This window comes from Papaver somniferum, unplaced genomic scaffold (assembly GCF_003573695.1).
Source record: "Papaver somniferum cultivar HN1 unplaced genomic scaffold, ASM357369v1 unplaced-scaffold_19, whole genome shotgun sequence".
Lineage (NCBI taxonomy): Eukaryota > Viridiplantae > Streptophyta > Magnoliopsida > Ranunculales > Papaveraceae > Papaver > Papaver somniferum.
In genome coordinates, this window is record NW_020628818.1 from 6,756,169 (window position 1) to 6,828,257 (window position 72,089).

Here is a 72,089-nt window from a genome sequence, read left to right on the forward strand (position 1 = left end):
CATTAGACCAACCGGAATAAATTCAATAAAGTCGACCACTGGTGCCCTTGTATATGCCAGTTGTGTTGACCGAGAGTTAGGTTTATCGACCACTGGTCCCCTTGTATATTCCAGTTGTGTTGATATTAGTCAGACCGGTATCTCAGTCCATTAGGATAGCTTCACCTTGGCAAAGGCGTTCAGACAGATATGGGAAACACCGTTCACTTTTAACCATCTCTTTATCCATTTTCTTAATCTTTCCATGTGATTGGTTGACTCCGGTTATGATGTACAGAAACTATCTGAGTAGAGCTCTGTCACTTATATATGAATTTTAGTATACTGAGTGCAAACTCGTGTACAACAATTGGAATTTCGCATCAGGGTACTTCCTCCTGTAGTCAATGAGAGTATGCCAACCAAGGAGATTCTTTAGTGATTTCCAAGGTTCTGCGTAGATAGCTAGGGTCTGGAGTAAAGGTTTTGTCGGTACACCTCTGGTAAGACCTCCGAAGACAACACTCCGCCACTAGGGCCACCCAGTGGTTTAACGGCTTGTTGCACGTGCTAAGTGTAGTCTTTTTTATTTTCTAGATTAGATTTTCTCGAGGACTAGCAAATAATAAGTTTGGGGGTATTTGATAGATGCATTTTTGTGTGTAATTTTTCCTCAATGTTCCGTATTGTTAGTACTCGATTTCGTACTTATTATGGTGTTTTGGGTGTTTGTAGATATTTTTTGGAAATAAATATTGTTGGAAAATTCGGATCGAAAAGTTGCTCGGAGTACCCCTGGAGGACATTTGCTATACGGACCCCCACTTTTACTAAGGAGCACCCATGGCTATGTGTAGCCCATATGTCTATAGCACCCACTGGTTATTTGGCACCCAAGACGTTGGATAAGGGCTACCCATCATCATCGTTTCAAAACTCTGGTTTTGGCGGGAAACAATGGCAACAAGAACACATTTGTGATTCGAGTTTTTGGTGATGATTTATCCAGACTCAATAGCTGGAATTGCATGGGAAGACTTGACTGAGCCTAACAGGATTGGTATATATGGGTCATCGGTTCGATTAAATTTGGCTAGAACCCGTGTTGAAGTGAAGCAGCAAAGATACATGCGAACACGACTTGGATGGTGATATTCACGAGATTTGGAGAGTTTCGTAAGACTAAACCATGTTCTGAGTCAAGCAGAGACGTGTTGGAACGTGTTTGCAGAGATTTAACGCGTGCAGGAGAAGAAAAAAGGAAAGAAATATTCCCGAGAATATTTTCTTTTACTGCCGAGTATTGGAAGGATTTTTCAGAGTAATGAGCGAATATTCTTGTCCCTGTTGAGTATAAATATCCTATTAGGGTATCACTGAAACTAGATGGAGCGTTTGGGAGAGGCGGAGAGCAACAACAAAAGAGAAAAAATCGAGCCAGAGAACCACCATTTCTGCTGCTACTGAAGAACACGAAGAACAAAATACCACCAGAGGCATTCGTTCATGTTACAGTGACAACGACAGTCACACGAGGGTCGCAGAGATACAACAACATCAACATTTCAATTTTATCGTTCTTTGTAACAGTGTTTTACAACAATTATAAACGATGCAAACACCCGATTTTCATTATTTTTTCTCCATTTCATCTTTGTAAACAAATTTTGAGCATGAATCAATATTTTGAGCAATTTTACACAATGATGAGCTAAACCCATCCTCTGGGGCGACGGAGGAAGCTATTTCGCCAATGAAATGTGGTAATCTCTATTTTATTTACTTAATGAAATTACTATATGATTATTTTCCTTGATAAATAAATAGATAAAATGGTTTTTTTTAAACAATTGTTATTTCGATTGATGGAGCATGCTAGCCTAGGGTTTTGATGTCCCATACTTTAGATTTACAATTGTTATTTCTAAAAAATCATTTTATCTATTTATTTATCAAGGAAAATAATCATATAATAATAACATAAATCAAATAAAATAGAGATTACCACATTTCATTGGAGAAATAGCTTCCTCTGTCGCCCCAGAGGATGGGTTTCGCTCATCATTGTGTAAACTTGCTCAAAATATTGATTCATGCTCAAAATTTGTTTACAAAGATGAAATGGAGAGAAAATAATGAAAATCGGGTTTTTGCAACGTTTATAATTGTTGCAAAACACTGTTACAAAGAACGATAAAATTGAACTGTTGCTGTTGTTGTATCTCTGCGACCCTCGTGTGACTGTCGTTGTCAGTGTAGCATGAACGACTGCCTCTGGTGGTCTTTTGTTCTTCGTGTTCTTCAGCAGCAGCAGAAATGGTGGTTCTCTGGTGCGATTTTTTCTCTTCTGTTGTTGCTCTCCGCCTCTCCCAAACTCTCCGTTTGGTTTCAGTGATACCCTAATAGGCTATTTATACTCAAAAGGGACAAGAATATTCGCTCATTACTCCGGAAAATCCTTCCAATACTCGGCAGTAAAAGAAAATATTCTCGGGAATATTTTCTTCCCTTTTTCTTCTCCTGCACGCGTTAAATCTCTGCAAACACGTTCCAACACGTCTCTGCTTGACTCAGAACATGGTGTAGTCTTACGAAACTCTCCAAATCCCGTGAATATCTCCATCCAGGTCGTGTTCACATATATCTTCGCTGCTTCACTTCAACACGGGTTCTAGCCAAATTTAATCGAACCGATGACCCATACCAATCCTGTTAGGCTCAGTCAAGTCTTCCCATGCAATTCCAGCTATTGAGTCTGGCTAAATCATCACCAAAAACTCGAACCACAAATGTGTTCTTGCTGCCATTGTTTCCCGCCAAAACCAGAGTTTTGAAACGATGAAGATGGGTAGCCCTTATCCAACGTCTTGGGTGCCAAATAACCAGTGGGTGCTATAAACAAATGGGCTACACATAGCCTTGGGTGCTCCTTAGCAAAAGTGGGGGTCCGTATAGCAAATTTCCTCCAGGGGTACTCCGAGCAACTTTTCGAGCCGAATTTTCCAACAATATTTATTTCCAACAAATACCTACAAACACCCAAAACACCATAATAAGTACGAAATCAAGTACTAACAATACGGAACATTGAGGGCAAATTAGACACAAAAATACGTCTATCAGTAGGCACGTACGGGTAGGTGACTGTTTTTTTTTTTTGAAAGGCAAACAAAGCGCTTGGTTTATGGTTTTGATTTTCTGGATTTTTGGGTTGATAGACAAGTATTACCCCGAGGGTTTTGGATTATTATTTGGAATGAACTTTTTTAGAATATTGGTGTTTTTGGTTATGAATATAAATGGCATGAGTGCCCCAGGGAAGTCATGGAATTGTGAATGTTGTGCGATAGTAGAAAGCATGAAACACGGGAAAAATATGGCTATCGGTTTTTTATCTCCCCTGTGAAGATTTGAAGTAGTAGACCATGTATTTTGTCTAGCAAGACTTACTCGGTTTTTCGGATCTCCTGATGAAAAGGAATCTCCTGGGTGTAAGACCGAGTTTTGTGGGAAGCACCGCTGTGACTGTGGAAAGTCCCAAGTCATCCTTTGTCGTGTCATGATTGGTAACCGGGTCGTCTGGTAACTGAGCCATCGATCCCTGGGCGGGTCGTTTGGATTCTACCGTCATGACGTACGGGTCGAAATATGAGATCGAGGATTGAAAGTTGACATTGTAACCAAAAGATCAATCTCCCACTGTGGTCGCCAATTGTTTGTGGGTGAAAACGGTTTCTGCTGATTTCGGTAATTTCGGGTGTGTGGGTGAGAAACGAGTCTAAACCCTAAACAATGTACTGCAAGGGAGTACTTTAGATTCAAGAGATCAATTTGTACAAATCCGGCCTAAACCCAGAAATGGCCGTTTCAGACTTGCTTTGGTCACAAAGAGGAGGAGAAGGGTTGATTTTGGGGAGGGAAGCGAAGAGAGTGTTGAGACCAGAATAGTTGATCCTGGAAGAGTAATTGTTTTGTGACTTGCATCAGAAAGTGGGAAGCTAACAGATGGGAAAGATAGCAAACGTTTTCTGAGTGTTGTATGCTCCTGACCAGAACTTGTTGTTCGGTGGAAATAGGTAAGACCTATTTATACAAGTCGAAGTGAAACGTACTCTGGTCTCGTAAGAAATGGAAAAAGGATGAGTAAATGGGAGGAGGTGGTAACTGGTAACTCCTGGAATTGATGTTCCATAAAAGAAAGTGTTTCACCATTACTCCCTGTATTTACTAACCGCCTCATCCTTGTGACACTATCTTATAATGGGCGTAGTGTACGCCGCACGATGTAAACCGCCAAACCAATACCCAATGAACATCCCCCAGTTTGTGACATGTGTTGATGTCTCGAGTGTTTCCGTGGAAAACATGTAGCATATTGTTGTTCGGCAAGTTGAGCTTGGGAGACTTACCGGCTCGGTGGTGACCTTTGACGGTCGAGATTTTGCATCTTGAGAGGAAGGGTAGCCGTTGATTATTGCAACCCTTCCTTTGGTAGCCAGTGGCATGAAAGCATGGCCGGTACGGCTTTAATATGGCCTAGTTTAGGCGCGGCCAAAAGTTAGGGTTTTGGCTTTGTTTGGGCGCGACCAAACTAGGCCTTGGCGTCGGGCCAAAGGTTGCCATGCGTTAGATGGTAACCTTGGACGGATAATATCTACATCTTAGATGGAAAAGTGGTCGTTGATCCTCGCAAGCCTTTGTTTTGGTAGCCGCATAGGGAAGGCCGACATGGTATGGCGCGACAAGGTGGTTGGCATGCCATTGGCACATGTGGCATGGCTGGCATGCCTTGGCGTGATTTGGGCGTGGCCAAAAAAAAGTTTTTGGCGTTGGGCCAAAGGTTACCATGCGTTGGTTGGCGACCTTGGACGGCTAAGATTTGCATCTTAGATGGAAGGATGGTCGTTGATCGTCGCCAGCCTTTGTTTTGATAACCTTATAGGGAAGGCCGGCATGGTATGGCGCGGGAGGGTGGCTGGCATGTCATTGGCACATGTGGCATGGCCGGCATGCCTTGGCGCGATTTGGGCGTGACCAAAACTAGGGTTTTGGGCCAAAGGTTACCAAGCGTTGGTTAGCGACCTTGAACGGCTAAGAGTTGCATCTTAGATGGAAGGATGGTCGTTGATCGTCGCAAACCTTTGTTTCGGTAACCGCAAACAGAAGGCCAGCACGGTATAGCGCGGCAAGGTGGCTGTCATGCCATTGGCACATGTGGCATGGCCGGCATGCCTTGGCGCGGTTTGGGCGTGACCAAAACTAGGGTTTTGGCGTTGGGCAAAAGGTTACCATGTGTTGGTTGGTGACCTTGGACGGCTGAGATTTGTATATAAGATGGAAGGGTGGTCGTTGATTGTCGCACGCCTTCGTTTTGACAACCCTGAAGGGAAGGCCGGCATGGCATGGCTTAAGCGCGGCAAGGTGGATGGTGCGCCATGCCATTGGCACATGTGGCATGGTCGGCATGCCTTGGCGTGGTTTAGGCGCGGCCAATTTAGGGTTTTGGCGTTGGGACAAAGGTTACCATCCGTTGGTTGGTGACCTTGGACGGCTGAGATTTACATCTAAGATGGAAGGGTGGTCGTTGATTGTCGCACGCCTTCGTTTTGGCAGTCGTGAAGGGAAAGCCGGCATGGCATGGCTTAGGCGCGGCAAGGTGGATGGCGCGACATGCCATTGGCACATGTGGAATGGTCGCATGCCTTGGCGTGGTTTAGGCGCGGCCAAACCAGGGTTTTGGCATTGGTCCAAAGGTTACCATGTGTTGGTTGGTGACCTTGGACGGCTAAGATTTTCATCTAAGATGGAAGGGTGGTCGTTGATTGTCGCACGCCTTCGTTTTGGAAGCCGTGAAAGGAAGGCCGGCATGGCATGGCTTAAGCGCGACAAGGTGGATGGCGCGGCATGCCATTGGCACATGTGGCATGGTCGGCATGCCTTGGCGTGGTTTAGGCGCTGCCAAACTAGGGTTTTGTCGTTGGGCCAAAGGTTACCATGCGTTGTTTGGCGACCTTGGGCGGCTAAGATTTGCATCTAAGATGGAAAGGTGGTCGTTGATCATCGCACGCCTTCAGTTTTGTAGCCGCATAGGGAAGGCAGGCATGGTATGGTTTAGGCGCGGCAAAACTAGGGTTTTGTCGTTGGGCCAAAGGTTACCATGCGTTGGTTGGTGACCTTGGATGGCTGAGATTTTCATCTAAGATGGAAGGGTGGCCGTTGATTGTCGCACGCCTTTGTTTTGGCAGCCGTGAAGGGAAGGCCGGCATGGCATGGCTTAGGCGCGGCAAGGTGGATGGCGCGACATTCCATTGGCACATGTGGCACGGTCGGCATGCCTTGGCGCCAAACTAGGGTTTTGGCGTTGGGCCAAAGGTTACCATGCGTTATTTTCCGACCTTGGACGGCTAAGATTTGCATCTAAGATGGAAGGGCGGCCGTTGATAATCGCACGCCTTCGTTTTGGTAGCCGCATAGGGAAGGATGACATGGTATGGTTTAGGCGCGACAAGGTGGATGGCACGGCATGCCATTGGCACATGTGGCATGGTCGGCATGCCTTGGAGCGGTTTAGGCGTGGCCAAAACTAGGGTTTTGACGTTGGGCCAAAGGTTACCATGCGTTGGATGTCGACCTTGGACGACTAAGATCTACATCTCAGATGGAAGGGTGGCCGTTGATTGTTGCAACCCTTCGTTTTGGCATCCAGCGGCATGTAGCGGGGCCGTCATGGCTTTGGCATGGAATTGTGGCTGGCATGGTTTACCATTGGCACTGTGGCGCGGCTTGCATGGTTGGCATGCCTTGGCGCGGTGGTGTGGCTGGCACGTCATGTCATGGGCACATGTGGTGCGGATGGCATGGTTGGCATGCCTTGGCGCGGAGACGTGGCTGACACGGTTTTCCATTGGCACGGTGGCGCAACTGGCATGCTTTGGCGCGGAGACGTGGCTGGCATGGTTTGCGATTGGCACGGTGGTGCGGCTGGCATGGTTGGCATGCCTTGGCGCGGAGACGTGGCTGGCATGGTGGTGTAAGAATTTAGGTTTTGGTGTACAAAGGTGATGTCGGCCAATACTAAGGGTTCTACCGTGGAACATGACACATATATATGTAAAAAAAAGGTACCCTGGTAATTCTTACGTAGGCGTGTTGAATGATTCATTAAATGCGCTAGTGGTCCTAGTGACATCATGTCAGATGTAAGGCTTTACGATTTTAACCCTAATCTAAAAACCACCATCAACAAGAGGAGAAGAAAAAGAAAAACTTTTGTGATATTTGTGAAACCTTAGATTTTGATTCAGTCAACCAAAATGAGTAATTCCAGTGACCCGATATACTTCTAAATTAGTTCCCATTAGCTTTTTCTCGCTCAAAATTATCTAAAGTACGTAACAAAATCAAAACTTTTAAATTTTCAGAAGAACTTACCGTTGCAATTTTGCTCGTGACCAACCGTAACTCTTAGTTACGGTTCGTAAGTTATGAATACCAACAGTAACTGGTTAAATTTGGGGAAGATCCAATCGTAAAACCAGTTACGGTTGGTAATTAAATTTGGACAAAAATCGTAACTAAATTACGGTTGGTAACTAATGAATCCGGACCAACCGTAACTACCCTACGGTTGGTGTGTCAACTTAAATTTTGAACCGTAAATCATTATTTGATAAATTTTTAAGACGCAAGATTATTTACGGTTGGTATGTTTGTTTGAGTAAAAAACCATAACTCAATCACGGTTGATAAATATGATGCAAATACAAACCGTAAGTGAACATATTTCTTATAACTAAGAACTTAAGGTTGGTATTTGAGTTAAAACCAACTGTAACATCAATCCAAAAAACCAAAACCCATCCCTTACCCGTTCCCCATAAGAATGGGGTGGGGAAGGGTATGGGGAATCCCCGTAGGGGATGGGTTTCCCATGGGTTACCATAACACTATAATAAATATTTAGAATTTTATAAATAATAATAGTTTAAAAATAATTATAATGTTTCAAACAATAATAATAACCCGTGCAGTGTATCTTAAAATTTTAAGTTTATCATAACTAAGCTAAAACTGAAAAATAAAGGAAACAATTGATCCACAATGAAGAATCATGGTTCTTTTTACTTCTTAGTTCCTCATTGTTAACCATCTTCCTCCATGTTAATAATCTCATCATGGTCTTCTTCATTATCTTCCCAAAAAGTTCCCCGTTCTGATTTTAATTCACCTATTGAAATATAAATAAAATTTATCATATATAACCGTAAATAAGTATTTAAATGTAAAAATTGCTTTAATAACAAATATTCTTTTACCTTCCATCTTATACCACAGCCAATCTTGAGTGCACATCAGAGATTCCAATGTTTTTGGATGAAGTCGATTACGTTGGATACTCACAAATCTACCTCCAGTGCTAAAAGCTGATTCTGAAGCAACTGTAGACACTGGAATCGCTAAGATGTCTCTAGCCATACACTGCAAGACCGGATATTTGATTCCATTTTTCTTCCACCATGCTAGTATGTCAAAATCATTCGCCCTAGGTAAAAGAATTTCCTCCAAATAACATGTTAACTCTGACTTAACAGTACTAGTCTGAGTGCTATTAGAGACAAACATATCAAATTTATCCAAAGGATCTACGTCATCATCTAAACCATACATCTATGATCGAGAAGTGGATGAAAAATCACTTTGGCCAATAGATTTATCAGCAAATACTTTCAGTTCATACTCTTTAGCCAAATCAAAACATAAATTGCTTACTCGAGTCATTTCGAAGTCTCCAAAAGATGGACCATAAATTTGCGGGAAGTAAAACTGAATCAATTTCATCTTAAACCTTGGATCCAACATAATTGCTACTGCCATTATCCCATTGATCACCATCCAATACTCTTGAAACTTTTCTATCATACCTGATGCCATTTCTCTTATCACATCAAATTTAGATTTACTCCACTCGTTCAATGACAATCTAATCTCACAAATACTTGGAAAAAAAAGATTGGTTGTAGGATATTTTACTCCAGAAAACTTCTCCGTGAAGTTATAAAATATCTTCAATTTATCACACATCTCCCTTGCCAACGACCAATCTTCTTCACCGGGCAAATACTTATATTGTGGCTCTCGTTGCTTTAGGCGAGTGAAGACCCTTTGATACTTAATAGCAATATTAAGCATCATATATGTAGAATTCCATCTAGTCTCACAATCAAGGACTAGCTTATTTGTACATGCAATATTTAACTGACGGGCAGCCTCTTCGAATTTTTCAACTCGTTTTGGTGTTGCTTTCCAGTAAGAAACACTATTACGAATCAACTCGATTTCCCCTTTAATCCCTTCTAATCCTTGCTTGACTATGAGAGCTAGTATGTGCGCACAACAACGCATATGAAACAAATCTCCACCCAATAGTAATGAGTTACTTGACAATTTTTCCAAGGTATTTTTGATCATAAGATCATTAGTGGTGCAATTATCAACAGTAATAGTAGATATCTTACCATCAATATTCCAATCCAACAGACATTCCATGAATGCTTCCGAGAGGACCTCAGCTGTATGTGGACATGGAACATACATAAACCTAGTACAGATAACACATGTATTAGCAATAGAAAAAACATCTACATAAAATATATAGGTATATGTATTCATACCTGATAATTTGGCTTTGTAGGATCCATGAATCATCGATAAAATGAGATGTAATGACCATGTATCCTTTCTTTTGTTTACTGGTCCACATATCAGTGGTTAATGCAATTTTTCCTTGATGTTTCTCTAAAAGCTGCATTATTTTAACTTTTTCTTTATCGTATATTTTGAAAATGTCATTTTTAATGGTGTTTCGGGATACCACCTTAAACAGTGGTTGGAGTGCATTTGAATATCTTCTGAATCCTTCATGCTCGACGATGGAAAGCGGGTATTCATGTAGAATTATCATGTAAGCGAGCTCCTTCCTGGCGAAAGATTGATCAAAATTATATGTTGTAAGCTGGTTTCGCACATCTTTTTTTCTACTCGGAGTAAGTACCGCTTGTCTTATGTCTGTCTGTTTAAGTCGAGGACATCTTTTCATATGATCATGTAGATGCTTTGTCCCATGGTTGCTTTTTCCTCCTAGTATCTTGTTGCAATGATCGCAAACCGCTTTGTCTTCCCCTCTTATTTTCTTTTTTTTTAAAGTGACCCCAGACTATGGACCTCTTCCTCCCTGTTCTTGTTTTGGTAGCTTCATCCTCGGCATCGTCACCATCAGCTGCATTTGGCTGCGCAGTATCATTAGATTGAAGTTGGACGTCATTAGCTGGTGGAGGCGAAGTTGGAGTTGTCCGTACATGGTCTTCATATTGAGATTCTTCAGTTTCGTCTAGGATCGGTGTAATGATCATCTTGTTACGACTTTGGAATCACTGTAACTGTATACACATAAAGAATTAAGATAAAATAAATAGTAAAAGATTCATAATCAGAAAAAGACATTTTATGTATCCATCTCTAAAGATTCACATCATGACCATATACCCACTATGAACTGTGGAGTTAATAAGAAGACGAAACAGCCAACTATTAAATCAAAAATCATTTATGTTCTTATACAGTAAGAAAGAAATTACAAAAAAGTATCACTTGTTTTTTACAAATGTCAATGAATTCAACGAAACATGTGGTCTTATTTGAACATATAGATTCGAATGAGAAAACGTCGAAGCTTCGGTATGGAAATGGATTACAACATGATTTAATTAACATTCCATGATCAATCATCAAAAATATAAGTTATATAGATTATGGATTTATGAGTTATACCTTACGAGCGCCTTTAACCCTAATAAGCATGAACACCGAAATAATAAACAAAAACGATATCTATATATTTTAATTAAACCCTAGATAACATATATATATAATAGGTGTACGGGGCGGGTATGGGGTGGGGACCTAGAATCCCATCCCCACCCCATCCCCGCATCAGTACTTCGGGGATTCCCCGTACCCCGCCCCGTTTCCCGTTTATACGGGTAAAACCCTAACCCATAGGGGTGGATCCCCACGGGGATGGGTTTGGGTGGGGCAAATTTCCATCCCTAAGTTATGGTTCGTATTTGAGTTATTACCAACCGTAACTCACATGCAACCGGAAATTTCAATTTCAATTTCAATTTTCATACAAAACCCTAACTTTTGATACAAAATTAACTTAAATCCAACACGATAAACTAAACCCTAACTGGGTTTTCCAAACATTTTTCAAATCGCTGATTAATCGAAGACGATGAAATTTTCAGTTTTAATGGAGGTTATGGTTGATGGAGGAGAAGAGAACATGAAAAAAAACTGATTTGATTTTTTCTGATTCATTATTAAAAAAAATTGATTTGATTTTGGTTGATTTAAGGTGAAAAGAGTAATCTAGGCAATTTACATCCTCTTTAGGACATCCCCTAACCAACTAAAGGGACATTACTATCACAATGCCGTCTCTCTAATAAACCATGCCGCCCCTATAATAAGCTTGAAAATCTAACGTTGTGAAGACTTGTTAAGGATACATTAATTGGAACGAACCCAAATCAACTAACTCTCCGACTGTTGAACATTCACTAGAACTCCATTACAAAAATCCTAAAATCTGTAGTTTCTTCTTCCTCGTGTTGTTTAATGACAAGATTTCTTCAAAGATTAGATTTCCTATTACGATCCTATAACACAAATTTGGAAACCAGTTGTCATTTTAGGTTTTGCAATACATGTACAAGAGAACTTGGGCTATCACATTTTAGGTTTTACGATCCTTGACTTCGTTTGAGAATCTAATGTAGTTTTAGCTCATCGCAATAAAATACTTATATATCCACTATATTTATCTAATAGCTATGTAGGTGAAACACCAAGATGTTTAAGATTGGTGGCAGTCCATTTCATCCCTTATGCACTAAGCCCGCAATTACGTTTGGGCAACTGGTGGATTTTTTTAAGACTCGAAATACATCGGATAATTCTGTCAAATAAACACTAGGCTTTGGATAAGAATCGAGGATTGATGGTACAAGTGTGAGCTGTAAGTTGTGATCAGTCAAGTAACATGGTTTTTACTTTTGGGTTTCAAAATTTTGAGATTGAAAGAGTGACTTTAGTTTGTCTCTTGAAGCTTTACCATTTTGAGCTTCCATCCAAAACTGAGACTCAACAAAGCTGATTTTTACAGAATTCACACGGAGAGCCAGAAAACAAAACCATATCTGGGTTTCTACATGGTGGCGAATTCCTGTCTTTGTTTGGTATTTTCATCGACAGGACAGCACCATTAATTAGAATCTCTGTTTTAAGCTGTACAAGAACAAAAACATCTCAAAAAATACATAAAAAATGACATTTTAATATGGAATGGAAGGATTTTATACTAATAATTATACTAAAGATAGATAGAATCATAGATACGGTTATAGATGTTTGGATGATTGATTGCATATTGAAATCCATATTATGAGCTCCTCCTGATAATCAGATTATCAACCTCTAAACAACTTCCAAAAACCCCTAACTAAAAACTGAAATTAGTTAAACCCTAAAACAAAATGGAAAACTAGCTAGAAAGAAACATCAAAAGACAACAGCAACAAACTTCAAAAACCACCTTCCATTTCCATTAACTTCTTCTTTCATTCTTCAGTTGAGTCGAGAAACCTCGATCTCTAAAGTATAGGGCCCCTTGTCTTCTTCTTCTTCAGCTTTGGGTTTAGGATCATTCTTCCTTTCAGCATAATTCTTGATTTCTTCAGGTGTGAGTTTGGTAATGAATATCCTTTGAATACTGTCTGATATTCTGATGCTAGGATCAAGGTTAATTTTTAAGTTAAGGAAGTGAGGATTCATCTGAATAATGAACTTCTTCATCCCATACTTATGCTCAAAACGAGCAGCGCCAGTTTCCTTATTTTCTTGGGTTACTTCGATCTTTATAAACTTGCCATCAAAACTGGTCATAACAAAATACCCTATGGCATGACAATCCATTGTGAAATCAATAACATTTGCATGTTCAACGGCACTCCACATGGATGTTATCTTCCATAAGTTATCCGATGGATTCAGGTAGTACAACTCAGGGGTTCCAGCTTCTATTGCTGAACCAACAACAAATAAAATAAAAATCAATGTTAAAAACTAAACAACGCAGATAAACAAATGAGAAAGAAAAAAATCAAATAGATTTTCAGAGTGTAAACTAGTATACCTGATTTCTTGAATAGGTGGATTATTGGAGAAGAAGAAGAATCCTAAACTTTGATTTTAGTCTGTACTCTGTAGTGTGTATTTATAGGGAGGCAGGAGATACTAGTTGAGATGATTCTAGTGGCAATAAATTACAGTTTCAGCGTTGTTTGAGTTGGGGGAGAACATCGTGCGTACATTTTCAGTGTATGTAACAGTAGGATTAGTTGAGTGCTCCGGTTCCCATCACTTGACACGTTTAAATCTACTGTATTTACTAGAGTGTTACCTATGTGTGCCAGTCACTGGCCAAAGCTACTTTTTTGAGACTTATGATTGTTACACTGAGTTTATGGGTGAAATGTTGGGATACAAATTTGGAAAAGATGAGAGGCATGCTGCGGAAAACTCAGAGGCATATTACACGAGCACCACCATTATCTAAATTTTTTTTTTTTTTTGTCTCTATAGTCGACTTTCACCGTTCAGAGGAGTACTATGCGAAGGTCTGCCCATTGCACCCCATGCACTAAGATTGTAATTACGATTTAAGCAACTGATGGACATCATATGTATGTAAATTGACGTTTAACCATGCAGAATCTAAGTGAGTAGTGAGGACATCATATGGTTGTTTCAATTGTTTAATAATTATCCTATCTTGACTTCTTTTGAAAAATGAGAATCTATCTTGACTGAGCCTTAACAAACTGGTGCATTTTTTTGAAAACTCAATTCGGTTGGATTTGGACGTAACATGCCATCCAGTATTGTGAGTACAAGACCTGGCACCTAGCAAGCTAATTGGCATGCATGCACTCTTAGTGGATTTTAAACTTCGGATAGGGTTGAAGGTACAGCATTGAGATGTAATTTTTAATGAGTCGTGATTTTCTTGAAATTTTTGTTTGAAGCTCAACATATTTTCTTGAACAAAAACATATCAACAAATTCACTGCAAGACATTTTAATATGGAAATGGAAGGATTTTGCTCAATATATTAAAGATAAATTGATATTCTTAATTGTTTGATGTAGATTGATGATTACATTTTGTGATCGATATAATAACCTCCTGATGATCGTTAAACAACTTTCAAAAGCCTCTAAGAAATTACAAAAAGACATTAAAACTGGACTAAAAAAAAAATCTAGAAAGAAATTTCAAAAGAGAGCAGCAAACTAACATAAAAGCCAAGGACTAGACCACTACTAAACGAAAATTCAGACAACATTTGTTCTTCATTTCTTCATCAGGTTTGAGTTAAGACTTAATATTAAACGTTGAAATATATAACTCCTTAGTTTCTTCTGCTTTGGGTTTAGAAACATGCATCCTTCCGGTCTTGTTCTTGATTTCTTCAGGTGTGAGTTTAGAAACATGCATCCTTTCAGCATTATTCTTGATTTCTTTATCATTTAGTGTTGAGATTATTAGTCCCACATTGTTGGGTTGTCTAAGATCTTGCAGTTTATAATCTCTTAGGGTCTCTCCACTCATTGGTTTTGAGTTGGATGCCCATATTCTAACATGGTGTTTCCTATATTATTTACTGATCCTCACGGTACTCAAGCTTATTCCATTCCATGTGTTCACATCTTCATTCAAGTTTTCCGTCTGTAATCCAGTTGACTATTACTTACCGTGATGGTAATGAAGCTCAAAGTGAGCAAGTTTGTGGTAGTGCTCTCACGGTCAATCGTGCCAAACACGTTTGTACAAAACTGTAGTGTATGAACCTACATGTAATACCAATGAAACACTAGTGCATTCACCTACAGCAAGGTATCGTTGCTATTAATCTCACTCCTATTTTTCTTTGATGGCATCTCCAAACTGCATCAAAATCAAAACAGTTCGGCATGAGCTAACCACAAATCTTTTGAAATTTTTTATCAAAAATTACGCCATATCGGCTAGCTCTCGTTCACTGCATCATATCATCGTGAACTAATGAACAAGATTTTTTTATTTTTCTTTCAATTTTCTGTTTGTTGCTCTAGTATCTTCGCTTGTCAACATATACAAGCTAGACTACGTCAACACAGTTGGACGTTCTTGTGGTGATTCAACCCACAAGCAAAGTATATATCAAAATATTTTATTTTCCAAAAGATCCTTTCTGATCTTATTTCGAAGATTATTTTTCATTCACGATTTTTTTTTATGACCATCTTTTTCTTATTGTGGTCGAATTCTAACATACTTACCGTAATGGTAACGAAAATCGAAGTTGTGATAGTGCAAGAACCTTCGCATGCATTATATATATCAAGTCAAATTTTAGATAAAACTTTAATGGTGAATAAACCCATATCCGGCACTCAGTGATATTTCTGACAACAAAGAATATGTGGTGAATCCAATTGGAGAATCTTTGTTCAAATAACGACTGAATGATCCAAGTGCTTCTATACAGTCAACCGCATTCTCATCGCCCTCGCATGATTCCCAGTTGTACAATTCCAGTGAAAAAAATGGATTTTCCGCCCAAGTTGAATTCGCCTACCAAGGAGTCGGAAAGAATACAACTCGATGCAACGTCGACATTTCAGCTAATCAAAGCAACTTCACCGGTTGGAAGCTCTAATTTATTTATCGGGTCAGCGTCCTCTCCATTTTGGTTCGTCTGCCAGTATAGACGGTACATTCAAGCTCAGTCAAAGCTCGTCCAAGTCAAGTTCATATGGTGCAAGACAAAGCTTACAGCCAATTCCATCACCAACTTCATCTCAGCATTTTGCGGTTAATATCCACCGGACACCAAGTTGTGTTTGACACTTGTCCAAGTCAAATCAAGCCCTAGTACCTGTTAAATGTTCAAGTTGCACACTACGATTCTCTACGTGTCCAACTTGAGGGAGAGTATTAGAGTATATATTATGTATATACAAGGTAGCCGAGGTCATCATGTGAAGAAGGACCGAGGCAATCACTTAGCCAAGACATGCCTACACAAGTAGGCCGAGGAGAAGAGAAGATCCGAGGCAACCGTGACTTGAAGGGAAGACCAAGTCAAGTTACCGTGCAACCAAGGCAAGTGAAGTGAAGCGCAAGTTAAAGAATAGGAGCCAAAGTTGTAAGGAAAAAAGTACTAGTATCAAAAAAGTCACTTGTAAGGAAATTGATGTCACATTTTGGAGAAGCCAATGTTACCTTGGAGTCAATCATGAGCCAAAGTTTGGAGAATTTCATTTGTATTTGTTACTAGCAATTCAAAATTTATGGCCCTTTTTTTTTGTTGCTAATTGGATGGACCATATTTTTGTTTTCGAAGCTCAATTTCGTTTTGAGTTCAGTACATTTGTCCAACACTTTAACTGGACTATTTTTGTGTCTCTGTAGTCGGCTTTCACAGTTCAATTGATTGGCTTAGATAGTAAATACTGTAGTGGGTGTTTGATCTTATACAGTCGGGTCCTAAAGCTAAACGTGTCGAATGATGAGAATAGGAGTACACGATCTATCATGGTGTTACATACACAGAATATCCTCCGCAGAATCAATATATTTTTCCTCTCTATAAAAACCACTGGTTTTTTGTTGTCTCATTCCCACACAAACACACACTCTGCAGAGCAGAAACAAGAAAAGTTTAGGGTTTCTTAATTCCTACATTGTAATTAATGGCTTCTTCTTCGTCATCTTCAAAAATCCACCTCTTCAAGAAATCAGGTATACTAATTTACACTCTGAAAATCTATCTTTCTTTTGTTTATTTTTGTGGTGTAATATAAATTTTGTGTGTTTGTTTGATTCAGCAATTAAAGCTGGAACCCCTGAAGATTACTATCTGGATCCATCTGATAACTTGATGAAGATAACATCTGCCTGGAGAGTCGTTGAACATGAAGATGTTCTTGAATTTAGTGTCGATTGTCTTAGCATTGGGGATCTAGTTCTCTTGGGGACACAGCCAGAAAAAAATGAAATTCAAATTGTTGTTGCTTTAGAAAACATGGAAAGGGCTGCTCGTTTTTATCACAAGGATGGAATGAAAAACTTTAGCATCAAGATGAATCTAAAATTCCTCAACGTATATGGTAAGGTCGACGATGGTACTAACAGCGTGCGTTCTGAGAGTACCACTAGGCTGTTCATTAAAAAACTCAAGTTGAAGAAGGAATCATCAGCAGAAAGAATGTCTGATCTGGATTAGTAGTGATAAGTGGAAATTGAAGGTGGTCTGGTCTTTTGGTTTTCAAGTTTGTTGCTGCTGCTGTCTTTTGATGTTTCTTTCTAGTATTTCATTTTGTTTTAGGGTATATTTAATTTCAGTTTTTAGTTACGGGGGTTTTGAAAGTTGTTTAGAGGTTGATAATCTGATGTTCAGGAGGAGCTCATAATATGGATTTCACAAATGTAATCAATCATCCAAACAACTAAACAGTATCTATCTATCTTTATATTATTAGTAAAATCCTTCCATTTCCAAATTAAAATCAATGTGTTGATTTATCTTTTATGTATTTTTTGAGACGCTCTTGCTCAAAAAATTTTGTACAGCTTCAAACAGAGATTCTAATGGTGCTGTCCTGTCTATCAAAATACCAAAATAATACAGACAGGAATTCTCCACCATGTAGAAACCCAGAGATGGTGCTGTCCTGTTGTCTATGCAAATATCAAAATACATACAGAGATTCTCCACAATGTAGAAAGAGACCAGACAAGGTTTTGTTTTTTGGTCTTTGTGTGTATATTATATTTCATATTATAACTTTGTTGGCCTGATCAGTTTTGGATGAAAGCTCAAAATGGTAAAGCTTAGAGACTAGCTAAGGTTGCATCGAAAGCAGATTAACACGTTTTGGGTAATTAATGCAAATTCAAAATTAATTTTGAATGACTGATCACAAATGACAACTCACTGTTGTACGCCTTCAGTTCCTATCCAATGTAGGTGTATGCTACTCATTTTGGATTGCATATGTTAGCTCCTACTAGAACTGATTGAGTCTCATAAAATCCTTTAACCATGTGCTCAAACGTAAGTCTAGACCTAGGCTTATTCATGGACGGAATGCACCCAATACATTTAAGGGAGAATTTATAAAGTACTTCCGTTTTATTGATTTCGTTTTTTTGTTACCCCTATTTTTTAGAAATTTTCTAAAGTGCCCCAACTGTTTATTTTTCCATCCTAGTTAGTCAACACTAGTTTATTTTTTTCAAAGTTTACTTCTTTATCCTTTACTTGTTAGTACGTTTACCTTCTACATCATTTTTTCAATTTGTCGAGCTCGGTTCAGGATCGTGTCATCATTTTCAGGTTCGTTTCATCATTCCCTGAAAGGATTCATCATTCCCAAGTGTCTTGGGGTTTTTGGTTGGTGGAGAATCAATCTTCTACAATATTTTTCCAGTTAGTCGAACCCGGTTCAGGGTCGTTACATCACTTTCAGGTTCGTCGAGCCTAGTTCAGGATCGTTACACCCTCTTTCAGGATCGTCGAATCATTATCTCTTCTCTACCAAGGAGATGTAGTTCAGGGGTTAATAGGACTTTTAATAGGAAAGATAACTGCCACCTAGCACTTAACTGGATGAAATTTTCCTTTTGAATAAAACGGGGTACTTTAGAAAATTTGTAAAAAACGGGGATACTTTTGAAGTGTACATTTCAAAACAGGGGTACTTTGTATACGAACGGGACTTTAGAAGATTAACAAATCTGGTAAAACTAAGTTGTAGATGTTTTCCTAAAGGTTACCGCCTCAAGTATTTCCGGAGAACTAGTTTCCGGTAACCAGACAGAGATTCTCCACAATTAATATAGACAACAGAGATGGTTTTGTTTTGTAGCTCATGAGTGTATTCTGTAAAATCAGCTTTGTTAGAGCAAGGCTATGGGTAGTGTCACCCTTTCAAATGAAAGAGTGCACTACCAATTTGAGCAAATTAGGCTCTCCTATGGGTAGGTTTCAACTCACTTTTCCCTCAAATTCTTCCACACACTCGTTCGGACGAATGAGTAGTTGGGAGTTTCACATTAGACGGGGGACAATCCCCCGTCAGAAAAAAGAAACTTTTAGTGCAAAACGGGAGACAGTCCCCCGTTAAAACCTTTTTTTTTTTCGTTTTTTTCTTTTTTTTTTGACGGGGGACTAACCCCCGTCTATGCAGAATTTTTTTTAGGTTTTTTTGTTGACGGGGGATTGTCCCCAGTCTAAGAAGTTTTTCTTTTTTCTGGACGGGGGACAGTCCCGCGTCTGGTCCAAAATCCATTTTTTTTAACTAAACGGGGGACTGTCTCCCGTGTAGTGTCTTTTTTTTGTATTTGCCCATAGTAGCTTCACTCGTTCATCTGGGCGAGTAGTCTTTCATATGAAAGAGTTAGTCTCCATTTGAACTACCCATAAGATATGCTCTTACCCTCAATTTTAATGAAAACTCAAAATGGTAATGCTTCATAGATAAGCTAAAGGTACACCAAAAGCATAATAACACATTTTAGGCAAATCAATCTGAAAATTCTGAAACCCTAAAGAGCAATGCTGTCGCGCACCATTTTGCGGGTAGTTATCCCGCTTAAGCGGCTTCTTTACGGTTAGATCATGCTAAAATCCCGATCTAACAGCCTTGAACCCTTTAGGAAAAATGGTGGGTCCTTTCCTGAAAGTGGTGGGTCCTTTCCTGGATGCGAATCTAACCGTTGATTTGATCATCTAACGGTAAAGAAACCCGCTTGAACAGGATAACTTCCCGCAAAACGATGCGGGATAGCATTTGTCAACCCTAAAATCATGCTGATCACAGTTGACAGCTCATGCATGCTGTGGGACCGTAGGGGGTGTTGTACCCAGCATGTTACGTCCAAATACAACTGCATTGATTTTTGTAGGAGAGACGAGAATTTTAGAGAGTTCTTCATTTTCATTTCTTTTTTTCCAGAACAACTGAACAAGAGTTATTCAGTTTTTTAAGTAAGTGTTTGCATTTTCTTGAATCTACAAATGTTTACTTTGTTGGGTGTAAATCCCCGTAGGAATGAGGTGCAGATGTTTTACTAAAATTACCGCACCAAGGCCACATGGTATGTACATGAGTCTATCACCAGACACAAGCCCAAATCCCTCGCCTATACTTGGACAACAACCACCGTGTCTTTGCCAGAACAGATCACCCACACAGCATATCTGTGGTTCGATTGCAATGGAATTTTTTTTCGTCGAATGTGCACATTTTGATCTAGCAACGTCACAACTAATCACTGAGGCATTTGAACTGTATTTTGTCAATTTAATTAATAGGAAAAATTTTCCTAACTCAAAATGAATTTGTTGCCATGCTCATCACAATCAATCATGTGGCTCAAGGTTGGGTTGTGAGAATACTATGGTCGAGTAGTGGAAACAAACTTTTCTCTGACTATAACATTGGCTCCGCTATAAATTTACATCCATGTGGGACATTAGAAATGCATCAAATTTCAACGCAAGTAAAACCATAATTGTTGGGGAGGAGTACTAATGTGGACCTTCACGTAGTACATTTTTGGACGCCGAAAGCCAACTTCAGGAACAAAAAAACCTTTATACAATGGTAGTACTAACATGTTCACAGGTCTTCTCGTTTTCCAGAACGAATACGTATTTTCTTGCATTTTGTTATTTTTGTCTCACATAAAAAAAAAAAGAAAATTATACACATGAATTCCCCAAATGAACATGCATCACCTTCTAAATCCAGTTTGAAATTTTCCCTCATTGAGGTAACTTTGTAGCTTCCACCCATATATGACCACTCAATGTAGGCTGTAGCAGTCACGAGAGAGTCTCAAATAAATTTGTACCCCATTGAGCTAAATATCTAATAAAATGATCCACCACCATAAGTCGCACATTGAATAACTCTGAGTTCAATTGATTTTACTATTTAAGTTGCACATTAAATAGTAATTACTGTAGTTGGTACTGATTTTACCGGCACAATCTTCCTAAAACTAAACGTGTCAAGCGATGAGAAGAGGAGTACTTGACAAATCATAGTGTTGCATACACAGAGTACCCAGGCACCAACTCAACAAATATCTCATGTCTTTATTCCTCCTCTATAAATTTATTGTCTCACTTCCTCTCTCTCTCACACACACTCTTCAGAGAAAGAAGAAAGTTTAGGGTTTCTAATGGCTTCTTCTTCTTCTCCAAAAATCCACCTCTTCAAGAAATCAGGTATACTAATTTACACTCTGAAAATCTATCTTCGTTTTGTTTATTTTTGTGGTGTAACATTATGCTTATGTGTTTGTTTGTTTGATTCAGCAATTGGAGCTGGAACCCCTGAAAATTACTATCTGGATCCATCTGATAACTTGATGAAGATAAGATCTGCCTGGAGTGTCGTTGAACATAAAGATTTTTTTGTTTTGAGTGTCGATTTGTTTGCTATTGGAGATCTAGTTTTGTTTGGGCCAGAGGCAGAAGAATATGAATTTCAAATTGCTGTTGTTTTAGAAAACAAGATAAAGGCTGCTCGTTTTAAACACAAGGATGGAATGAAGGTATTTAGAATTAAGATGAATCCAAAATTCATCAAGAAGATAAATGTTGAGGATGATGCTACTTACAGAGTGCTTCCTGAGGACCCCTCAAAGATGGTAAGGGTCATGATTTTCAAACGGAATCAGCAGTAAGAATCTCTGATTTGGATCAGTAGTACTGATGAGGGGAAATGGAAGGTGGTCTAGTCTTTTGGTTTTCAAGTTTGTTGCTGCTGCTGTCTTTTCATGTTTCTTTCTAGTTTTTCATCTTGGTTTAGGGTTTATTTTAATTTCAGTTTGTAGGGGTTTTGGAAGTTGTTTAGAGGTTGATAATCTGATGATTAGGAGGAGCTCATAATATGTAATCATCTATCATCCAAACAACTAACAGTATTTATCTATCTTTATATTATTAGTAAAAATCCTTCCATTTCCATATTAAAATCAATGTCTTGATTTACTTTGTATGTATTTTTTGAGATGTTTTTGTTCAATTTTTTTTTTTTGTACATCTTCAAACAGAGATTTAATGGTGCTGTCCTGTCTATGAAAATACTGTAAAAATCAGAGATGGTTTTGTTTGCTAGCTCTCTCTGTGTGAATTCTGAAAAATCAGCTTTGTTGAGTCTCAGTTTTGGATGAAAGCTCAAAATGGTAAAGCTTCAGACGCAAGTTAAAGTCACTCTTTCAATCTCAAAATTTTGAAACCCAAAAGTAAAAACCATGTTACTTCACTGATCACAAGTTACAGCTCACACTCGTACCTTCAAATTCTATCCAAAGCCTAGTGTTTATTTGACCGAATTATCCAATGCATTTTGAGTCTTGAAAAAATCCACCAGTTGCTCAAACGTGCTTAGTGCATAAGGGATGAAATGGACTGCAACCAATCTAAACATCTTGATGTTTCACCTACCTAGATGTGTACAAGTATTTTATTACGATGAGCTAAAACTGCATTAGATTCTCAAGGATCAGTCAAGATAGGAATGCCGCCTGCCTGTAGAAGGGAAAGATCATCATATTCCGAAAAAAAAAAAAGATGTCCCTCTGTCACAAAAGGAAACTTGATAATAATAATAATAATAATAATAATAATAATAATAATAATAATAATAATAATAACGGGCCCTAGCTCAGCTGGTCATGCCCGTTCTCCAAAGGTGATGCGCTCCAGGAGGTCCAGGTTCGAGTCTTCCATGGCGTAATATTTCAGGAACAACAAAGCTTCTCTCCATGGGTTTTCACAAAAAGTTTGGGCTTAGGAAATTGTAATGCACTCAATTTCAGCCAGAACAACGCTTGGCTTTTGCTCTGTGGACAATTATCTTCTTCTTATAAGTAAAGTTCTCAAATGTGAGGACAATTTTTCCTGGTTCGACATCTTTGAAACTGTTGCAAATAACTTGTTCATCACTTGAGCTAATTATTCTTTTTTTCTGCATTGTAACTGTGTATCCAGGTTCATTATCAGGTACAAATTAAGCACAATAACTCACTTCCCCTTCCCAGCCCAATACTCTTACTTCCCATACGAGTACAACAACACAATTCTGCAATTCCAAAATCCAGTAAAATTCAGTGCCGCATTCGACCCAAAAATTATCCAAAACTGCAACAAAAATCGGAATTAAAAACAAAAGTGTAAAATCCATACCTTAGGTATTGGGAGCTCAATAGGTTGTCTTGTTGCTCGTTTAAGAAGTATCTCATCAACAACATCAGCACAACTGAATTCTTTATTACCTTCTCTGTATAAACCACCATACTGAACTGGTACTTGTCCAGGTGTTATGTATATGTTTATGCAAGTAACGCGAAATTTAGTAAATCAATTCATCACATTTTGCTAAAACATAGCATCAGATAGTTCTAAAATGGAGCACCATTACTTGCTTTAAAAGGGTTTTAGGAGATTTTGATGGTCCATCAAAATCAAACTTGCTCTTAGTTGTTTGTGGTAGAAATGGACTAACCATCGTGCAGAATGCAACATACCACCATGGCACATTGATGATCACCTATAATAGTTGCCAGTTAGATGCACAAAAGACAAATCAATTCAAAAAACAAACAAACAAGAAAACCAGAAATTCAGTCAACACCTAAGAAACTAAGGTCAATGCAAGTCAACTCTGGTCAATTCAATCAATTGAAGAAGCCAGACCAATAATGTTAATAAATGATGAAAAAGATGATGAAGAAATTCATACATGTTTAGCAACAAACCCAGGGTAATGATCTTGAATCATCTCCAAAGCTTGATTATTAGCTCGATTGAGTTCCCATTGGCCAACTCCTGGGGGGATTCTTTCAATCATTGATTTGAAGAATAGTTGAAACACCACCAGGACCAAAATCAAGTTTCCTAATACTCTTCTCTAGAAACTGAATCCTCCACTGAATAAACTTCTGTCTTTTTTCTTCAGTAGAAAACATCTTAGCATATAAATCTTTATTACTTTGAAACAAGCCATAAACATTGTAACAAACTGGGTATCCTTGTTGGAAATAATAAAGAAAATTCACACAAAATGAATCTCAAACAGCTGAGTCGCGGACTAGGTCGCTATCTTTAAAGTATTTCGCGACTCTGCCTCTTGATTATGCTGGCAGTCAAAAACTTGTCGAACACCTATGGGATAAAACAACTGATTCTCTCTTGTTCGATTTCTCTGCACCTTGAGAAATCGAACCAACTCTTACTCTATCTTACACTTGCTCAGAACACAAATAGATGAAAAAACTCAGTCATTCATCTTCTCCAAAAACTGTCTTTTATAACTCAAAGGAAATCAATTCGGTTTAATGAGAATAAAATCAATAATAACTGCATACTTAAAATCCTCCATAACAGTAATAAAACGACTAGAATATAAAACCGAAATTAATGAATTTAATTGAGAATATTAAGTTCACAAAAAACTGTTATGGAAATCAGAAGTTAAATCTGCAAAAAATTAACTTTTAAATCAGTAGACCTCCAAAGACCCCGCTCTCCCAGAATTTTTAAGTAATATAGATATATATAATATACCTAGTCAAATGCATGGGGTGATACTTGAACCCAAGTCTATAGTGTGGGAGCCCAAAATAATACCACCACACTAATTCTATAAGTTTGATATAATATTACAAAACTATGTTTTTAAATATATATATCTCCCAACAATCCTCCACTTATATTTTAAAAACATTGAGCAAGTGTTGTATAGTTGTGTTGTATAGTTGTGCATTTGCAAAGGTGCCTTTCTACTTGAACCTCCGCATAGTGTTGAACTTTCTAAGTACCAGGTGACTAGAGTGACTTGCGTCTTGAACTCTAACTAATATTAGATTATTTAACACATACAACTATATCTAGAGTAAAGTCCTTAAGTTCGCACATTAAGGCCATGTGCTTATCCCTTTTTTAACAAATGATCTAGAGAAATGCCCAATTTCTCATAGAAGGCAGCCACACCTTCACATTCGTATAGGTGAGTCTATCAAGAATACTCCTGTGTATACCACTCTAACTTAAGAGCTATAGACATCATTAAGAGTTAAACAAACTCAACCTATTTCCCACTTCAGGATATCATGCTATGGGAATGCATGACTCTATCATATCATTTATAACTTCGTCTAGTCCCTTTGAACCTATTTCTAGGTTGGGTATCCATTACAAATGACTCAAATTCTAACGGGCAAAAGTACCATGCTTTTAGAGGTATTCCATACATTTTCTCTTGTTAATCCTTTCGTCAAAGTATCAGCTAAGTTTCCTTCAGATCTCGCATGATTTAATCTAACAACGCCAGTTGTGAGAAATTCTCTAACTGTGTCGTGATTTCGACGTATCTGTCGATTCTTATTGTTATTATAACAATTCTCTACTACTCCGATTGCTGCAGTACTATCGCAGTGGATTAAAGCGGCTGGTATCGGTTTTTCGCATACTGGAATGTCTGACAAAAGACTCTTCAGCCATCCTGCCTCTTCACTAGCTGCTGCTAGTGCCATCAATTCACCCTCCATCGTATATTGGGATATAATTGTCTGTTTCTTTGATCTCCAAGATACAACGCCCCCAGCAATAGTAAAAACATATCCACTGGTGGCCTTGGAATCATCTGAAAGAGTGTTCCAATTAGCATCGCCAAATCCTTCAAGGACTGCGGGATACCTCTTATAGTGTAATCCTAGGTTTGTGGTTCTTTTCAGATACCGCATAACCCTCTCAATAGCATCCCAGTATTCCAAACTAGGATTACTGGTAAACCTGCACAGAAATCCCACTGCATATGCAATGTCTAGTCTAGTACAATCAGTTGCATAACGCAGACTTCCAATTATACTAGGATATTCAAATTGTCTAACACTTTCTCCAGTATTCTTAAAAAATTTCAAATTAGGATCAAACGGAGTACAAATAGGTTTACAATCAAAATATTCATACTTCTTCAGATTTTTTTCAATGTAGTGAGATTGATCTAAAGAAATACCACTATCAGTTTTAGTTATTTTGATTCCCAAGATTACACTAGATTCACCCAAATCTTTCATGTCAAAATTCGAACTAAGCATGCTTTTAGTTTCATTGACAACAGATAAATTGGAACCAAATATCAACAAATCATCCACATACAAGCAAACAATCACACACACATCATTCTCAGATTTATAATAGATGCATTTGTCACCCTCATTTATTCTGAAGTTATTTGAAATCATTAAATTATCAAATTTCTCATTCCATTGTTTAGGAGCTTGTTTCAAACCATAAAGAGATTTTTCTAGCTTACATACTTTTTGTTCTTTTCCACGAATTACAAAACCTTCAGGTTGTTCCATGTAAATTTCCTCTTCTAGTTCACCATTCAAAAAAACAGTTTGCACATCCATTTGGTGAATAACAAGATTATGAACAGCAGCAACAGCAATCAAAACACGTATTGATGTTAATCTAGTAACAGGAGAATAAGTATCAAAAAAGTCTACGTTTTCTCGTTTCCTAAATCCTTTAGCAACCAGTCTAGCCTTTTGCTTATCTACTGTTCCATCAGGTTTGAGTTTCCTTTTCAAAACCCATTTACAACCTATAGGCTTACAACCAGGAGGTAAATCTACTATACGCCAAGTTCCATTAGACATGTGAGAATCCCATTCATTATATACAGCTTCTTGCCAGAAACTAGACTCTGCAGAACTATACGCCTCTTGTAAATTAGAAGGTTCTTCCTCTATAGCGTAAAATTCAAAATCGGGATCTTTATCTTTTGTCTCAGTTCTAGCTCTTTTACTACGTCTAGGTTCAACTTCAGTGATCCTAGTTTCTTCACTTCTAGGTTCTTCTAATCTAGGTTCAGAATCAGAACTAGGTAAAGTACTAGGTAAAGAACCCCCGCTATTACCCCCACTATTTCTATATTTAAAAGGAAATCTCTCTTCAAAGAAATCAACATCAATAGATTCAATAATAACCTTATTATTAATATCAAAGAACCTATAAGCTTTAATGTTTTGAGCATAACCAATAAAAACACATTCATAAGCTCTACTTTCTAACTTATGTCTTTTAGGATCAGGTTTTCTAACGAAAGCTAAACAACCCCAAACTCTAAAATAAGAGACATTAAATTTTCTGTCTCTCCAGATTTCACAAGGAGATATCTTGGTTTTATTATTGGGAATGCGATTCAAAACATGGAAAACAGTCAACAAACATTCACCCCACCAATGGGAAGCATTACCAGAACTAAGTAAACAAGCAACAATAAGTTCAGTCAGTGCACGATTCTTTCTTTCAGCCTTTCCATTCATTTGAGGATTATATGGAGCAGTTCTTTCATGTATTATGCCATTAGTTTGATAAATTTCAGTAAAAAGAGTAGAATCATATTCAGTGCCTCTATCACTACGAAACCTCTTAATTTTTCTACCAAATTGATTTTCAATTTCAGCAATAAAGATCTTAAATTTTTCAATAGCTTCATTCTTATGACTCAAAAAATAAACATAAGTATAATTAGAACAATCATCAATGAACGTCATGACATACCTCTTGCCATTTCTAGTTAGGATACCTTCATATTCGCACAAATCAGAATGTATTAAGTCTAGTGGTTTGGATTCTCTTACAACATATTTATGTGAAGTTTTGGTTATTTTTGCTTGACTGCAGTATTCACATTTTCAAATTCATTTTCAGAAAATTCAGGGAGGACACCTAACTTGCTCATGTTATTTACTAACTTTTTACCTACATGACAAATCCTACCATGTCAAACATTAAAATTGCAAACCATATAAGCAGAAGATTCAATTTTATTCATAGCATCAACATTAAGCTTAAACATTCCATCAGTAGCATAACCCTTTCCTAAAAAAACTCTTATTCTTAGTTATAGTGTAAATATCAGACCCAATAGTTTGAAACAACCCAGCATTGTTGAGAAGATAGCCGGAAACAAGGTTCTTTCTCATTTCTGGAGTGTGAAGGACATATTTCAGCATGATTGTCTTTCTAGAAGTAAACTTCAACTTTATCGTACCAGAACCTTTCACCATAGTGCTGTGAGAGTCTCCCAACAACACTTTCTTATCCTTGGTTTCAGCATAAGTCTTAAACATGGACCTATCAAAATGACGCGAAGCACCACTGTCTATCCACCACCCATCGGATCCACCAACCATGTAGAACTATGGATCAGATACCATGGAAATTATAACGTCACTCACATCATTATCTTGTGTGTTATTCTTTTCCTTGTTAAACCTACAATTCCTAGCCATATGGTTTGGTTTACCACAGGTATAACAAAGAAACTCAGAATTGGAATTTTGTCCATTTTTCGATGGGTGTTGGTTCTTGTTTTGATTAGTCCTTCCTCCTCCTTTCTTCTGGTTCGGGTTAGGTTTCATATCCTTTTTCTTAGGTTTCAAACTGGGATGAGTCTTATTGTTAGAAACAATGAGAATCTCTTCCTTCTTATCTTGTTTCCGAGCTTCTTCATTAATCCTGAGCTTAACAATCAAACTTTCAAGAGAAAAATCTTTAGTCTTGTGATGCAAAGTATTACGAAAATCTTTCCAGCTAGGTGGTAACTTGTCAATCATTACAGAAACTTGAAATTGTTCATCAGTTTTCATACCTTCGGCCACAATTTCGTGGTAAATTTTTTGAAGTTCATGAGCCTGTGCAACAACTGATCTATCATCCACCATTTGGTATCTCACATAACGGCTCACAACATATTTATTTGAACCAGCTTCCTCGGTGTCATATTTTTTATGTAATGCATCCCATACATCTTTAGCAGTTTCAAAAGTTGGATAATACTTATATAAATCATCAGATAATGCGTTAAGAATGTAGTTTTTGCAATCGAAGTCATTATCGACCCATTTGTCAATGGCCTTCTGTTTCTCCTCAGGATTTTGAGGAACAACTTCTTTGGCACCACCGGTCGGAGGTGGATCGATAGCAGCACCACCAGCATCAGCAGCAGCAGCAGTCTTATCAGCAGCAGGTTCCAGGATGAACACTCGACACAATCATATGCAGCTTCATCAATTCGAGATAAAAGAACATCTTCAGCTTCCATCTTCTGAAATGCAACCCTTCAAATTTGAAAGGCTTGTTGGTATCATCAACGCGCTTCTTTTCAACTTCCATAGCAAAATCAATTACCTTAAAATTGTTGGAAACAATAAAGAAAATTCACACAAAATAAATCTCAAACAGCTGAGTCGTGGACGAGATCGCTATCTTTAAGGTATTTCGCGATTCTGCCTCTTGATTGTGCTGGCAGTCAAAAACTTGTCGAACACCTATGGGATAAAACAGTTGATTCTCTCTTGTTCGATTTCTCTGCACCTTGAGAAATCGAACCAACTCCTACTCTATGTTACACTTGCTCAGAACACAAATAGATGAAAAACTCAGTCATTCATCTTCTCCAAAAACTGCCTTTTATAACTCAAAGGAAATCAATTCGGTTTAATGAATAAAATCAATAATAACTGCATACTTAATATCCTCCATAACAGTAATAAAACGGCTAGAATATAAAACCGAAATTAATGAATTTAATTAAGAATATTAATTTCACAAAAAACCGTTATGGAAATCAGAAATTAAATCTACAAAAAATTAATTTTTAAATCAGTAGACCCCCCAGGACCCTACTCTCCCAAACTTTTTAAGTAATATAGATATATATATATAATATACCTAGTCAAATGCATGGGGTGAGACTTGAACCCAAGTCTATAGTGTGGGAGCCCAAAATAATACCACCACACTAATTCTATAAGTTTGATATAATATTACAAAAAAAAATATTTAAATATATATATCTCCCAACAATCCTACTTATATTTTAAAAACATTGAGCAAGTGTTGTATAGTTGTGCATCTGCAAAGGTGCCTTTCGACTTGAACCTCCGCATAGTGTTGAACTTTCTAAGTACCAGGTGACTAGAGTGACTTGCGTCTTGAACTCTAGCTAATATTAGATTATTTAACACGTACAACTATATCTAAAGTAAAGTCCTTAAGTTTGCACATTAAGGCCATGTGCTTATCCCTTTTTTAACAAATGATCTAGAGAAATGCCCAATTTCTCATAGAAGGCGGCCACACCTTCACATTCGTATAGGTGAGTCTGTCAAGAATACTCCTGTGTATACCACTCTAACTTAAGAGCTATAGACATCATTAAGAGTTAAAAAACCCAACCTGTTTACCACTTCAGGATATCATGCTATGGGAATGCATGACTCTATCATATCATTTATAACTTCGTCTAGTCCCTTTGAACCTATTCTAGGTTGGGTATCCATTACAAATGACTCAACTTCTAACGGGCAAAAGTCCCATGCTTTTAGAGGTATTCCATACCTTTTCTCTTGCTAATACTATCGTCAAAGGATCAGCTAAGTTTCCTTCAGATCTCGCATGATCTACTCTAACAACGCCAGTTGTGAGAAATTCTCTAACTGTGTCGTGTTTTCGACGTATCTGTCGATTCTTATTGTTATTATAACAATTCTCTACTACTCCCATAGCTGCAGTACTATCGCAGTGGATCAATGTGGCTGTTGTCGGTTTTCCCATACTGGAATGTCTGAAAACAGACTCTTCAGCCATCCCGCCTCTTCACTAGCTGCTGCTAGTGCCATCAATTCAGCCTCCATCGTAGATTGGGCTATAATTGTCTGATTCTTTGATCTCCAAGATACAAAGCCCCCAGCAATAGTAACATACATATCCACTGGTGGCCTTGGAATCATCTGAAAGAGTGTTCCAATTAGCATCGCTAAATCCTTCAAGGACTGCATGATACCTCTTATAGTGTAATCCTAGGTTTGTGGTTCTTTTCAGATACCGCATAACCCTCTCAATAGCATCTCAGTGTTCCAAACTAGGATTACTGGTAAACCTGCACAGAACTCCCACTGCATATGCAATTTCTGGTCTAGTACAATCAGTTGCATAACGCAGACTTCCAATTATACTAGCATATTCAGATTGTCTAACACTTTCCCTAATATTCTTAAAAAAATTCAAATTAGAATCAAACGGAGTACAAACAGGTTTACATTCAAAATATTCATACGTCCTCACAATTTTTTCAAAGATTATGGTGCTTGCTCCGGTCAAGCAATCAACACTTCTAACTGTACATTATTTGTGAGTACGCATATACTTCTCAGGAATGCTCTTACTGCTGACGAACTGGCATGTGCCGGAGTATATGTCTGAATTACATAGTGAGATTCAGCAGCATATTCAAGGTGTTGCATTTGCTATTCACGTGGACAACAGGATGGTATCGTCCCCAAGGCTCAAACACTTGATTACATAGTGAGAGGTGACCGCGAAGTCTTCTTTCAAGCGTTGCAGGCCTAGCTAGGAAACAAACAGACGCTGGTTTAAGTTGAAGACCTTTGGAAGATCATATTAAACTAACCAATCATCTATTCTATGGAACTGGGTTGGAAGTGTTTTTCATTGTGTATATCTCTTGTTTGGTGACTGAAGATGTCGATGACAAGTTGAAGACGCTCGGATCGAGGATGGTAACTAAGTAGCCTTAATAAGTGCGCAATGAGTACTTAATCATGGAAAGCTCCAGTACTTACTTTATGTAAATTGACGTTTAACCATGCAGAATCTAAGTGAGTAGTGAGGACATCATATGGTTGTTTCAATTGTTTCATAATTATCCTATCTTGACTTCTTTTGAAAAATGAGAATCTGCGTTTGAACAATTGGTAGATTTCTTGAAGACTCAATTCAGTTGGATTTGGACGTAACATGCCATCCGTGAGTAGTGAGTACAAGACCTGGCAACCTAATTGGCATGCATGCATTCTGAGTGGATTTAAGCTTCGGATAGGGTTGAAGGTACAATAACGAGCTGGCATTTGTGATGTAACATGATTTTTAGGGTTTTTCAAAATTTTGAATTTGATTACCCAATCTGTGTTATTTTTGGTTTTGGTGTGACTTAGTTTTCCTTATAAGCTTTACCATTTTCAGAGGGAAAACATAATTTTTAGAATACAAAACAAAAATCTTCTCTGACCTCGAAATTGTGGAGAAGCAGTTTTGATATTTTTCCATTGATAAGACATCTAGCACCATTAAAATTTCTACTGTTTGAAGCTCAACATATTTTCTTGAACAAAAACATCTCAATAAATACATAAAAGTAAATCAAAACATTTTTAATATGGAAATGGAAGGATTTTGCTAGATTGATAATTACATTATGGGGTCCATATAATAAACTCCTGATGATCAGAATATCAATCTTTAAACAACTTTCAAAAACCCCAAAGTAATTATAAAATAGGCTTCGAAGAATTTCATTTGTATTTCACAGTTCAATTGATTGACTTAGATGGTAAATAGTAAAAACTGTAGTGGGTGTTGATCTTCTACAATCGTGTCCTAAAGCTAAACGTGTCGAGTGATGAGAATAGGAGTACACGATCTATCATAGTGTTACATACATAGAATATCCTCCACAGAATCAATCTATTCCTCTCTATAAAAACCACCGGTCTTTTGTTGTCTCATTTCCACACAAACACACACTCTGCTGAGCACAAACAAGAAAAGTTTAGGGTTTTTTAATTTCTACACTGTACTAATGGCTTCTTCTTCACCTCTTCAAAAAATCAGGTATACTAATTTACACTCTGAAAATCTATATATCTTTTGTGGTGAAATAATAAGTTTTAACGTTATGCTTATCTGTGTTTGGTTGATTCAGCAATGAAAGCTGGAACCCCTGAAGTTTACTATCTGGATCCATCTGATAACTTGATGAAGATAACATCTGATTGGAGAGTCGTTGAACATGAAGATTTTCTTGAATTGAGTGTCGATTGTCTTAGCATTGGGCATCTAGTTCTCTTTGGTGCAGACCCAGGAGAAAATGTTATTCAAATTGTTGTTGCTTTAGAAAACAAGGAAAGGGCTGCTCGTTTTCATCACAAGGATGGAATGACAAACTTTAGCATTAAGATGAATCCAAAATTCCTCGACGTTTATTATAAGGTCGAAGATGCTTCTAACAGAGTGCGTTCTGAGCGTACCACCAGGCTGATTATTAACAAACTCAAGCTCAAGAAGTAATCATCAGCAGGAAGAATGTCTGATCTGGATCGGTTAGTACTAGTGACAAGGGCAAATGGAAGGTGGTTAGTTTTTTTGGTTTTCAAGTTTGTTGCTGCTGTCTTTTGAACTTTGTTTCTAGCTAGTATTTCATTTTGTTTTAGGGTTTATTTAATTTCAGTTTTTAGTTGGGGTGTTTTGGAAGTTGTTTAGAGGTTGATAATCTGATGATCAGGAGCTCATTCAATATGTAATCATCAATCATCCAAACAACTAACAATATCTATCTTAATATTATTAGTAAAAAATCCTTCCATTTCCATATTAAAATCAATATGTATTTTTTTGAGATGTTTTTGTTCTTGTACAGCTTCAAACAGAGATTCTAATGGTGATGTCCTGTCTATGCAAAAATCAAAATACAGACAGATTCTCCACAATGTAGAGAGAGACTATTATTTTGTTTTGTAGCTGGTGTCTTATGGGTGTATTCTGTAAAATCAGCTTTATTGCCCTCAATTTTGTATGAAAGCTCAAATTGGTAAAGCTTTAAAAAAGCAGAATAACACATTTTAGGTATTGAAATTCAAAATATGAAACCCTAAATATCATGTTACTTCACACGTGTACAGTACCTTCGAATAATATCCCAAAGCGTAAACAAATTCTCCGGTGCACGCCAGTTATGCTAGACATTTTGTGGTTAGCCGACCGCCAAGATATATATGACATAAATTTTCTTCCAAGGGACAATTTTGGATTAAAAATGATCATGCATGTCAATGACTCATTGCGTTGGCATCTCGTTCGATAGATTTGTAAATGGTTGAATTGAAATGTTTGCCTAGATGCTGAATAATGTCCTCACCTACATTATGCATGGTCAAACGTCAATTTGAATATGAATGGGGCTTCACATGATTAAATACTCTCGGAAACGTTTTGCAATACCTGAAATGACAACTCATCCATAAGAATGGTAGTTGGACATCTAATCTTTGAAGAATTCATGTCATTAAACAACACGAAGAAGAAGAAAATAACTACAGATTCTAGGATTTTTATAATGGAAGTCTAGTGAACGTTGAACTAACGGAGAGTTAATTCATGTCTTCACAACTTTAGATTCGTAGGAGAGACGAGAATTTTAGATTTTCATTTCTTTCTTTTTTCCAGAAGAACTGAACAAAAGAGTTATTCGGTTTTTAGGTAAGTGTTTGCATTTTATTGAATCTACAAATATTTACTTTGTTGGGTGTAAATCCCCGTGAGAATGAGGTGGCAGATGTTTTACTAAAATTACCGCACCAAGGCCACAGGGTACATGACTCTATCACCAGACACAAGCGCAAATCCCTTTCTTGCACTTAGACAACAACCACCGTCTCTTTGACCAGAACAGATTACCCACACAGGATATTATGTGGTTCGATTGCAATGGAATTTTCTTTCCTCAATGCGCACATTTTGATCTAGCAAAGTCACAACTAACCGCCGCCGAGACATTTGAACTGAACCTACTTAATTAACCATCGAGACATTTGAACTGTATCTTGTCAATTTAATTAATGCCCAAATTTTTCGTAACTCAAAATGAATCCTTCGGTATCATCACAGTAAATTATGTGCCTTAGAGTTGAGAACACTATGGTCGAGGAGTGGAAACAAACTTTTCTCTGACCATAACATTGGCTCCGCTAAGATATGACCTAAATTCACTTCCATTGTTTTGAAGTTTGAATAAGAAAAATTGTTCCAAAATTTACTCAAATTATCAATTTGTAAATTAAAAAATGAAAGATAAATACTACAAAATCCTAGATAAGAAACAATGTCTTAGTAATGGTTAACATGTTCTCGATCGCGTGTGTATAAGAAAGAAACCTTTAGTAAAATGGTAGTACTAGCGTAACGTGTTCATAAGTCTTCTAGTTTTCCAAATCGTGAATTTGTACCTTTCATATATAACCACTCCATGTAGTCTCATACAAGTAACTTTAGCCTATTTATTTATTTCTAATAAAATGATCCACCACCATAAATAACACCATGAAGTCGCACATTGAATGACTCTGAGTTCAATTGATTATTACTGTGGTTGGTGTTGATTTTTACCGGCACAATCTTCCTAAATTAAACTACACATGTCAAGGGATGAGAAGAGGAGTACTTGATAAATCATAGTGTTGCATACACAGAGTACTTGATAGTTCATCAAAAAACTCAAGCTGAAGAAGGAATTATCAGCAGTAAGAATATCTGATCTGGATGAGCAGTACTGATAAGGGGAAATGGAAGGTGGTTTTGAAGTTTGTTGCTGCTGTCTTTTGATGTTTCTTTCTAGTTTTTAATTTTGTTTTAGGGTTTATTTAATTTTTAGTTTTTAGTTTAGGTTGTTTTGGAAGTTGTTTAGAGGTTGATAATCTGATGATCGGGAGCTCATAATATGTACTCAATCATCCAAACAATTAACAGTATCTATCTATCTATCTTTATATTATTAATTGGTAAAAAATCCTTCCATTTCCATATTAAAATCAAGGGAATTTTGATAAAGTTCCCCAGTTTTGAATTAGGGTAAAAAAAGTGTCCCCGCTTTTTTGCACTTTTCTAAACTGCCCAGTTTTCTTTAAATAACGCTTTTCATCCCGTTAAATGCAAGGTGACAGTTATCTCACCTATTAAAAAGTCATATTTACCCCTGAACTATGTCGTGAACTATGAACCCTAACCATGAACCCTAACCATGAACCCTAACCATGAACCCTAAACTATATCGTGAACCATGAACCCTGAACCATGAACAATGGAGCCTAAACTATGAACCCTAATACCCTAACCCTGAACCCTGAACTATATCGTGAACCCTGAACCCTGAATCTTAAACCCCTAACCCTGAACCCCGAACCCTAAATCCATGAACCGAGCTCGACAAACCTGAAAAAAATGAATTAGAAGATAAACATGACAAGTAAAGGGTAAATAAGTAAAAAATTGGATGGAAAACTAAATTAGATGGAAAAGTTAATAGTGAGGGCAGTTTTGAAAAATTGAAAATAACGGGGGCAATTTATTAAACCGAAATTAAGAATGGGGCAGTTTATCAATATTCCCTAAAATCAATGTGTTGATTTATCTTTGATGTATGTTTTGATATGTTTTTGTTCAAAATTTTGGTAGAGCTTCAAACAGAAATTTTAATGGTGTTGTCTGTTGTCCTATCTATGAAAATACAGACAGGAATTCTCCACCATATAGAAACCCAAAGATGGTTTTGTTTGCTAGCTCTCTCTGTGTGAATTCTGTAAAAATCAGCTTTGTTGCCTTGATCAGTTTATGATGAAAGCTCAAAATGGTATAGCTTCAGAGGCAAGTTAAAGTTACACCAAAAAGCAAGATAAGAGAAATTCAAATTTCGAAACCCTAAAAATCATGTTACTTGACTGACTCCTCAAAACTTACAACTCACACTTGTACTACCTATATCCTATCTATACCGTAAAGTTTATTAGAGGGAATTATCCAGTGCATTCCATGTAGAATTTAGAAAGAGTGTTCCTTTTCTTTATTCAGTTTGTAGCTGTGAATGTTTGCATTTCAGATAAATCTGCAAATGTTCACTTATTTATTTGGTTGTATGTGAATGTCAATCTGATGAGAATGAGCCTCCGAATGTTTTGCTAAAAATTAGGCAACAACGGCCCATGGCCATGGTACATGAGTCTATGACCTTAAAAAAAGAACGCGACATCATTGCAGTTACCGCAACATTGGCTCCGCCAAGATATAACACAATTTTTCTTCCACATGACAAATTAGATTTCTAGACTGTTTCAAAATTTGAGCCAAAGGAATGTTTTTGTCTTTCAACCACTGAGACATATGACCTGTATCTACTTAATTTAATAATATGAATGCCGCCTGCCTGTAAAAGGGAAAGATCAGCATATTCCGGACAAAAAAGATGTCTCTCTGTCAAAAAGGAAACTTGATAATAATAGTATTCAGAGTAAAAATAGTAATAGAGGTGTGAGATTTGTTGACTTCATATGAGTTTTCAAGAAAAGTTTGAGCTTAAGAAATTGTTATGCACTCAATTTCAGTGAGCAACCCTTGGATTTTCCTCTATGGTTCTCATTAGTGAGGACAATTTTTCCTGGTTCTCAGGTATCTCTTCAACAAGATCAGCACAACTGAATTCTTTATTACCTTCTCTGTATAAACCACCATACTGAACTGGTACTTGTCCAGCTGATATGTATCTGTTTATCCAAATAACACGAAATTTAGTAAATCAATACATCACATTTTGCTGAAACATGACATCGGATTGGAGGACAATTACTTACTTGAAAAGGGTTTTGGGAGATTTTGAAGGTCTAGCGAAACAAACTTGCTCTTAGAGCAAGTCTTATGGTGGAATCCATCCATCTTCCACGCCACCTCAGCATTTGGAACTGTGGATGGAAGCGCAAGTGTAATGGTAGAATAGTAGAAACGCTATTCTTAATAGCGCTAAAAAAACGCTATTAAGAATAGAGCTTTTTTCTCAACCGTTTTCTCAACAACTCAGTTTAAATCTACGAATAAAAAAAAAACGTTATTCTTAATGGAGCTAAGCTCTATTCTTAATAACGTTTTTTATTTTATTTTAGCGCGCTATTCTTAATAGTGTTTTACGCTATTCTTATTTGCGTTTCCATGGATTCCACGGACCATTCCACCAAATCATGGAATCCTGCTTGGATTTTCTGTGGAAGACCCCAACTTGGAAGCCATTAGACTTGACATTTCTTGGATTTTCCACACTTGGAATAGGTTGGATTCCACCATAAGACTTGCTCTTACTTCTTTGTGATAGGAATGGACGACTAATCATCTTGTAGAATGCAAGGTACCACCATGGCACATTGATGAACACCTAAAATAATCGTCCAAACCCATGATAAACAAGAAAACAAACAAACCAGAAGTTCAGTGAACACCTAAGAATCTAAGGTCAATGAAAGTCAACTCTGGTCAATTTAATCAAAAGAACATGCAAACTGAAGTAATAACCTAAACAATTGAAAAAGCCAGATCAATGATGTTAATAAATGGTGAAAAAGATGATGAAGAAATTCATACATGTTTAGCAGCAAACTCAGGGTAATGATTTTAAATCAAATCAAAAGCTTGATCAGCAGCTAGGCAGAGTTCCCATTTTCCAGGTCCAAGAGAATTCTTCACATCATGGATTTGAAGAAAAGTTGAAACACCACCAAAATCAAGTTGTTTCCTAATACTCTTCTCTAAAAACTGGATCCTCCATTGGACAAACTTTAGTCTTTTTTCTTCGTTAGAAAGCATCTTAGGACATAAATCTTTATTACTTTGAAACTCGCCATGAACAGTGTAAAAAACTGGGTGTCCTTTTTTATCAAACCCATTCATGAAAAAAAACCTTTTCAAGATCATTACAAAGACCAAGATCTTCATCAATTAATGTATTAATACCGAATTCTTTCCTCCATTTCACCGTGTATTTAATCATTGTAAATGCTTCTTTCACTTTGAAACCTCTTGTTCTCAGAAATTTCAGCAGGATCACATCACTCTTTTCGTCACCAATTAGAGTGTAGGTACACGAAATAGGTTCGCCACGTGTCAGACATAAAAGGAAGAAATAGGGATAGAAAATCTCACTAGAAGATCCCAGTCAGAAACTTGTCAATTCAAATGTCAGAATTATCTCGTCGTCGATCTCCCTTGCGAAGTACAAAGAGAGTGCGTGCGGAGGCGAGAAGACTCGCACCAAGTTGAAGTATCCAACAAGATATCAAGGACGAAGTCGTAAGGGATGAAGTAAGATTACTTAGCTGAAAAGACAAGCCATGAGATGGATAAATTATGGAGCAAGAAAGAGACAGGTGTCTCGACAAGCCCATGTGAAGTTAGAGAAAGAAGGGGAAAAACTTTATGGAAAACGGTCTGGGCGAAGTGTAAAGCACTACTGCGAGGACGTGACGAGATAAAATAAGCTGTGTTTTATTAGGGTTAGATGGCCTATAAATAGAGGTCCTTGGGCAATGTAGGGGATCGGATTTTTGGGAAGAGTAGGAGAGCTAAGTCTAGAGTGAGATTAGGGTTTCCTTGTACTTAAAAATTTGTATCTTTATTAGTTTGAATGATTCATCAATAAATATTTCGGTGTTTATATTACTTAGTATGACTTGGATCTTGGTTACTATCACTTTGGGTGTGCTACTGGGTTTCCAGTAGTAACATTTTGGCGTCCAGAAACAGGGAACTTAGATTGGGGATTCATCCTCATCTAAGGAGTGGAGAGAAGCTGAAGCTGAAGTTTAATGGATAGCCGGTATTGAAACTAGGATAAGTTGATGACTAGAACACCAGATCGAGCGACACACATGATAACGACGAGGAGAAGCAAACAATTGAAGGCCAAAAGAGGAGGAATAATGGAAAGAGGAGGAACATCAGCTGCAGGAGAGAGACAACGCGTGAACCAGCGTGATACTGAGGAGGCCAGCAAAGATCATTTTCGAGAGGGTTCTGTACACACTTCCGACACGGAAACCGTTACAGGAGAAGAGATGACTCGTGAGGAATTGGAGGAGAATATTAGTGAAGAAGGCATGACGTTAGAACAGCTAAGGGAGACGCTCCGTCTTGAGAGGGAGCGAGACAGGGATCTAGCAGAGCAACATGCCCGATTGACGAGACAAAACGCTAGGTTGGTGTTGCAGAATCGCCAGCTGAACGAGGAAGTGGCAGCCGAAGTCACGGATTCAGAGGTGGACACGAAATCGTCAGGAGAAAGGGAGTTACGACGAGGAAGATACACCCGCGAGGACGACGGAGGAGACCGAAGAAAAAGGCGACGAAGAGAAAGCAGTGAAGAAAGAGAGTTTAGGAGAGCATTGGAAATATCAAGCGGGGAAGATCAAAGGCGGAGGTACGAAGAAGGACGGGGGCACGAGGAAAATGAGAGGAGAAGAGAAGATGATAGACAGCGCGAATTCAACCGGGAGGATAAGGGAGAAAGGAGTCACGGTGAAGGAAGGCTCAGGGTGATGAGAGGAGACCGACGGGAGAGAAACGAAGGGAACCTGAACCAGGAAGTTTTGGACGAGTTGCGAGATATGAGAACACTGATAAACAATTTGCGAAGAGGCGGCAGAGTGCAGCTGGCGGAGGCAATAGAAGAGGACGATAAATCTCCATTTACCTATGAGATAATGTATGCGGACATCCCAGAGAAATGCGTGCTACCAACACTACCAAGCATATTCAGTGGATCTGAAAGTGTTGTGCAGCACTTGAAACAATACACCCTTTCGTTGATGCAATGGGGGTGAAATGATGCGGTACTTTGTCGATACTTCCCCGCGAGCTTGACCGGGGAAGCGTTGGCCTGGTTTGATGGGCTACCAGAAAGATCGATTTCGTCGTTAAAAGACTTATAGAGGATATTTCTGACCACTTATATAACTAACAACATGTTGAGGCCAGGAATTGAGACTCCATTCAATTTGAGAAAGAGACCCATAGAAAGCCTGCGAGGATTGGTGACGAGGTGGAGAATGGTATGCAGCGAGCTTGCAGGGAGAATTGACGAGAAAAATTTCATCTTAGCTTTCGTGAACGCTTTAATCCCAACTGACCTGCTGTATACTCAGATATTCATTATTCAAAACTCGCCGACGATGAATGAATTGAGAGAGTACCAAGAGGAATACATAGCCTTGGAAGAAAAGCAGAGGCAAGTTAGCGAAGTGGCACCGATTCCAGCGAAGGAAGGAAATTCAAGGTTATTACCAAGGAAAGTGCATGTCGTGGAGAATGATTCGAAGCATGAAAAGGGAGAGCCTTCAACTCCAATCCCAACGAAGCTTGTAGCTGTATCAAGTGGAGATCAAGAATGGATCGATCAATAAAGGTATGAGGAGTCAAAACAAAGGAATTACAAGCCACGAAGTTTCAATACAGGGTATCAACAAAGGAATAATCAAGGACCTAGATTTGGAGAGCGGAGACCAAATACACCAGATTTTGAGGATTTGAAGCTCCCTAGGCTTAACACGACCGTGTAAAAGGTATGGGAGGAAATAGTATTAACAGAGGAGATCCCACCACCACCCAATTTGGGAAGAGAGACACCCCCAGGGACCAGGAGTCATGATTTCTGCAGATATCATCGTTTTCATGGACACCACACAAAGGACTGTCGAAACATTCGACGAATTATACTTCGTCTGATAGAACAGGGAAAACTCGCACATTCTGGAAGGTTATGTGCCGCCACCACCACCACCTCGTGACAACCAGCAGATATACCGAATTGAAATAGATCGAGGAACACAAAAGCCAAATTATAATACGATAATACATGCAGCGAAGAGCATCCAAAATTTCCATGAAAACATACTCAAAAGAGTACATAAGAGGGACTTCGAGGGAAACGAGATATTCAGCGTTACAACAAGAGAACCATTAGAGGAATGGAAAAAAGAGAAATAACATTCTCAGCAAAGAACGCACCCGAAGGAGGAAATTCTCACACAAACCCCTTGGTTGTAACCCTGGATTTTGGGAAATACTCAAAGTAGGAAGAAGATCAGGCCGAAAAAAAGAAAATCTGGGAAATTGACAGAATCTTGGTAGACACGAGGAGATCGGTCAATATAATATTTTATCATACCTTTAGAACCATGGGGTACAAGGACTCGGATCTTGTGCCATCAACGTACAACATAAATGGGTTTAATGGAGTTTCCTCTAAGTCGAAATGATAACTAGTTGTAAAAAATTTCGCTAGCGAGCTGGAAACAAAAGTCACATGCAGTCTGCGTGATAGACATAGAATCACCTTACAATGCCCTCATACGGAGACCATGGATACACGGAATAAAATGGATTGCGTCTACATATCATCAGGCAATACGATTTCCCATGCCAAGTGCGATTGGTGAAATAAGAGGAGACCTCCTGGACGCGCAAGATTGCATCAAGAAGGATGTCCATAACTATGATGAGAAACAAAGAAAGAAAATAGAACAAAGGAATAAGGCGTGTTAAGAAAGGAGGGCTGAGCAACTGATGATATACACAATCAGGACATGTGAAGAGTTGGACACAACACAGAGGGACTTAGACGAGGAGGTAAAAATGACGAGTGATGGCGAGAAGGAATGCGAGATGACTTCAGAAAAGGGAGGTCAAGCTGAGGTAAAGAAAAGTGAAAAGGTAAAGAAAGGAAAAACGATTGAATATGGCGAGACATCGAGAAGCGAGAAAGAAGCCGTTAAATAAAAACGAACCCCGAGAGGAGGAGTAAAGATAAACACTTCTAAGCGTAAAAAGGCGTTGAAACGAGAGGCTGATGAAAGCGTCGAATTGCATGGTAAAGGGAAAAAGGCTAACGAAAAAGAAGAAATGGAGCGATTGAAGGAAGAACTCTACCAAGAGAGACGAAAGAAGGAAAACTTAGTGAAGGAACGCATAAGGTTGGAAAGACAAGATGAGAAACTTATAATTTAAAATAATAATTTAAAAAGGAAGCAAGAGGGGAGTAGTACACAAAGAGGAGACTATGCTCCAAAAAGGGTAGCTGAAGGATGTCGCGACTACCGGCGAGATATCAGGGGGCGAGGGGAACAAAACGAACGAGAAGACTTAAAGAGAGTTATAGAGAATAGCATGAGGGAATTCAGAGAAAGGGAGTATCTAACGCAGAAATCGATGATGGCCGGCATGAGAGGAAATAGTACCCAAATAAAAGAAAAGGCAACCGGGACGCAACCCAAACTAACGAATAAATGTGCAAATAGTGAACCATGCAAACCAGAAATAGCAGCACTGTTCTCGTTAAGGCAAAGAGAAAATGAAAATATGTGAACTCTAGTGGCGAGATGGAACGCGATTTGCAGGGAACTAAAAGGAAGGATTTCAGAGGAAGATTTAGTGCGCTCATTTATCTATGCGTTGTCAACTAGGCGACCATTATTCATGACATTTTTTAAGATCAGAAAAGAAGTAAAGATGAAGGAATTGAAAAGATATCAGTCTGAGCACATTCGCATGGAAGAGGAACACTGATAATGAAGGAAGAGTGATAGAAACCAGATGAATGTCTTAATTCAATCTATCAATTGATAATGTATCAAATTTCAAAAGGATAGCAATGAAATTTTTATGAATTTTGATAAATCGTATCATGAATATGAATTTCACAAGAGCAAGGTAAGACCTCACATTAGGAGGCAAATAAGATTCATGAGATAAACAGTTTCTAGGGAAACTTAAAACCTTTGCATAGGAAGGCTGAGAATCCACGGCATGCACCGTAGTTCGCATGAAAGTGCAAGAGGCAAGACCTAACTCATGTCATGAACAACTCTCAGAGATATAATCTAGGGGAAATGATAAGACCTATCCACTGAGGGTCCCTTTTTATGATGGCCTTTAGTAAGGGGTGCAGAAATATGACCAAGGCGTCGACGTATTCGGTTGACCTGCGGGTGCCTGGGATGTCTGGAGAGTTACCGGCCATGTTTTTATGGCAAGTCTTGGCTACGATGCACTCGATCACAAAGAAACCTCACTTAGGGTGTGGCTTCGTAACCCCAAGCCATATTGGCGAAGGTGATAAGAAGTCAAGAAAACAAATGACTATCGTAATAACTGGATGGGAGGAGACCAACATGCATGTTCGGGTTAACCTCCTTGAAGGGGAAATCATGGGGAATATAAAGGGATGGCACCCTCCAGATTAGGGAGTCGTATGACCAAAAAAGACGGCAATGTCATGGGGCTAATGTTCATGGGAACAGTTAGGCCTGTCGCATTGTCGCGGATAAAAATAAAATAAATGTTAAGACGAGGTAGATGGATTATTATTCGCAAGGTTAATAAGCATCTGATGTTTCGTCGAATTAAAATCCTTCAAAAAGGATGAGGCAAAATAAGATCTTAATTAGGAGGCGCGCTAAGACCTTGTATAAAGTAACATATAACAATCATAAAATGAATAAGAACTAAAGGAGGCGAGATAATTCTTGGAAGGTAAAGGCAAAAGGGTAGCAAAGGTAAGGCTGGAAGGAAAATAATATTTTTTACATTTTATGTTCTTCTTTAACATTATCCACACGAGACTTAGTGTTTCGCTCCGACGAGAAAGGAAAGAGGCAAAGGAAATAGCAAATAACATAAGAAAGCCGAGGTATCGATTACCTATGCGCTGCTGGGGAGGTATTCATTAACTATGCACCCTATCTCGGAAACACACAAAAGAATAAGAGACTAGTATATACTTTAAATTTCATTATTCTTTTGAGTATTCCCTCGGTAAGTATATACTTGGAAAAATAGAAAATCATGGTGATAACATAAAATTCAATCAAAGTACTACCCGAAGAAGTTAAAATGTTTTCCCCCAAGCTTGGGAGCGCCCAGAAAGAAAAATTGTTTTTAAACAAGTCGGGCATAAAACCAAAAAAGGATTGAAGAAAACTAAAGCTACTGCTGAGGGAGGGCGTTATCAGTAATGATTGTCTCGGGAATTTCATCATGTGATCCACTAAGACCAACACCAGTACTAGCAGAGGCGCCCTTGGACTCTTCCTCCACGACCTTCGTGTCATCAACCTTCTGCTCCTTGCCATCTTTAGTGAGTCTATCTTCGTCACCAGAGATGACATTATCATCCTTTGGTTGTTCGTCATCGGAGAACACCTCTAAAGGAAAAGTAGGATGAGGGAGGCCTTGCTCATCACAGAAGTTTCCAAAAAGAGAGACCAGATAGCTCTGAGTATTCTTACGAGCTAATTTCTCCACCTTCGCAGAAGACTCAAGCATTTCGTCCATATCATCGTTCAAACCATTGACCTCATTTTGAAGGCGAAGAATCTCTGTGCGAGACTCATCTCTTTCACGAGAAAGGCGAAGGACTTGGCTCTTATGACGCTCTTCAGACTCTACAAAACCAAAAAGAACTTTATCAGAAACTAGGAGTTTGACGTAATCAATGATATTTTTCATTGCACCTAAAGCTACCTTCCATCTGCAAGATAGTGGTATTCAAGGTTTCTTGAATGTCAGTGTACAAGTGATCCATCTTGGAGATCGCTAGATCCGATTCTTGAAGCTGGACGTATAACTCGTGATATGCATTGTCCCAGCCTTTACCATGACCAGACTTCGAGGTATCTTTGTCGGATTGAATGACAAGATCACTCTTATTTTTGCGAGGTTCAATGGACTTGGCTTGAGAGGAAGACTTGATGGACTTCGGGCGAGATGAGTTATCTAGCTGAGCCTGAAGGAGTTACACTTTCCTTTCAATCTCTTTGTTTAAACCGGTTAATTTATTGCGATATTTGCGAAGACCAGCCACAACCTTACTTTTACTATTGATCGCGCGCTCGTAATATTCTTCCAGTCTCTTGTAGGCAGCTAACGACGAGAAGTGGAGATTCCTCGAAGTAAGGAGGGAATTATTGACTCGTTAAAGTTCCATCTTGAGGCGCTCATTATCATCATGAAGATGGTGATTCAGCTCCTCATTACGAGAACAGTCAATGGACAGACGATCTATTTGCGAAAAAAGACTTTCGACCTTCTCATTTAAAATTGTGTTCTCAGACACGTAGTAGTCATTCTGGGTCACGAGGTTCACGTTCTTGGCACGAAGATCTTCTAATGAGGCGGATGCTTTGGAGGCACTCGCTTGGCGTTGCAGGCACCGAGCTTGACGAAATACGAAATAAGAAAATAACATAAATAAAAGCAAAGGCAAAGAACGAATCTGCGAAGGGAAGGAACTTACTCAGGAGCTTCTCTATTTTTTGACTTTGCTTGCTGGAATGCTCTTTTTCCTCTTTAAGCTCTTTTGTCAAATTCTTGATTTGAGCTTCGTCCTTCTTGGCCTTTTCATGAACCAGTCTAATTTCTACGAGACTGGCCATATGATGGTTGACCTCTTGTAAGTCAAAGAACCAAAAGTTAGAAGTAAGCCTCGGAGCGAGAGGAAGTTCGAACTAAGGAGACACAAAGGATTCACCTGGCACATTAAGGCGGAATGTTGCTGCAGAGACAAGTTCATATAGGCGTTCAGCATCACAGAAGAATCTTGGGAAAGAAAATCGTCAGAGCTAAAGGTCACCAAGGATTCTAAGGCACGGGCTGGATCTTCGCGAGCTTTGTCATAAACCTCCTAAAGAAACTTCATGTCAGGATCATAAATGAGGTTAGACATCGCTGACAAAGTTGCTTGCTTCTTCTTATCGCTGGCAGAACGATCCACAGTGAGATTCTTGGGGGGCTCAACCTTGGAGAGAACTGGAAGATCAACTACTTTGGGAGATGCGATCGTACGAGGCTGAGAAGGTTGAGGCTTGGGAGGAGTAGAGAGGCTTGTAAGTATGATAAATTTCGAAACTGCGGTCAAAGCATCTAGATCCAGGACCTTTCGTTACCTCTTATACTCGCCTAAAGGAGGGGCACTAGTCTGCGAATAACAAGATTAGCGGGAAGACGGCTAAGAGTTTGAAACAAGCGAGGTAGTAATGATGATGAAATAGAAAAACTGAGAAGAAAGAGGAGGCGGAGTAGGGTGGTCACGCCTTTTTCGCCCTTTTGTCGACCCTGAGGTGGGATGCGTAACAAGAGGAATATCGTCCTACGAGGAGAAAAGGATTAGAATTTAAGGATATCACGAGAAGAAAATTATAGGCGAGATGGATACCTGTTTGGGAGTTGAGGACTTGGTAGTTACAACCATTTCCTTGCCCGTCCTGAGAAAGCCAGCGGGAGGCATTACGAACTGAAAGATAGGAGAAACGTGAGAACTAACCAAATCTCGAAACAAGGTGGGTCGTAAGGAAGGAAGTCATACCTCGGCTAGCACAGACCATCGAAGTCTCCAAGGATCGCAACCAGCGAGATAGCAATGTTTAGGAAGAGGACCTTGGCGAGGAACCCCTGTCTCGTCAAAACCCCAAACAAAAGGGCCACCCACCACCAGAGGAAACATCGCCCAATCATCGTCACCAGAAAGGCGAAGTTGGGAATCCACGTCTAACAAGAGAGTTTTGGTCAGACCACGACAGTCTTTCGAACAAGCTCAATGCCCCACGCACTCCTGATGCTCTCTCATGCTTGTGAACTTCTCCGAATAGTTAGCCACAAAGGAATACATGTTGAAATCGCGAGAATCGAATTCTTCGGCCACTGATGGAGCCTGCGAGATACCACTACCAGAGAGGATTTAATTAGAGCAGTTTGAATAAGTTGTTTGAGTTCATAGAGGAATCCCCCAGATGAATACTTCTTCTTTGATGGGTTTGGGATGAGGAGAAGGAGAAGTGAATTCATGATTAATTAGAGCAGTTTGAATAAGTTGTTTGAGTTCATCTAAAGCTTTCTTTTCTGTGTCTGTAAGATCTGATACTTCTGAGTTTACTCCCATTGCTTCTACTTTTGGTGTTTCATTTGCTTCTACAAGAACCCCTTTATGCTCCCGTTTTTCTGCACTCTCACAACCTCTCAAACAATACAACTCTCAATGTTGCTCTAACTGCACTATCGTTTCTACCTATTTATACTTGATAAGAAGTTGGAGGAGAAGAATAAATTCTGCCAAATATAGAATACTACTGGTTTCCTAATTTTGGAATAAACCTCTGTTTAAGAAACCCAGTTTTTAAGCATGGGCTTAGTAAACCAGTTCCCATCAGTTGACACGTTTAGCTCTACACTATTTTACTAGCTAAACCAGTCAATTGAACCAGGAGTTACCAATGTGTGACTTACAGTGTGGATCACTTGCTTAGCGTTCAGACCCAAATTGACATTTCGTCGCATTAACCAAATCTTAGTTAACCATTTCCAAAAAAATAAAAATAAAAACTAGGAGAATAAAAACACAAGTAACATGAAAATCTTCAACTGATTCCTTTACTAGGACAGAGACCTACCTTACCAATAATTATTAAGAAGATCGCCAGCTGAGTTCTTCGGTTGCATCTAACTCTAATCTTCACGAGCTACCTGCATGGGGTGCATAATAGATGAGAACTTGTTAGAATAGAGTTACAAAAAGAATGACATCATAAGAAAAAAGATGAAGATTGATCTAACATTGTTCTGCAGACTTGGTTGGCGGCCAGAGTAATATCATGAACATACATATCCACATACAAATGTTTATAAGAAAACGACAACCTACTGTCTTACACAACAAGTATATATCTGAGATCTTCACTAGTACTGGATTTGAAACTGCTAATTCAAGAAAAGTTGGCGAGAGAACATATGGAACTTTGATGCCATCATATGGTTATAAGAAAACCTACTTCTGGTTATAAGGAAATCTACTTTTAAATTGATTGTATAGGTAAGAAATTTGCCCCTAGAGATGCCCATTTTAAGTACCTAAGCAAAACACGAATAGTATACGACATGTGAAGAAGATTTATGTCAGTGCATAAGATACTCAAGAATCCGTACAAACTCTCGTAGAGTTAGACAAAGATTGAGATACTACGTGAACAAAGATTAAGAATGCGAAACTCACATCAACTTCGCTTTCTTCTTTTTGTTCTTGATATCCTCTTCTGCACTATTGTAGTTTTCGTCTTCTTCTTCTTCTTTGCCATCATTGACATCACCAATGTTCATGAAAGGAATCCCATACTTTTCTGCAATCAAAATTGACTATCAATGGCATGAATAAAGCAAACAAAATTGCATATTGTTTTCAAGGTATAGGTTATAATATCATATCACTAAGGCGTAATCCTACTTTAAAATGAGGACCCATTAAAATTGGTTATATAAGAAGTTTATTTCTAAAAGTCTACATTATTTTACTGTGGTGGAGAATGTAAAGTCCTAGGAACTAAGCAAAGCAGCAGTAGTATACACGGTTATGGAAGTGGATAAAAGAAATGTACATAGCAAATATCCAGGCGAAATAAGTTTTAGGCTAAGCTTAACAGCAATAAATACTCACCCCATGTTCGTAGTCTTTCCTTTTTCGTCTCAATATCTTCTTCTTCCTGCTCCTCTTCTTCTGAGTCGTCATCATCTTCCGAGTCTTCCTCTTCAGAATCATCATCACTTTCTGACTCTTCGTCTTCTGACTGATCATCTTGCCCAACATAAGTTCCAGAATCAAGTGATACAAGGCTCTCCACATAAACGGAGGTAGTAGAAGAGTACGAATCAAAGTCATCATGAGCCTTGAGATTTATCGAAGTTCCACTCTTAAGATCATACAAATCCAGACAAAAATCGAGACCAGTGTCATATCCTAATAAAACCTCGCCATTCTTGACAAACTGAAGCGGAATCAAGTGTCCAAAGAACTTGCAGATTGTTGCTTGCTCAACGGTGAAATTCTTTTCCCAAGATTCTGTCACTCCATAGGCCTTCATCTCCCATACATCAACGACACCTCGGTGCATAGAACCAAGTAAGCAAAGGGATCCTCCCAATGAACACAAATTTTCTTCAGAGTATTCATCACAAAAGCTGGGTAGGGGCATCTCATCGAATCTGTCATCCTTGAATTCAAAAGAGACTATGACTTTGTAGGTCTCAGATGCCATGGGGTCAGTCTTTACTATCCAATGCATAGCTCCATTAACACTCACTCGAGCCATATCTGGTTCTCCCAAACCAAATTCATAAGGTATGTCCTCAATTCTTCTCCATAAGTCAGAACCTAATGTATATACCTGAACTTCGCAACAACTTTCTGTTGCGTCTGTAACAATAAAACACTCAAGAAAGATGTTAGAAAGATGTTAGAATAAAAAGATTAATTTCTGGAAGGTAAATAAACACTCAATTGGACTGCAAACAGAGGACAGAGTCACGTGTTCAACACGCTGTCCTTAACACGATATTTGACCGGTACGCCTCAAGAATGAGTGATGCCTATACCCTGTGGTCAAGTTCGTATCCGGGATAAAACTGCCCGTTGCAAGCACTGTTAGCACTACAGTACTTGCCCACTCTTACGACCTCAACAGCGATTGTGCACGGAATGAAAAATAAAGGACCACACAGGGGGAGAAGACGAAAAGAAGAGGATAGTAGCTCTTCTGGACACAAAACGAAATGAGAGAAAGTGATCGCTTTATATAGGGGAGAATAGAGAGAGGTCTCATAAACGCGCATTAAAACAATTTCAATTAATTCAGATTTTTTCCAACGGTTTTAAACGTTCATGCATCACTTAATATCGATTTGAAATGTTCATGCGTCATTATGTTTGATATAAAACGTTCATGCAAATTAATGTTCATGCATAAACATAATGTTGCCCAAAGAATTATTTTGTTTCAAATATTGATTCGATAATTCAAAAGAAATTTTGCCAAAAAATATAAGTCTTGACCCACACCCACACCCACACCCGAGCCCGAGCCCGAGCCCGGCCCGGCCCGCCCGCACGGACGGCGGCGGCGTGCGTGCTTCGGTGCAAAGCACCGCGCGTGTGTGAAAATGTGCGATTGCACCAACTAGCCCATTGCCTAAATCCTCTCCCTCGCACAAAAGTGCTAATGATCCAAGGGCCACTCTAATATCAAAAAATTCAGTACTTATGGAGAGGTATCATCTTTAGTTTTCCCTATGTGGGACTAAAGGTTCATTCACAAATAGTGAAAATGAGCTAGTGTCCTTAGTGACCAATAGATCCTAAGTTCCAATCCCACCAAGACCAAAAAACCAAACTATTGTATAAATTCATTTTCTCTAACAATCCCCCACATGAATGAAATACCGATAAAAAATCAGAAAACGGAAAGCGAGAAATACTACTTAGGAAAGAGGTGTCCATGAGGTCTTGAACCTTTGTTTAGTGAGAAATTGCCGGAACTACTTGATGGACAGTGAATACAGTGTCTTGAACTGCCATCGTTTGGTGTAATCCGCGATAATAACCACGCGTGATATCTCTCTAGGTGCTGTCGAGTTCGTGCCGTTGTGTCCTTTTTGGCCCTGGACAAATCCCGTTTCTCTGAATGCTCTAGAGAATCAGCTCTTTTCTCATAGGAAGCGACCCACTTCCACATTCAGATAGGTGAGTTCTATCAAGAATGTTTACTGCTACACCCCACTTCAATCTAAAATCGAAACTATAGAACTCATTAAGACTTAATAGAAAGTCATCCTCACATGAAGTCACACTATCACGTCTACACCATAGGGAAGGGGCAGAGAATGAATTCTCTGATAGTGTTTACCTTGACCCGCCATAAATTAGTTTCTCATTCGAAACCTTGATCTTGGGATCTCCAGTCAGCAAGGTTGAGTATCCTTCATGGCAAGTTTATTTAATGAGCCTAAGCCCCATCCCCTTAGATGCATTACTAACTATCTCCTTGGACAAACCTTTCGTCAAAGGGTCCGCGATATTCTCCTTGGACTTAACCCAATCAATGGAAATAACGCCTTTTGAGATTAGTTGTTTTAGGGTATCGTGTCTTCTCTTTATATGTATAGACTTCCCATTATAGTAGATGTTTTTAGCTTTAGCTATGGCACCTTGATTATCACAATGAATAGATATAGCCGGCACAGGCCTATGCCAGAGAGGAATGTCTTCTAAAAAGCATATTAGCCAAGCGGCTTCCTCTCCTGCTTTATCGAGCGCAATAAACTCAGATTCCATAGTGGATTAGCTATGCAGGTCTGTTTGGAACTCTTCCAAGAAACAGCCCCACATGCTAGAGTGAAAACATATCCACTCGTAGACTTAGACTCCTCTGAGTCTGATATCCATTTTGCATCACAAAATCCCTCAAGGACGGCAGGATACCTTTCATAATTCAAACAAAAGGTCAACGTGTATTTCAAATACCTCAACACTCTAAAAAGTGCATCCCAGTGTTCCTGCCCTGGATTGCAAGTATACCTACTTAACCTACTCACCGCATAAGCAATGCCTGGCCTAGTATAGTTCATCAAATACATCAGACTTCCTATAACTCGTGAGTATTCAAGTTGTGATACTCCATTACCTCTGTTCTTTTTGAGTTTACAAAAAGGATCATACGGAGTATAAGCAGGTTTACAATCAAAATGATTGAATTTTCTAAGCACGGATTCAACGTAGTGAGATTGACTAAGACTATAACCGTTAGAATTTCTCCTAATTTCCATCCCTAAGATTACATCTGCAGGGCCTAAGTCTTTCATGTCAAAGTTCTCATTCATCATGTTCTTAGTGGAATTAATTACATCCATGTTTGTACCAAGTATAAGCATATCATCAACATACAAGCATACAATCACACAGGCATCATTTACAAGCTTAGTATATACACACTTGTCAGATTCATTGATTCTAAAACCACTGGAAAACATTACATGATCAAATTTTTCATGCCATTGTTTAGGTGCTTGTTTCAATCCATACAAAGATTTTTTCAGTTTACAAACTTTGTTTTCACAACCTTTTACTACAAATCCCTCAGGTTGTTCCATGTAAATTTCTTCATCTAATTCACAATGTAGAAAAGTTGTCTTTACATCCATTTGATGTATTTCTAGGTTATGAACCGCGGCTATAGCAATTAACATCCTAATGGAAGTAATTCTCGTAACGGGTGAGTAAGTATCAAAGAAATCTACACCTTCCTTTTGTTTGTAGCCTTTGACTACTAACCTAGCCTTGTATTTTTGAATAGTTCCATCTATGTTACGTTTCCTCCTGAAGATCCATTTACATCCTATGGACTTACACCCTGGAGGTAAATCTACTATCTCCCATGTATCATTTTCTTTGATGGATTTCATTTCACTAATAGAAGACTCTTTCCACCATGGAGCTTCAGAAGAAGTCATGGCTTCTCTATAAGCCTGAGGGTCAGACTCTGCTAGTGTTATGAAGTCAGGTCCAAAAGAGGTTTTGGTTCTAGCCCTTTTACTCCTCCTAAGATCAAATTCTACTTCATCTTCCTCTAAAGGTAAAGTCTGACTGGTTGAAGGAACATCTAGGGGATCAACACCTCTCTTACGAGAGTCAGATTTTAAAGGAAAAACATTTTCAAAAAACACAGCATCCCTAGACTCCATAATAGTATTTACACCAATTTCAGAAACATCATAATTCACAACCATAAATCTATATGCAGGTGTATGCTCAGGATACCCTATGAAGACACAGTCAACAGTTTTAGATCCTATCTTGGTTGCTTTAGGTTTAGGGATCTGAACCTTAGCCAAACACCCCCACACTTTAAAGTATGCTAAAGAAGGTTGTCTACCTTTCCACAGTTCGTATGGAGTTTTATCTGATCCTTTAAAAGGTACTCTGTTCAGGATATAGCAGGATGAGAGGACAGCTTCCCCCCACAAGTTCGAAGGTAATCCTGAACTAATTAACATGGAATTCATCATCTCCTTAAGGGTGCGGTTCTTACGTTCAGCTACTCCATTCGACTGAGGTGAATAAGGAGGGGTAACCTCGTGTATTATGCCATGTTCTACACAGAAATCTCCTATAGGAGTTATGTACTCGCCACCACGGTCAGACCTAATGGTTTTAATGGTAGTATTCAATTGGTTTTCAACTTATAGTTTATACCTCTTAAATGCTTCTAAGGAATCATCCTTACCTCTAAGCAAATATATATGACAGTACCTAGTACAGTCGTCTATAAAAGTTACAAACCATTTCTTGCCACCTCTAGTTTGAACTGATTTCATGTCAACTAGGTCTGAGTGGATTAATTCTACGGGTTTAGAATTTCTATGAACATTTTTGCTAAAAGGTTTTCTAGCATACTTTGATTCTACGCATATTTCACATTTGTGTTCCTTTTCCAAACTAAATTTGGGTATGCAGCCCACATTGGCTAGTTTAAGCATTGACTTATAATTTACATGTCCAAGTATACCATGCCAAACGTTCAAAGACTCACAAACATAAGCAGGAGAATCATTATTATTCATTACAGCAGAGTTTACATTAAGCTTATACAGACCCTGGTGGGCCTTGAAAGGGTATAGAAATAAGCGTGATAAAACGCGGGCCTACAGTAATACCGCAAGTGCACGGTCGTCGGTTGTAGCTCGTGCAAGTACGGGTCGATCCACAGAGATCGGGTGTGTTTTGGAAGTGTTTTATAGCTAATTGGGTTCCTAAATTGCTGTTGGGCTTTGAAGCCTTTTGGCTTAAATTGGGCTTTGAGTATTAATGGGTTTGAATGCCCTTTGAATGAATTGGGCTTAGTGGGTTTGTTTAACAATAAAAAGAACTGAGCTTGGGCTCAGTTATCTTTGAAGTGTAAATGGGCTTTGGCCTGAACTTGGGCTCAACAGTTCACTTGTGAATTGGGCTCAGTGTCTTTTGTTGTGAACTGGGCTTTGGATTCAGTCAAGGTTCTGGGCCTTTGGGATGAAATGTATTGGGCTTGGCTATTGAGCTAGGCCTTTGGGTTAGACAACTGAACTTGGCTTGGCAGGAGAAGAAGTAGCAGCAGCAGCAGCCTGGCAGCAACCTTGGCAGCAACAACAGCAGCAGCAACCTTGGCAGCAATAGCAGCAGCAACCTTGGCAGCAATAGCAGCAGTACTGCAGCTACACAGCAAGGGTAGCAGGTGCAGGAGAAATAGCTGCACAGCAAGGCCAAAAAGAAGTAGCAATGCAGCAGTGCAATAGAATGTACAAGATGAGAAAGCAGTGCAGCAGCAGTAGAAAATGCACAGCAGTGCAGCAGCAACAGAGTTGCAGCAGCAGCTGCAGACAACTGCAAGGGAAGTGACAACAAATAGCAGCAAAACAGAAAAGCTACAGAGTTGCAGGGCAGGGAAGAAATAACAAGGCAAAAGCAATGGAAGAACTAAACAGCAGAAAACAAAACAATGCACAAAAGCAAAACAAAATAAGATGAACCAAGGCCCAAAGCCAAGGGCAAGGATGATGGTGAAGAAACTGAAATGAAGCAAGGCTAGGCAGAATACAGGCAAACAGGAGGTATACTAAAAGAATGGAAGAGAACTAGCTTGCTATAAGCACTAGTTTCTCCCAATGCACAATCAACACTGCATCCTAAGCATACACAGGGAATGGCAAGAAAATCAGCTTGCTTTAAGCACTGATTTCTTCCATTACACAATTAGCACAAAGCTTCAAATGTATCTAGCCTAGCATTCCATTATGTAACTGACAGTGACAGGAGCAACAACAAACATGATCACAACTAACTGAACTAACATTGAACAACATCTAAACAGGACACATGTTAACAGGAGATGAAACTAAAAACATTAACAGAAACATCACACTAAACAGGAATTAACAGAACATGAACATTAAACAAGCAGCAAATTGAACTAAAAACATTAAGCATAACAAGTGAACTGTAATTGAGCAAGTGAACTAAAAATTAACAATTTTAACATTTAACAGAACTTGAAAGTTCTGGATGTTGGCTACTCCAAGCATACATAACAATTAACACAAACATTAACAATAAACACAAACATAACAATTAACAGGACATGAAAGTCCTGGATGCTGGCTATTCCAAGCATAGTTATTACAACACACACATAAGGCTATTTATAGTCACAGACCCAAATTTCTCAAAATTATAAAATTAGGGTTTATAGAAAAATCCCCAAATTCCAACAGTGAAATTAGCTCACCTAATCGTCAAATTGACGTCGACCCATCCTTTCTCTGACTCTCCTGTATCACTCCATGCCTTCAATTTCACTCTAGCTCGACCTAATTTACCAATTTTGCACGCCTAGGGTTTCTGAAAGAGAACGTGCAAAAATTGAGAAATTAGATGGACTAGGGAGATGGGAGTAGATGGTATTGGTTGTTGGGTGATGGGGTGATGATGGTGGAGGAGTGGTGGGGGCAGTGGAGTTGGTGGTGATGATGGTGGTGCGGCAGTTGCAGGGTGATGGCTCTGCAGAGGGGTGGTGGGAGAAGAAAGGGTTCGATGGTTTGGGAGAGAAGGGGTGTTGGTTAGGTGGATGGGTTCGGTCGCTAGGGTGTTAGGCAGGTTCATCGAGTTCGATGTTTGTGAGATGGGACGCGAGATGCGAAGCTGGTAGGTGAATCAGACGGTGATGCGGAGTGAAGCTTGTAGCGACCGTCAGATTATATGATACAACAAAATCAACGATGCCAGATGGAGTTAGGTGTTGTAGTGTTAGGCGGAGATATCAAACTTTGATGCACAGCAAGGGAGCGACCGTTGGATTCAACTACCATCTAATCTGAAGGCTTGGAATTTCAGCGCTGTGGTGCTCGGCAGAGACTTCAGATTTTGATGCTCTATGAAGGAGCGACCGTCGGATGCTTCTGAGAAATGATCTGATGGCTGAGAACGGAGGCGCTTTGTGTGTCGAAAATGAGGTTGTGCGCACCATTCTTCGCGGCTTCCTTGCGTAATTTCTCCCGGCTTTTCACTACTTTTCTGCTTTTCGCTCCGCGACTCATCCGAACTTTATTTGCAAATTAATTAATAAAAATATTATTCTGAAAACAATGAAAATACAGAATATGGGATAAAATGTAGAATTAATGAAAAAGATGAGTTAAAATGCCAACAAAAAGGGATAAATATATACAATATTTGGCACTCATCAAATACCCCCAAACCTGAATTTTACTTGTCCTCAAGTAAAACAGAACTAAGGAAATCCTAACTATACCACTGTCGCTGGTCTCTCGAATGCATTTAGCGTATGCACTAAGCCTTTTAAACCACTAAGTGTCCCTAGTGGACGAGTTAAGTCTCGTGAAGGTTTACCAGAGGGTGTGCCTACAAAACCTAAGGACAAAATATAAGCTCAGATTCCATCAACGTGACAGTGCAAAACAGTTAAGCTCACAGCAAAAGGAGATGTCAATCTAGCTATCGAAGGCACAATCCTAGCACTGATAACAAATAAGGACATGTGATAAGAGGTGTAAGGTATCTAACATGTGTAAAGAAAGATCTGAAGTCATGACTACTATCACCAAGAGATAGTTTCTCAGGCTAAGAACTGAGGTCGAAATCTAGCTAGCTGTCCGGACTTTACGAGAATTGTGAATGAGTTGGAGGATTTCACAATTGCTCGCGTTTACATCAATGGCTTACACCCTTCCTTGGCTTATTACAAAAAAAACAACAAAATAAACTCTTTACATGACTCTTATTTACATTGACTACTCTCTTTATTTTGGAACAAGAGATGATGGATGGATTGATAAATACTGATTTTTTTGTATTTTTCTGATATATTTTTTTTTTTTTCTCTTTTTTTTTCTGAAATATACATCGTTTTTTTTTTTTTTTTTTTTTTTTTTTTTTTTTTTTTTTTTTTTTTTAGAACAAGGAAACACTTTTGATACATAACAAAAAGAACAAAAATTCATGACACTTTGCAAGAGGTAGCCCTTTTTGATGCACCCAGTTAAATTCGATGGTTGTCTTTCTTAATGTAACCTCCATTCATCCAACCAACCAAAGAAAAAGCTAGTCAAGTTTCGTTCAGTATTCTAAAGTGATTGGCAATCGTAACTTCCTATCCAACACTTGAAGATCGAGGCCATACATGTATTGGTAGATCGTGCGCGTGCAAATTTCTTATCACTATGTGAATTGTGCTAGAATCAGGGTGCCAAATATCTAGACTAAGACTCCTAATAAAAATACATATTTGCACAAGAGTCAACATTTCAAGGTAAATGAGCTCCATTTTTATGATTTTTTCAATTTTTAATTTTTTTTTTTTGAATTTTGATTTTCAATTTTTTGGAATTTTTCAATTTTTTCAAAAAGAAGAAGGAGTTCGTTTTCAATTATGGCATTATATCGTGTATCTACTCTATACCCCCAAACCTAAACTAAACATTGTCCTCAATGTTTCAAAATATGGAAAGAATTAAAATGCAACATATGGAAAGGGACATGCTGAGTAGAGTAAAAGGAGAGAGAATACCCGATTTCGGCGAAAGAAAGCAATTAAAAACTCGTTATTCAAGGCAAAAAATCCAACATATTTCAGCCGAGATCATATTGGATTAGCAAAATATATACAAAAGGAACAAAAGGGTTTTTAAAATTTTATCTACTGGATTATATACAAAAATATTCACCATACACTAACAATCTAAAGAGTTGAGGATCAACCCAAAAGAAAAAGTGTAGAGACAAAGGAAGTTTCAAAACACTAAAATTGGACTTAAATGGGAATGAGAGTGAAAAACCGAATGAATCGCCCCTAAACCTAAATTTTTCAACAGGTTCACTTTTAAGCACAAAATCTAACAATTTTAAGGGTTCAGGATTCAAAAGGTCTAACTCATAATGGACTGTTTTCGGGATGGGCAAACATGCAATTTCCAACTGTGGCTCGTTAAAAGTGTTATATTTTGAAGCAAAATAGTCCAAGAGGACTTGGGAAGCACACAGTTCCAATCCTAGATTAGGAATTTTCAGAAAAGTTGGTTTAAAATTTTTGTTACAAACCAATTCTAGGTTGGGTGGAAGGCCATCAGATTGTGACTTAGGTAGAAGAATAGGCATATCATTATCAATCAAATCAAAATCTTCTAACTCATCTACACATGTCACATCATGCTCACAATCATCAATCAGTTTAGCAAGATTACAATCAGAATTATCAACATCATCAACAGATTTATTCTCGTGTATCGGCACATCAGGGGAAACATCACATGGAATACTAGAAGAAATATCATGCATTAAGGTCGGGGCAGAGAAGCCTAATGTATTTGAACCCAAAGGTTCCATAACATTTTCAGTATAGACATGTTCTTCTAACATAACATCATAATCATCATCATCATCATGATAGGCATTTTGCAATCTAGGATAATTTTCAATCCTAAGGTCGGAGCTATTACAAGAATAAAACTCTAATTCATGAGGGTGACTCATATCATGTGGTGTTGTTCCTGTTTCCCTAACGGACTCCCATTGATGGGTTTTTTCTGCAATCTCGGCTAAAAAATTCCATGCATCATCCACAGATTTATCAATAAACTCACCATTACACATAGATTCAACCATGGTTCGAGATTTAAAGTCTAGTCCCTCATAGAGGATGACGACAAGTCTCCACTTCTCAATTCCATGGTGCGGACATTCACTCAACAAATCATTAAAACGTTCAAAATAGTGAAAAACAGTTTCCTCATCCAATTGGACAAAACAATTGATATTTTGACGAATAGCGATGGTCCTATGATGTGGAAAAATTTTTTGGAAAAATTGATTAGTGAGTTGTTCCCAAGTGGTGATTGATTGTGGTCTCAAACCGTAAAACCATGTTTTGGCCCTTTCCTTTAAAGAAAATGTAAACAAACGCAATTTCAGAGAGCCTTCGGACAAATGATCAGGTTGCATAGTCCGACAAATTTGTTCAAACTCTCTTACATGAGTATAGGGGTTCTCAGAATCGAACCCTCGAAATATAGGAAGTATTTGTATCATGCTTGCATTTATTTTAAAAGGGTTATTGGTTTGAGGTAAGACAATACATGATAATGGAATTTGTATTGATGGATACATGTATTCATGGAGAGCACGAGGTTGGTCCATTTTGAAATGACAAAAAGCCCACTATTTGGTTTTAAAAGGGTTTGGATTTTTGGGAAAAATTTGGTTTTGGTGGGAGATATTTGAAAATTTGGTTTAAAATGGGAGCAAAAGAATTTTTTTTTTTTTTTTTTAAATAATAATAAAATGAAGAAAAAAAATTTGGTTTTTGAAATGGGAGCAAGCCCACTATGCAAGCCTCTAATGAAATGAAGGAAGGCTGCGGCCTACGAAAATCCAAGTTTTAATTTTTGAAAGTTTAATTTGGCCCAGTTGGTTAAGGCCCGAAGTTTGTTTTAAAACTTTGGTTTCGAGGTCCACTCTTGAGTGGAAGCAAGTCCACAATCAGTTATAAGCTCAGCTGGGTTTAAACCCAGAGTCCAAAATATAAGTCCAATGGAAAAATTTAAACAAGCCCACACAAAATAAATACAAGCCCACAAATTAAACAACAAGCCCACAAATAAATTATTACAAACCCAAAATAGAAAAATAAAAAGCCCAAAAAATTGGGTTAATTATTACAAGCCCACAATTAAAGAAATTTGGAAGCCCACAGGTTGGGTTCTCTTAATGGAATGGGTTTAGGCTTACCTTTTTAGCACAGCCCAGCTGCTCTGATATTGTTGCAAAAACCCAGTTGGGTTTTGGTTCTTTTCCTTGGTGGCGTCCCAGCAGAGGAAAAACAGGTTCAGAATCAGCAGGTCCAACAGCAAATGAAATGAAGCAGATGCAGAAGCAAATGCTATGAAATGAAATGCAAAATAGCTAAAGAAAAACACATATAAAACACAGCACCAATCCCCGGCAGCGGCGCCAAAAACTTGGCAGGCCCGGAAGGGGTATAGAAATAAGCGTGATAAAACGCGGGCCTACAGTAATACCGCAAGTGCACGGTCGTCGGTTGTAGCTCGTGCAAGTACGGGTCGATCCACAGAGATCGGGTGTGTTTTGGAAGTGTTTTATAGCTAATTGGGTTCCTAAATTGCTGTTGGGCTTTGAAGCCTTTTGGCTTAAATTGGGCTTTGAGTATTAATGGGTTTGAATGCCCTTTGAATGAATTGGGCTTAGTGGGTTTGTTTAACAATAAAAAGAACTGAGCTTGGGCTCAGTTATCTTTGAAGTGTAAATGGGCTTTGGCCTGAACTTGGGCTCAACAGTTCACTTGTGAATTGGGCTCAGTGTCTTTTGTTGTGAACTGGGCTTTGGATTCAGTCAAGGTTCTGGGCCTTTGGGATGAAATGTATTGGGCTTGGCTATTGAGCTAGGCCTTTGGGTTAGACAACTGAACTTGGCTTGGCAGGAGAAGAAGTAGCAGCAGCAGCAGCCTGGCAGCAACCTTGGCAGCAACAACAGCAGCAGCAACCTTGGCAGCAATAGCAGCAGCAACCTTGGCAGCAATAGCAGCAGTACTGCAGCTACACAGCAAGGGTAGCAGGTGCAGGAGAAATAGCTGCACAGCAAGGCCAAAAAGAAGTAGCAATGCAGCAGTGCAATAGAATGTACAAGATGAGAAAGCAGTGCAGCAGCAGTAGAAAATGCACAGCAGTGCAGCAGCAACAGAGTTGCAGCAGCAGCTGCAGACAACTGCAAGGGAAGTGACAACAAATAGCAGCAAAACAGAAAAGCTACAGAGTTGCAGGGCAGGGAAGAAATAACAAGGCAAAAGCAATGGAAGAACTAAACAGCAGAAAACAAAACAATGCACAAAAGCAAAACAAAATAAGATGAACCAAGGCCCAAAGCCAAGGGCAAGGATGATGGTGAAGAAACTGAAATGAAGCAAGGCTAGGCAGAATACAGGCAAACAGGAGGTATACTAAAAGAATGGAAGAGAACTAGCTTGCTATAAGCACTAGTTTCTCCCAATGCACAATCAACACTGCATCCTAAGCATACACAGGGAATGGCAAGAAAATCAGCTTGCTTTAAGCACTGATTTCTTCCATTACACAATTAGCACAAAGCTTCAAATGTATCTAGCCTAGCATTCCATTATGTAACTGACAGTGACAGGAGCAACAACAAACATGATCACAACTAACTGAACTAACATTGAACAACATCTAAACAGGACACATGTTAACAGGAGATGAAACTAAAAACATTAACAGAAACATCACACTAAACAGGAATTAACAGAACATGAACATTAAACAAGCAGCAAATTGAACTAAAAACATTAAGCATAACAAGTGAACTGTAATTGAGCAAGTGAACTAAAAATTAACAATTTTAACATTTAACAGAACTTGAAAGTTCTGGATGTTGGCTACTCCAAGCATACATAACAATTAACACAAACATTAACAATAAACACAAACATAACAATTAACAGGACATGAAAGTCCTGGATGCTGGCTATTCCAAGCATAGTTATTACAACACACACATAAGGCTATTTATAGTCACAGACCCAAATTTCTCAAAATTATAAAATTAGGGTTTATAGAAAAATCCCCAAATTCCAACAGTGAAATTAGCTCACCTAATCGTCAAATTGACGTCGACCCATCCTTTCTCTGACTCTCCTGTATCACTCCATGCCTTCAATTTCACTCTAGCTCGACCTAATTTACCAATTTTGCACGCCTAGGGTTTCTGAAAGAGAACGTGCAAAAATTGAGAAATTAGATGGACTAGGGAGATGGGAGTAGATGGTATTGGTTGTTGGGTGATGGGGTGATGATGGTGGAGGAGTGGTGGTGGCAGTGGAGTTGGTGGTGATGATGGTGGTGCGGCAGTTGCAGGGTGATGGCTCTGCAGAGGGGGTTGGTGGAGAAGAAAGGGTTCGATGGTTTGGGAGAGAAGGGTGTTTGGTTAGGTGGATGGGTTCGGTCGCTAGGGTGTTAGGCAGGTTCATCGAGTTCGATGTTTCGTGAGATGGGACGCGAGATGCGAAGCTGGTAGGTGAATCAGACGGTGATGCGGAGTGAAGCTTGTAGCGACCATCAGATTATATGATACAACAAAATCAACGATGCCAGATGGAGTTAGGTGTTGTAGTGTTAGGCGGAGATATCAAACTTTGATGCACAGCAAGGGAGCGACCGTTGGATTCAACTACCATCTAATCTGAAGGCTTGGAATTTCAGCGCTGTGGTGCTCGGCAGAGACTTCAGATTTTGATGCTCTATGAAGGAGCGACCGTCGGATGCTTCTGAGAAATGATCTGATGGCTGAGAACGGAGGCGCTTTTGTGTGTCGAAAATGAGGTTGTGCGCACCATTCTTCGCGGCTTCCTTGCGTAATTTCTCCCGGCTTTTCACTACTTTTCTGCTCTTTTCGCTCCGCGACTCATCCGAACTTTATTTGCAAAATTAATTAATAAAAATATTTATTCTTGAAAACAATGAAAATACAGAATATGGGATAAAATGTAGAATTAATGCATAAAAGATGAGTTTAAATGCCAACAAAAAGGGATAAATATATACAATATTTGGCACTCATCAGACCCTCAGTCTTATAACCCTGCCCCACATAATCCTTACGCTTAGTTACAACACATTTCCCAGATTCTATTACAATTTTAAAACCCTTATCATCTAAAACAGCACAAGAAACAAGATTTTTGCAGATGTCCGGAACATGAATAACTTCATTCAAAGTGAGAGTCTTGCCAGAAGTGAGCTTGAGCCCAACTTTGCCTTTTCCTACAACCGCAGCTGCAGATGAGTTACCCATATAGAGTTTCTCTCCTTCCCCTACCTTATTGTAGGAGGTGAACATTTCTTTGTTCCCACAGACATGTTTGGTAGCCCCAGATTCTACCCACCAGTCTCTCACATTTGTTACCAAATTTACTTCAGACACCGTGCCAGAAAATTCATCTTTGTTGTTTTCAACCAAATTAGCATTATTTTTCTTTTTAAGGTCCTTACGGTTTCTACAGTGAACCGCCATATGGACAGGATATCCGCAAGCATAGCAATCACCCTTAATTTTATTAATGCTAGATTTAGGTTTCTGAAACATACCTTTCTTGCCTGGAGGTTTCTTGGAGTTGTTTCGGTTCTTATCAGCATTTGAACCTTTGTGTTCAGTCACATGAGCTTTGTAAGACATGTCCCTTGAAGAAGATACATTTTTTTCCTTGGAGCACAACAATTCTTGAACTTGAATTTTCTTACCCAGTTCAACCATAGTAACTTCAGCAGTTTCATGTCTCAGTTTCTTCTTGTACTCGGACCAGGAAGTAGGCAATTTCTCGATAGCAGTAGACACTTGAAAAGTTTCATCAATCACAATACCTTCCGCAAGAATTTCATTCATAATTTGCTGGAGTTCAAGGAATTGATCAACCACAGATTTGTCATTCACCATTTTATACTCATAAAGCCTAGCTACCAAGAATTTCTTACTTCCGGCAGTTTCAGCTTGGTATTTCGCCTCCAAAGCAGCCCATAAATCAAAAGCAGAAAAGCTTTCTTTAGCATTGTAAAAATCATACAAAGCATCCTCCAAGCAATTCAGAATATGATTTTTAGACATGTAATTGTTCCTCTTCCATTCTTCTAAAGAAGACTCACGACCAGCATCATTCAGCGATTCATCAAAAGGTTTCAGAACATAGGAATCCAACTCATGGTAACTTAGAAAGAATAACATTTTTGACTGCCACCTCTTAAAGTGCAAAAATAACATAGGAATGGCGAAACATGTAGGATAACATTTTGAAAGAATAACATTTCAAGAGGTGGCAGTCAAAAATGTTATTCTTTCTAAGTTACTCATGGTAACTTAGAAAAGAATAACATTTTTCTATTTTGGGTGTGGGTGTAGGTCAAGACTTATCTTGGAGTTTCGCCATTCCTAAATTTCCAGAAGAAATAGAAAAATCAAACATCCCAAATGAACAAAAAGTGCAAAATCTGATTTCAGATACTTTGATGTAAGAAAAAAGCATAACTTAATACAAAAATAGACTGCGATTTTACAACTCCAAATCTATTGTTTACGATCTAACTGCATACAGTACATAGTTTATGAGAATTCAATTAGAAAGGAGAATTTCGGAAGTCGGATGGTTTACAGTTTCAATTTATTCAAAGATCGAAACCGTATTTAGTTCAATGAACCAATGACCGAGCAAATTGAAGTTAAAGAATACACATACAAATGGCATAAATAAGCTTCAGATAGTCACTAGTGCCACAACCTACTGTATAAGATACAAATATGGAATTGTATTATTCAGTAACACCAAGCCTGAAACTGCTAAAATGATAGGGAAAACCAAAAAAATGGCATATCGTGTTGAACATAAACAATGAAATAATATCATATAGAAATTAAGTTGTAAACTTAAAATTAAGCCAAATAGCTCTAATACGCCATTTTTCAGTAGTGGCATAAAGAAATCAACACGTTTAAGCTCGCATTCGTCGGGAAAATACATAGATACTATGTTACATAAGTAAGTGCATAAGATACTCACCCCATCTTTGCAGTCTTTTCCTTTCTATTTCCCGTTGCCCGACATAAGTACCTGAATTAAGCGGTAAAAAGGATCTCCACAAAGGCAAAGGTAACACTAAAGTACCAACCCCAGTTAGCATAAGCCTTAAGATTTATGGATGTTCCATGCTTTAGGTCATACAAATCCAGGTGATAACCTTTCCTGCCGTCATATCCTAATAAAATCTCCCCATTCTTGACAACCTGAAGTGGAACCAACTGTCCGGGATCTGCTTGGTAAGGAATGGTGAAGAGTTTAACCCAAGATTCAGTCACTGCATACTCCTTCATCTCCCATACATCAATGCGACCGTAAATACAACCATGTAAGCAAAGGGATTCTCCCAATGGACACATCAGTGTATTCATCATGGAAAAAGCTGGGTAGGGGCATCTCATCGAATCTGTCATCCTTGAAATCAAAAGAGACTATCACTTTGTCGGGCTCAGTGTCAGAGAATGCTAACCAATGCATAGCTCCATGAACACTTACTTGAGACATGTCCATTTCTCCGTGGCAAAGCAAATAAGGTATGTTCTCAAGCCTTCTCCATGAATTAGATTTAAGTGTATATACCCGAACTTCAGAAAAATAAACATCTTCAAACCCCACAAAACTTACAATCTTAAAATCATCAATCTCATCACCGTAACCAAATCCATCTTTATAGTTACTAAATTCATCTGCCGACTCTATTGGTACAGTTGGTACTTCCTTAAACTCCTTGGTAATTGGATTCCAAAGGACAACATCCTTCTCATTAGTGGTGGATAAACAAATCAAGCCATTACAAGTTCCCCAAAATGTTCTTGCCAAAGGATAACTTACACTAGCAGGGCTACTCAATGTAGATGAAGATGGATCATAAGCTAAAGTATGGGCTTTTTCATGAAGATCATAACATGGGTGCATCATTACACTGAATTTGTTCATTTCAATTACGTGACTCAGGTGCTTTTTCACAAAATCAGGGTCTTTCAATAACTTGCACCAGGCTTTGGAGACACACCTGAACCGTAAGATCGATTTCACAGGCAACCTAATGATGATGTTTGATACGATATCCTGATCTCGTAGTTTCGCCATTCCTGCAAATCAAATATCTCAAATTAGAAATATAATCAGATGTCAAGTTTGAATTTAAAATGAAATATGAATTTAAGAACTATCCAAACTAGTAGATCGAGGTAGAAATGGTGAAACTGTTCAGCGGGCGATACCCACAACTCGAACCCATGAATCAATCGAACTCTGGAAACTAAATGAACCCATGAATATTTGGTAACAACAACAATAGGAACTTAAAAGAGGGACAACCCATGATTCTAACCCCCTCCAGAAAATCAATAATGAAAACCCATGATTTTATAGCTTTAGATCTTTAAATTGAAGATAAATAACAACACAAATTGAAAACAACCCATGATTCTTAGGTACTTGTACTTTTTATTAACACAGAAATCAAAACCAACACACATGATTTTCTATTAACCAAAGAAACCCATCATTTCTGAGTTCTAGTTCTTTAATGAAAGCAAGTAAGCAACCTATGATTTTACAACTACAGATCTTTCATCGTTGGTATCAGGAAAGTATAAGAAAGAAGAATCACATTTTTACTAGAAATACTCTTATAAGAATATTTTTATAAGAATCATTTTTATACTCTTATAAGAAATACTCATATAACTACATTTTTACTTATAAGATAAATACTCTTATAAGAAATAACCCATGATTTTTAAGTTCTAGTTTCTTTGATTACAGCAGAAAATTCAAACAAAAACATGGAAACAGTGCAAAAACAGAGAAAAAAAAATGTAAGCTAGAGATAGGAAGAATTTGTACCAGCAAAATCAGAGGTTGGCTGAACCCGAACAAGCTTTTACGAATCTAACGTTTTTCTAGGGTTCTATTGGGTTCACTTTGTCAATTTCTCTTTTTCTATTGAGATAGGAAGATTATGACAGAGGTAGTGAAAAAAATGAGAAATCTACAGAGCATATACTTACACTGGGAATTGAGATTTAATCTAAACTGACAATGTTTAAATCAACGGTTTTGCATTTGTATGTTTTTTCGGTCAGTAATTGACTAGAATGCTGATTTGATTAGACAATAAGAAAATTGGCGGGAATTTTGAGTTTTTTACCGCGTAAATTTTTAGCTGGTTTTGGAGTTTTGGGCCTGTGGCCCATCCAGTCCTGTCCCGTGACTTGTGAGTGTGCCGTCCGGGGTTAGTCCAGTTGGCCAGGAGCCTGACTCTCAAGTAGGAGATCAGCGGATCGAGTCTCCTCTCACGAGTTTGGAGATCTCATGAAATACTCTTATCATGTAAAATTTAGTTTAAGTTCTTGATGTAACATATCTTCTTTCCTATTAATAAAAGAAAGTGTGATGTCGGGGAGGAAAGACAAATCTTATGCGACTAATGCGGCCAAAACAGTGTTCCTGCTTTTCTAGTTTAGGACCTAGTGTGCTTATTTGGGGCATATACTTTTCTTAACCAACTTTGAGAAGGAGATATAAGGTGTCTAAAATATGGTAAAATACTAAATTACCTTTTGAAGAAACCTTAGTAATTCTAAAACAAATACAAAATCATAATCATTTCTATTAACAAATACAAAATTCTTTAATCAAATTCCAATTTTATTTCAATTTCCATCAAAATCAAAAACTAAAACCTAATCACAAACAACAATCCAGTACTCATTTTTTTTCGTTTTTGAAGGAATATTCGTCGACAAACAATTCAAGTGATTGAGTTGAATCCCTTTAGTCTGTTCCTTTTAAGAGAAACTCAACAATAATTTAACTATGAATCTCTGAAATTTCCTTATCAGATTTTCTGAAAATCAACCAGAATCGGTTTATTTGTGCATTAGCGTAAACCGATTGTGGTTGATGTTACCAGGAATCAGTTTTTATTGTACACCTACATAAACCGATTCTGGGTTGATGTGATTAACATCAACCACAATCGGATTACGATAATGTACACATAAACCAATTTTGGGTTCAAGTTTGGAATTGTAGAGAAATCAAGAATCGGTCTTTATGTCCCTCACATATAAACGGAATATGAAAAGGTAGTTATTTCCCATTATTCTAAATTCACAATCTACTATATGTGCCTCTATATAATCCGATTATTGCGGCAAATGGTTTTTTTTTTTTTTTTTTTGAAATTATAGTCATTGGTCCCTTGTATATATAAAGAGGATAGCCTATTCTCTATTATACACTACCTTATTCAAAGAAATTTTTCTCCATTGTTCATTTTTTCATTCAAATATGTCAAATCCATCATCATCGACTACCAATTCATTCGAACACATACTTAGAAGATGCAAACGAACTACTCCATCATCATCAACTACCAATTCATTTGAAGATATACTTAAAAGAAGCAAGCGAACTACCACACCATCGTCAAGTGCTGCGATGGAAGAAGAAGACGTACTCAAGGCAAAGAAACGGGGTGAAGACCAATTCCAATTAACGCATAGATTGAAGGATGTTGAGGAAGAGACCGAATGAGTTAAAAATTATTACATAGTCAAGGATCTTACCGAGGAACATGAACATGAACATGAGAATATATTTTGGATCCAAGTTTCATCGGGTCCTTTCGTTCCAAAGATGGGTGGTAAGTACAAGAAACCACGCCATGATAATCGACCATATTACGTTTGTTCAAGGACAATTCACGTTAAAAAATTGTGTTACAAGTACAACGATTTTCTCGCTAAGCATAGAGGCGACAGGTTTGGGGCACATGATGTTTATACCTAGTGGAGAGGAGAGTTGTTTTATCATTTCGAAGCCGCATTGATAGTTGAATCTCGCACTAAGAAATAGAAAAATTTCATTTTATGCAGTTACAATATCAGTGGTGTAGTCTAGTACCATGCTAGTTTATCGTCCCAATCTATTAAGTTTGAATTTTAAGAGTTTATGCAAAGTAGAAATTAACCACAATCGGGGCATGTTTGACCACATGTAATCCGATTATGGAATTAAAAGTTGTCTATTTTTCTGTATCTGATTTCATCCAGAATCGGATTACATCTTCGTCCACATAGACCAATTCTGAATGAATTCCCAGGAAAGTTTTGATCAGAATCGGTTTATAGAGACACCAGCGTAAGTCGATTCCTGTTTGAATTCAGAATCGGTATATAGTTCATGTCATAAAAAACGATTCTGGAAAAGATGCAGAATACTAGCTTCGTAACCGGACTTTAATAACGTATACATAGACCGATTGGCTTAAAAAATTAATGAAAGTAGCATCACCAAAAAAGACAAATCACTTTATTCATTAAGCTTGGTTTAGTTTGCAACATACAAAATACGAAAGCGAAAAAAATATAAGCTTCTGATAGTTCATATTCTTAACAAAAGGAAAATACTTATTCCAACACTTGGACACCCTTCATTTGATCCTGCTCGACCATACGATTAAGATTATTGTGAGGTGATTGATATTAATAGGTTGTTCTTCGGGAATATAAGTCTGGTGTATCAATTGGTTCCTGTTCACCTTTATTTATCAAAAGACGGAACAAAACTCATAGGTATTTCTGTGGGACACAGATTTATCTATTCAATAGACTTTTCTGTGTGAGACAGATTTTTTTACCAAGTCTTCGACTTTGAGTCGTAGCAACTCTTAGTTGTGGGTGAGATCAGCTAAGGAAATCAAGTGTGTAGAGTCTTGCTAGGATTCAGAGGCGTAAGGAACGCGACTGTACCTTATTCAGTGTGAGATTGGTTAGGGCTTAACTATATTCCATTCCGAAGTTAACTTGGAGAAGGCTAGTGTCTGTAGCGGCTTAATAAAGTGTGGTGTTCAAATATGGACTAGGTCCCGGGGTTTTTCTGCATTTGCAGTTTCCTTGTTAACAAAATTTCTGGTGTCTGTAATTGAAATATCACAGGTTGTGTGTAGTTCAATCAATTAGATAATCCAACCTTTGGTTGTTGATATAAATTGATTGACACTTGAACATTGGTCTTTGGTACTTTTCAAGTTGTTTCACATAATAATCAGGCTCGCGGATTTCTATCTGTTTGATTTTCTAATTATATTGTGAAACAGATATAAATCTTGGATATATTTCCATTGATTAAGTCTGATTGTCTAGTTGATTCTATTAGAATTATAGTGGAGTTTGTCCATAAAGATTGCCTAAACGAAATATTGGGTGAGGTTGTTAGACCCCCGCTTTATCATACTACTCCAGCAGTTTTTGACGACATGTAGCTTTGTTGTGATTCCCAATGTGATACCTTGTATCTTCCGCCACCTGTTTTATATGCTTTCCGGCTCGGGTATTAACCATATTCAATAACATGTTTTTCATTTAGACCAAGTGGAAGTTTAGTCTTGCCATATGCTTGTAATGTCCACTGGTTATTATTGCGATACTAGCCTAGAAAAGTTTCTGCAAGTCCATACTACATAGTTAAAATTTAGAAATATGACTAAATAAGACCCACCCACTTTGTGTTAGTAAGATGTGTTAGAGCATTGCTCGGTCAAACTCGCATGCGTTGCTATCTCAAGTATGTTTGTCAATGTTAGTGATCAAAACTATAAGTCTTGATTTCTAGCCTATTTGTAGATGTCTCGGACTAGGACATAGATAGTGTATTTGAGCTTAAATCTCTCGACGTTCATCTCTTGAAGACGAAGAACTACTAAGGGGATCTTGTGAAACTTCTTCGACAAAAGGCATGTGGAGACTTGAACTTATCTATCACTTGGAAATTCTATTTCTACTATCTCCTATATTGAGACATAAGTCGTGTTACGATATAGTTTTCTCTATACATATTTGAGATTTCGAGCTGAGAATATCTCGCTTACATATTTCTCGAAATTTGTGTTGGTAAGCTTTCACTTCGACCAAGTTCATCTTATATCATGAGAAAATTGTCGAGTAACATTTTACATGGTTTGTGTGATACAATCATTTGGTATAAAACTTGGAAGGTTTCAATATTGATTATTTCAATATCTTGAAAATTGCTTTGATGTTGATAGTGTGTGAAAACGGCTATTAATATTATAGAAGAATGTTTCAATGATTGAAATAAAGAGTTGATGATGTAACCATCTTTGGATATAAGCATATATAGTGTGTTCGCACATTAGTGTATTAGTCCATAAACCGGAAGCCAAGAGTATGCATATGTGTGTATACGTATTTGGTGAAGGAGACAGGTTAAGTATGCGTACCCGTACGCATACTGGCGGAAGTTCTCAAACCGAGAATTTCTGCTGAGTTTGTTAACGAGGAAACCGCAAATGCCGAAAACCCCGGGACCTAGTCCAGATTGAACACACACTGTATTAAGCCGCTACAGACACTAGCCTACTCCAAGCTAACTTTGGACTGGACTGTAGTTGAACCCCAATCAATCTCCCACTGATCCAAGGTACAATTATGCTCCTACGCCTCTGATCCCAGCAGGAAACTGCGCACTTGATTTCCTTAGCTGATCTCACCCACAACTAAGAGTTGCTACGATCCAAAATCTCAGGATTTGACAATAAACAAATTTGTATCACACAGACAAGTCTATCAAAGGATCAATCTGTCTCCCACAAATAAACCCTAAAGGTTTTGTTCCGTATTTTGATAATAATCAACGTAAACAGGAACCAATTAATAATCCGGTCTTATATTCCCGAAGAACATCCTAGAGTTATCAATCACCT

At 38.3% G+C, this 72,089-nt stretch overlaps 4 protein-coding genes and 1 pseudogene across 4 annotated transcripts; 2 read left to right on the forward strand and 3 right to left on the reverse strand.

The window, feature by feature from the left end:
- Positions 1-8,646: 8,646 nt before the first annotated feature.
- LOC113338459 (zinc finger BED domain-containing protein RICESLEEPER 2-like) lies at positions 8,647-10,388 on the reverse strand. The gene is made up of 3 exons (XM_026583879.1): positions 10,201-10,388; positions 9,651-9,956; positions 8,647-9,577 (listed from the first exon to the last, which is right to left on the reverse strand). The coding sequence occupies exons 1-3, from the start codon at positions 10,386-10,388 to the stop codon at positions 8,647-8,649; spliced, it is 1,425 nt and encodes a 474-aa protein (XP_026439664.1).
- Positions 10,389-16,791: 6,403 nt separating this feature from the next.
- On the forward strand, positions 16,792-17,372 carry LOC113338460. The gene is made up of 2 exons (XM_026583880.1): positions 16,792-16,888; positions 16,975-17,372. Exons 1-2 carry the CDS (start codon positions 16,840-16,842, stop codon positions 17,370-17,372), a joined length of 447 nt encoding a protein of 148 aa, XP_026439665.1. The 5' UTR covers positions 16,792-16,839.
- Positions 17,373-21,291: 3,919 nt separating this feature from the next.
- On the forward strand, positions 21,292-22,116 carry LOC113338316. The gene is made up of 2 exons (XM_026583758.1): positions 21,292-21,386; positions 21,477-22,116. The coding sequence occupies exons 1-2, from the start codon at positions 21,341-21,343 to the stop codon at positions 21,845-21,847; spliced, it is 417 nt and encodes a 138-aa protein (XP_026439543.1). The 5' UTR covers positions 21,292-21,340; the 3' UTR covers positions 21,848-22,116.
- An 864-nt stretch (positions 22,117-22,980) lies between these two features.
- LOC113338461 lies at positions 22,981-42,335 on the reverse strand (annotated as a pseudogene).
- A 23,321-nt stretch (positions 42,336-65,656) lies between these two features.
- Positions 65,657-66,442, reverse strand: LOC113338462 (F-box/kelch-repeat protein At3g06240-like). The gene has a single exon (XM_026583881.1). The coding sequence runs from the start codon at positions 66,440-66,442 to the stop codon at positions 65,657-65,659; it is 786 nt and encodes a 261-aa protein (XP_026439666.1).
- Between the last annotated feature and the right edge of the window lie 5,647 nt (positions 66,443-72,089).

What these genes read in the sequence shown, in the direction of transcription:
- LOC113338459 (XM_026583879.1), bottom strand. Translation starts at nt 10,388, where the DNA reads ATGATCATTACACCGATCCTAGACGAAACTGAAGAATCTCAATATGAA. An exon ending in ACAAGAACAGGGAGGAAGAG is followed by an intron (nt 9,957 to 10,200) that starts GTCCATAGTCTG and finishes ATCTTTCGCCAG; the next exon opens with GAAGGAGCTCGCTTACATGA. An exon ending in CTACAAAGCCAAATTATCAG is followed by an intron (nt 9,578 to 9,650) that starts GTATGAATACAT and finishes TATCTGTACTAG; the next exon opens with GTTTATGTATGTTCCATGTC.
- LOC113338460 (XM_026583880.1), top strand. Translation starts at nt 16,840, where the DNA reads ATGGCTTCTTCTTCGTCATCTTCAAAAATCCACCTCTTCAAGAAATCA. An exon ending in CCACCTCTTCAAGAAATCAG is followed by an intron (nt 16,889 to 16,974) that starts GTATACTAATTT and finishes TGTTTGATTCAG; the next exon opens with CAATTAAAGCTGGAACCCCT.
- LOC113338316 (XM_026583758.1), top strand. Translation starts at nt 21,341, where the DNA reads ATGGCTTCTTCTTCTTCTCCAAAAATCCACCTCTTCAAGAAATCAG. An exon ending in CCACCTCTTCAAGAAATCAG is followed by an intron (nt 21,387 to 21,476) that starts GTATACTAATTT and finishes TGTTTGATTCAG; the next exon opens with CAATTGGAGCTGGAACCCCT.
- LOC113338462 (XM_026583881.1), bottom strand. Translation starts at nt 66,442, where the DNA reads ATGGCGAAACTACGAGATCAGGATATCGTATCAAACATCATCATTAGG.